The sequence below is a fragment of the Microtus pennsylvanicus genome, chromosome 11 (genome assembly GCF_037038515.1).
Source record: "Microtus pennsylvanicus isolate mMicPen1 chromosome 11, mMicPen1.hap1, whole genome shotgun sequence".
Classification (NCBI taxonomy): domain Eukaryota; kingdom Metazoa; phylum Chordata; class Mammalia; order Rodentia; family Cricetidae; genus Microtus; species Microtus pennsylvanicus.
Genome location: NC_134589.1, coordinates 72,274,711 through 72,345,881, shown reverse-complemented (window position 1 = coordinate 72,345,881; position 71,171 = coordinate 72,274,711). Strand labels below are relative to the sequence as shown.

The window sequence follows — 71,171 nt, the reverse complement described above, 5'->3', positions numbered from 1 at the left end:
TTGTCCACACAGGAGCTTAATGCAAAGACTGAGTTAAGGAACTCTCATGGGAGCCCACAAATGCCCGCTCCAGAACCAGAGTCCCCAAGCTTACAATTAAAGCCAACCAAAGAGGAAGCTTGGAGACCATAGCAGGAGCAGGGCCAGTGGGGACAGAAAGAAAAAAGCTACCAGCCAGAGCTGAGGAATATAGAAATTTAGGGCTAGTCTCTTGGTGTTCTATCACCATATCTTTGTGACCCCCAGAGGTCATGATAAGACCTCTAGCTGTGGCTATCACCTCAGGTCCTTTCTGCAATTACTGTCCAAACTTGCCCTTTCTCTGCCTGCACAAAGTCAGCCTATGTCTACTGATTTTCCATGATTTGTAGAGATTTTGATGAGATATCTGTACTTGAGTCAAATGTGAACTGGCTAGGTGCAGTGGTCCGTATTGCAATCCCAGCACTCAGAAGGCTGAGGCAAAAGGATAGAAAGTTCAAAACCAGCTGGAAGTATTGTCTTAGTCACTGTTTATTTCCTTGAAGAGATGCTATGACCAAGGCAACTCTTTTTATTTATTTATTTTTTTATTAAAAATTTCTGCCTCCTCCTCACCTCCCATTTCCCTCCCCCTCGTCCCCTCACCCCTCCCTCTCTAGTCCAAAGAGCAGTCAGGGTTCCCAGCCCTGTGGGAAGTCCAAGGTCCTCCCCCGCCTCCATCCATGTCTAGGAAGGTGAGCATCCAAACAGACTAGGCTCCCACAAAGCCGGTGCATGCAGTAGGATCAAAACCCAGTGTCATTGTCCTTGGCTTCTCAGTCAGCCCTCATTGTCCACTATGTTCAGAGAGTCCGGTTTTATCCCATGTTTTTCAGTCCCAGTCCAGCTGGCCTTGGTGAGCTCAGAACTGAACAGAGAATTCTCAACAGAAGAAGTTCAAATGGCCAAAAGACACTTAAGGTCATGCTCAACCTCCTTAGTGATCAGGGAAATGCAAATCAAAACAACTTTGAGATACCATCTTACACCTATCAGAATGGCTAAAATAAAAAACACCAATGATAGCCTTTGCTGGAGAGGATGTAGAGTAAGGGGTACCCTCATCCATTGCTGGTGGGAATGCAATCTTGTGCAACCACTTTGGAAATCAGTGTGACAGTTTCTCAGGAAATTTGGGATCAACCTACCCCAGGATCCCAAAATACCACTCTTGGGAATATACCCAAGAGATGCCCTATCATATTACAAAAGCATTTGTTCAACTATGTTCATAGCAGCATTATTTGTAATAGCCAGAACCTGGAAACAACCTAGATGCCCTTCCATGGAAGAATGGATGAAGAAAGTGTGGAATATATACATATCAGCGGTAAAAAACAATGACATCTTGAATTTTGCATGCAAATGGATGGAAATAGAAAACACTATCCTGAGTGAGGTAACCCAGACCCAAGGCAACTCTTATAAAGGAAAATATCTAACTGGGTGCGTTCTTACAGTTGCAGAGGCTTAATCCATTATCATCATGGCAGAGAGCTTGAGAGCAGGAAAATGCCATGCTGGAAAAGTAGCTGAGAGCTATATCCTGATCCAAAAGCAGAGATACCAAAAAACCTGGTCATGGTGTGGGCTTTTGAAACCTCAAAGTCCACCTTCAGTGACACACTTCCTCCGGCAAGGCCACACCTCCTAACCCTTCTAATCCCTCTCAAGTAGTGCCACTCCCTGGTGATTAAGCATTCAAATATATGAGGCTATAAGGCCATTCTTATTCTAACAACCACAGAGGCATAGCAACACTCTGGTGGAAGAAAAGAAAAGAAAAGGAAAGAAGGTGGACACTGAATACAAGCCTGACCCTGAGAGATTTATAGACTAGAGGGAAGAGAAGAACCATAGCCATACTCATAAAGTCATGCATAGAATATGCCCTTTACGCTAGGATGTTTTCAGAATATGTATTCATATTATGTATACATACATACACACATACACATACATAATAGCACAAATAATAAAAACCCAGAGACAGATATTGGGGTTCAAGCTGAAGATCAGAAAAGCAAAGCAGCCAAGCCACTAGAGAGTTCTTATCTCTACCAACCAAGGCTCAGACAAACAAAGGGTCAGTCCTGTCCTCAACGTGACTGGCAGACTGCAATGCTCTTTACCAAACCTCAGACTGCAATGAGCTCCTGTCTCCTCCTGCCTTAAATTCCCCTCTCTGCCCAGCTATATCGGCTATATCACTCCTGTCTCAATCTCCCTAGTGCTGGGATTAAAGGTGTGTGACTCCCAAGTACTGGGAACGCCTTTGTAGGAGTTCTATTTCTCCATTTAGACAGGTTTAACCTTGAATAGCCCAGGGTGGCCTTGAATCCTGGGATTAAAGGTGTGTGCCACCACCCTCTGGCCTCTGTGACTTAGCTCTGCATTCCGATCTTCAGGCAAGTTTTATTTGTTAAAACACAAACAAAATATCACTATACTTTCCCTTTTGTCTAAAATAAAAAAGAAGGCTATAATAACTAAATAAGAAGGACTCTATACAATTAGTACAATAACTATATATAATATATACAGGCAATAAATACATCAACAATGTCTAGTCCTTTTGCATTTGACAAATCCAGAAAAAATACTCCATTATTTAAACTATGTTAGTGAGTTCAAAGTCTTGTACCTAATTTACTTTCATTAATAGCTTGCATTACTATCCAAAACTATCTTTTGATATTGCTCAACCTTATACATTTTACACCCCTTTAGTAAATTTCCTTTCTGATCTTGTAAACAAGAAAAACTTTAACTATCTAGTCTTCAACTACCTCAGAGACCTGAGAAGGAAATAATATTAACCTAGTAAGCAAGTGACTTCCATAAAATGGGAGTAATGACAGAAACAACTTGCTGCCTGGACAGTCATCCAAAGTTCCTCTGCAATGTTGAGGCATCCATCTTCAGCCTACAGGACTAGCATATCTGACAAACTTTTCTGTGAAGCAGGATATTCTGAAGGGCTGTTCTACCTTGTCTTGGCAAAGTTCAGCAGTCCTTTCTTTTGTGTCCTGCTTGTCCAGTTAAGACAGTTTACTGTCAGAAGTCAAGGCAAGATCACTTTCTTACCTGGTGACTAACCTTTGCCACAAAGAAAGTAAATTCCATGTGGAGTTTTATCATAAGCCACATGTTGGGGCAACATCTGTTGTAGTCCAGCCTTGAAGAAATTTGTATGTGCCAGGATAGGAGAGTGACGATTAGAATTATTAAGCAAAAGGAGCAGAGATATGAGAGAAATAAAAGACAGAAACACAGAAGAGCATCGGGAGGGAAATTCAGTGAATACTGAACCGCCTTTGATTATTTTCTACCTGCTTATATACTCCACTCAAAAAGGGGAGAGGAGAGGCAACAGACTTTATTAATATGATATAAGGAACAGACCAAATATCCTGTAGGCTGCTACTTCCTGGAACCTCCTGGTAATCTCTTTTGAAGGAGCAGGGATAGCAAGGTGGAGCAGATCCACCTCTATACTCAAAATACTAATTAACCACACCCAAGGTCAGGATCTCTTGTTTGTAGCCACACCTGTTATCAACAACTTTGAAAGAGCAAAAATAAGCTCAAACTCTCTGACTTTTAGTCAAGATGAACCAGGCTCACATCTGTGGGCCTCCATAGAATTTCTTCCAAGCCCATCATCTTCCCTGAAATAGATCAGTGCTACCAGAAGCAGACAAGTCTCATTGTCATAAAAATGAAAAGAACCTGTTATTAAAACATCTTAAATGCCATACTCTGTAGATCTCTGAAGTGTCTGAAGATGGCCTGTCTATTTAAAACATATGTCTGCTTGATTTTGAAAACATACCTAATATGACTACAAGTTTGATTGTAATAGGTGACTAAGTACTAACCTGTTTTTCCTTGTTATCCTAAATACATATATACATACATACATATATTTCAACATATATACATATACTGAACGTTTTGAATAGGTATTCAGAATCAGACAATGAAAAATTATAAGAGCAATAAACAGGGTTATGTATAGTCAGGCTGAATGAAGAAGATGGAAATAAAAAGCTGCATGCTTTAATATACTTTATTTTACATACACTATATTTATATTTTAAATATTTTATGCAATGAGAAATAAATGAAATCTCCAGCTGTTATGAATAATGTATCAGTATAACTCACCAAGAGAACAATTAATAGTTATGTAGGATGCAAACACTGCTCTACAATGTGCTCTGTGGCAGAAGCCCTGGTGGCTACCGCAGGTCTAAGCAGGAGCCTGGGCAGGGCCCAGTAGGGATATGGGTTGCAGGAGCTATAGTGTGTAGGACCAGAGACTGTGATGTGATCAGGACAGCAGCATCACAGCCTAGATCTTGAATGGCAGTTCACCGGGGTGGTGGCACTGGCTTCTCCTGGAGTGAGACTGCTTTTTCTGCACTGGTACACTCATGCTCTAAGATGGACCTGCACCCGTCTGTCCCCTGGGCACGGGATCTCCGCCTGCGCTGTGGGCATTGCTGTCATCATCATCTCCCCCTTCCATTTCAGAGAAGTTTTCACTGTTTCCTAGCGAGAAGATGGATGGGTTTGTGGGAGGTGGATAAGCAAGCACATTGGGGTCAGCAGCAGCGATGAGAGAATGAAACAAAATGGAACAGGACAAAGCAAACAAACAGGAGAAAAAGACCTAAAGAAAAATCACAAGAAACACATACAGAAGCAGAGACACACAAACTCACATGCATGGGAATCCCATACAAACACAAAATTGAATAAATGTGTGTATGCACCCAAATGTATACACATATACACACATACTAACACACACACACACACACACACACACACAAATGTTTATGGAGAGAGAGAGCCTTCCAAAACACAACTGAGTTAATTTTGTCTTGGCCATCTACTGCTGGGCATGAAAGTAGCCCTTAGGGTGGTTTGTATACCCAGAGTGATAGTTTGTATGTAATTGGCCCCCATAAGCTCACAGGGAGTGGCACTATTAGGAGTTGTGGCTTTGTTGGAGTTCATATGGCCTTTTTGAAGGAAGTGTGTCACCATGAAGATGGGCTTTGAGGTCTCACAGATGCTCAAGCTATACCCAGTATCTCAGACCACTTACTGAACAAGATGTAGAACTCTCAGTTACCTCTCCATCACCACATCTACCTGCATGCTGCCATGTCCCAACATGGACTGAACCTCTGAACTGTAAGCAAGCCACCCCAATTAAATGCTTTCCTTTATAAGAGTTGCTGTGGTCACGGTGTCTCTTCACAGCAACAGAAACCCTAACTAGGACAACCAGTGAAGACTCAGTTGAAGAAAACTAATTTTCCCTTTGCAAGCGGTTGATTGAAGACAGCTTCTGGGTTAGGGATGGGAGCTTGTGTCCAAATCCCTGTGCATGCCGCTACAGTCTCCGAGTTCATATGTCCACCAGCCCTGTGTGCAGACGGCCTTGTTTCCTTGGTGTCTTCCACCCACACTGGCTCTTACAATCTTTCCACTTCTTCTCTCACAAGTTCCCAAAGAGTGTGAAGCCCATGGAAATGTCTGGCAGTGTTTGGGTGATACTCACCCCCTATGCCACCATCTTGTGGAGGCAAGTGCTCTTCCTTCCCCTCTTGTTCAAGGTTAAAAATTCCTCAAGGGCGGGACTGTGTCCAGTGCTCATTTCTGGTTCAAGTCATCTCTCTACATTTTACCCATGATTGGAAGATGGGGGTTAACTTCATGGGGACAATTAGAGGGCTAGTGTGGTTTATGGTTCCTGGTGGCACTTGAGGGGAGGCCCATAGGTAGAGAGAGACTCCTTGAGAGCCCCGGGGGTAGGGAGGGTTGTATGAATGTTTGGGAATTGAGGGATAAGGCACCAAAATATGCTGAAATGGGGAAGGAGGTAGAACACTGCTGAACTTTTTTCACATTCCTGTTAAGGCCCTGTGGCCTTTCCTGACAGGCTTCCTCATCCAGTCCCCGATGGCCCCATTTGAGCCACTTTGAGTTTCTTTAATTGCAATCCTGGGAGTTCCAATTTCAGGGCTGGAGTTTGTGGGCCCCCTAGGGAGAGACAGGCTTCAGGGTCCTTGCTCAACATTTGTCTTAAGTACCTGTGTGGGCAGTGGGGGATAATTCAGTGACTCGTGTGAGAGGTGGGTGCTTTGTGTGGAAATGGGGCAGGCGTGAGTGGGTGAGCTACAGTATCTACAGGCTGACTCTGGTACTTCTGCCCACCATCTCCTAGACTAAGTCTCCCTTCTCTTTTTCTGTTTTTGCTGGGAAGAGGCAGTTGTCTATCGGAGCCCTACTATCTGAACTGGAGTGGTCCATAACCTGGGGGTTGATGGGGAGGGAACTGGGGAAGGAGATCAGAGCTAAGGGCATAGCGCTTACTTATCCTCTCTCCACCAGTAAATGCAACAGAAGAATAGTGAAATACATTTGAAGTAAGAAACTCCTCCAAAGGGCATTTCTGCCAATGACTTTTTTCCACAGGGGACCCACCAGAAGGTGAGAAAGGGTCATTCTCTTTAACACACTTCCTCTCATCCTGGCAGTTCTTATTACTGGCTAGTGATTGATGTGTTGGTCAGTATTTCTTGTGCTTTAGGTTGTCTGGTACTTTTGTTTTTCTTCTCTTTTTAAAAAAGATTTATTTTATGTGTATGGGTACCTTTCCTGCATGTATATATGAGTACCACATGTGTGACTGGTTCCCCAGTCAGAAGAGTCAGGACTGGAGTTAGGGATGGTTGTGGTCTGCCATGTGGGTGTGGGATCTGAACCTGGGTCCTCTAAAGAGCAGCCAGTGCCTTAGCCACTGAACCATCTCTCTAGCCCCTTATTTTCTCCTTTTTAAAGGGGAACAGTCATTTTGAGTGAAATGTCTCTCCCCTTGTTCTCAAATAACCTTGTAAAGGTGAAGTGGGTTCTTTTTGTGTTGCTATCTCTAAATAGGAGAAAGGAAATCATTGCCCAAGAAACCATTTTTTAAAAGGCTGATCTTAGGAAGAAAAGAATATGCAAAATTCTAAGGGGGGGGAGTCCCGTGTTGTTTCGCATAACAAATAGTCATCCAAGTATTTACTGGCCTCATAATACATATGCCAACACTGTCACAGGAGTCCGGGGTTCTCCTTAAGAGCTGAAGTCATATTTGGAAACACAGGTTGTAGCCAGGAAAGCAGGAGACAAGTCATGCAGAAAGAATGCAGCAGGCCCTGAGGTTTCGCCTGCTGTGAAAACCCACAGCAGGAAAGTGATGAAGAACAGAGGAAGGATTTCAGTTCTCCATGTTCAGGGTAGTCTTCTCAGAGAAGGGGAAGAGGAGAGTGAACAAACAGAGCTTCTCTGTGAGGAGAAAAGAGCAAGCGTCTTCAAAGACTCTGTGACTAGGGCGAGCCCATGGTGTGGGAGGAACTGCAGGGAGGGTGAATCAAGGGCATTCCAGGGAGTTCAGAAGGAAAAGTCTGAATGGCGATGGGGGGACCTTCAGCAAAAGTCTTACTTTTCTTTTGGAAGCACTTTGGTTTTTGTTCTTCAGGGATTATGCTTCCTTCGGCGTTGTGTGTCTATACACTGGGGAGGGAGTCAAGTGCAGACTGGGAGGCCAGTCATGTAGAAGGCCATTGGTATCATCTGAGGACAGTGTTCATGGTGTGACTGGATAGGAGCAAGCATGTGAGAAGTATTTAGGAGGGCTGATCAGATAAGGAGTAGATGGTCTCTGACGTTTGCGACATGTGCTTGCAGAAGGAAAGGAATCAATGACGTCTGGAGTGAGATGACTTGGGCAACTAGACTGATCAGATAAGAGCTGGGGTAGGGAGTGTATGTGACAGAAAGTCCCCAATTCCTATCAGTAGGATGGACTTTTCTCAGTGCACAAGGGGAACTTCTCCTGTGAGCACTAGAGACCTGAGTTATTTTGCCTGGTTGATCTTAAGACTGATATAGCTAAGAAGGTACTTTAAGGCCAGGGAGACAGTAATTTACTTTAAGGCTATGGGGATAGTAATTCTCTCTTATAGAAAACCCCATTTCTGGATATCATTGTTTGGAAGAATACCTGATCCCATATTCTGACACATCAGACATGTTCTGCTCTGTGGAGAAGTGAACAATCACTGGTCTGATGTAACCCATCCTAATTTAAGGAATTATCCCAGGTCTTTCTATACAAAGAGCCCAATGTCCTAGGCAACCGCTTCACTTCCCTTTGCTGTGTGGTAGGTAGACATGAAGACACCCGCACACAAATATCTCAGAGGTGCAACTGCCATCCATTTGTGAAGAATCTTCTGATATTTTATAAATAGCTGGAGCTATTTCCTGTGTTACCATTCATTTTCTCACCAAGAAAGAAAGCATGTCACAAAGTGCTGTGCTCAGGTCAGAAACAAACTCCCTAAAATCAAAGGAGGGTCCTTTCTGCTTTCAGAACTTGGACTTTTAGTCATGTATTTCATCTGAAATATCTTATTCAGCCATCCATATTCATTGAGGTCAAGCTATGAATTAAATGGCTTCCCTAAGGGCTTCCCACATGCCACTGGGAATAATAGATGATGTTTATATTCCAGTAAGACAATTCAGGCATTAAAATGGGGGGGGGCATATATGCAGCCAAATGAGGTGAGTAATGAAAATTGGATCAGGGAAAGGCCTGGATAGTGTAAAATGCTTAGATTTTAATTTGAATTTTTATCTCTAGGGAAGTTGGCATTTGAGTCAAGATAGAGGTGGGTTAGAGCTAGGGATCTGGGCAAAAGGCCTGCCTCAGAGACAAGTTCTAAAAAGTGAAAGACCAAAGATGCAGATGTGTTCAGTCTGAGGAAATCAAGGAAGCACTATGAATTTTGGGGAACAGTATAAGCTCCAAAGCTTTAGTGGATACAGATGTACGAGTGTACGCTCATGTGTGTGTACATGCACACTCGCATGGAAGGACTTGTTTGTCTTTAAGAATTCGATTTGTACGTACTGGCTTTGTGGGAGCCTAGGCAGTTTGGATGCTCACCTTACTAGACCTGGATGGAGGTGGGTGGTCCTTGGACTTCCCACAGGGCAGGGAACCCTGATTGCTCTTTGGGCTGATGAGGGAGGGGGAATTGATTGGGGAAGGGGGAGGGAAATGGGAGGCAGTGGTGGGGAAGAGACAAAAATCTTTAATAAATAAATAAATTAAAAATAAAAAAAAGAATTCGATTTGTCTTAGACTAGACTGGGAAGACACTGACATACTTTCAGCAGGAGGTTTTTAATCACCTCATACATTAGTAGAATCATGGGAACTACTGTGGAAACAGGACTCAACAGCTTTAGTAACAGAGCCGGGGAACTGTGAAGAAAGGCACAAGGAGTTATCAGGATGAAACATGGTAATTGCTGTGTGCACAATGAGGGATAGTTAGATTCTGAGAAGCCTTGGCTCTAGAACCAAGAGGCTTTCAGCTGGCTTGAATCTTAATTGAATGATTGACAGAAATATTGGAATAGAAAGGATTCCAACACCTTTGGCCTGAGTAAAAAAAAGATTCAGGAAGAAGCCAGGCATGTATTATATGAATTACATGAATCACACACCTGTAATTCAGCTCTAGGAAAGCTGAAATAGAAAGACTGCCTTCAGGTCAAGGCTAACCTAGGCTACATAGTGAGTTCCCTGGCTACCATGGGGTTTAGGACAAGACCCTATTTCAAAAACAAACAAATGCCAGAACATCCCAAGATTTTATTATTTAGTGTATGTATATATATATATATATATATACACTAAATATATATATACTAAATATATATATATACTAAATATATAGTGTATATATATATAAAATGTGTGTGTGTGTGTGTGTGTGTGTGTGTGTGTGTGTGTGTGTGAGAGAGAGAGAGAGAGAGAGAGAGAGAGAGAGAGAGAGAGAGAGAATGTATGGTGCATGTGTGTGGGTTCCCCTCCCTCAGAGGCCAGAGTAGGGCATTGGATCCCCTGGAACCAGAGTTACAGGCAGTTGTGAGTTGTCTAAGGCAGGTTCTTGGAACTGAACTCACGTCCTTTACAAGATCCACAAATGGTCTTAGCCACTGAGCCATTTCTCCAGACTCCCATCCCTAGGTCTTTATCATCTTCCCTTATAATTCACTAGTTCTCTTTTGCACAGGAAATAGTCTGAGTGGTGTTAAAGTATGACTCCATCTATTTAATGTCAGTGCTCAATAGCAAAGCCGAGATATTGCTGGCTGGAGGAGGATTGTCAAAACTTGTGTGACTCATAAAAATAGATTCTATTGTTCTTGGTATAATGTATACAAATATAGACTTGTAATGTAGTTCTGTGAACTAGCAAAGTTGGGGCAGATGAAAGGCCATGGTTCTGTATATCGCAAAGCAAATACCATTAAATTTTAGTGAATTACAAAAGCTGTAGCTGACTGAAGAAGATTTGAGAATCAAAGTCATACTCGCCCCATCTCAGAACTTCGCTGTGTCTGTTTTCAGGTGGCTGAATCACTGAGCCATGGGAATATGGCCGAATGCATCATCTATAGATGGGTTCATCCTCTTGGGCATCTTCTCCCACAGCCAGACTGACCTGGTCCTCTTCTCTGCAGTCATGCTGGTCTTCACAGTGGCGCTCTGTGGGAACATTCTCCTCATCCTCCTCATCTACACTGACTCGCGACTTCATACTCCCATGTATTTCTTCCTCAGTCAGCTCTCCCTCATGGACCTCATGTTGGTCTGTAACATTGTGCCAAAGATGGCAGCCAACTTCCTGTCTGGCAGGAAGTCCATCTCCTTTGTGGGTTGTGGCATACAAATTGGATTTTTTGTCTCTCTTGTGGGATCTGAGGGGCTCCTGTTGGGACTCATGGCTTATGACCGCTATGTGGCCATTAGCCACCCACTTCACTACCCTGTTCTCATGAGTCAAAGGGTCTGTCTCCAGATTGCTGGGAGTTCCTGGGCTTTTGGGATCCTTGACGGAATAATTCAGATGGTGGCAGCCATGAGCATGCCCTACTGTGGCTCAAGATACGTAGATCACTTCTTCTGTGAGGTGCCAGCTTTGCTGAAGCTGGCCTGTACGGACACATCCCTCTTTGACACCCTGCTCTTTGCTTGCTGTGTCTTCATGCTGCTGCTCCCCTTCTCCATCATTGTGGCGTCCTATGCTCGCATCTTGGGGGCCGTGCTCCGCATGCACTCTGCTCAGTCCCGAAAAAAGGCTCTGGCCACCTGTTCCTCCCACCTGACAGCTGTCTCTCTCTTCTACGGGGCAGCCATGTTCATCTACCTGAGGCCAAGGCGATACCGGGCTCCTAGCCATGACAAAGTCGTCTCAATCTTCTACACAGTTCTTACTCCTATGCTCAACCCCCTCATCTATAGCTTGAGAAACAGGGAGGTGATGGGGGCACTGCACAAAGGGCTGGACCGCTGCAAGGTTGGCAGCAAGCATTGAAAAGCCATGGTCCATCCAGGGTTTGGCTGTGTTGCCCGCTATTTGTATATTATTGGTAAGGCATTTTTGTTGTGTGAATCTCTGTTTCCTTCTAGACGAAGGAGAGTCATGATACTGCCTCTCTCACAGGGATTTTGTGGGGACCCCTCTCTATGAGTTTAAAACCTCACAAGGGAGCCCTGCTTCACTATTGTTCTTATCTGTTGTACATAACATCCTTTAATAAAATTTACTCTGTTTCTTAATTATTCTCGGCAATAGTTGTCTTTTATTGAGTGTTTACTAAGGGCTGGAAATTGTCTTATTCCATTTTGTTTTATTTAATAGGTAATTCTGGATAAAAAATGTGGAAAATGGGAATTTTCCAGATGTAAGGAATTGAGATTTCTATAACACTTGAATAGCCTTAGCTTCCTCTGTGTTCTAGTAGAGGCTTTAGAAACTGCCCTTTAAATTTTTGTTTGGGGTCCAGTGAGACCGGTCAGCGGGTAAAGGCTTCTTTCACTAGGCCTGACAACCTGAGTTTGATCCCAAGACCCTCATGGTAGAAGGGGAGAGCCAAGCCCTGCAGGTTGTCCTCTGACCTTCATATGCATTCCAGGGTACAAATGTATTTAACATGCATACACAGAAAAAAATAAATGCAATTTTACAAGAACACAAATGGGTGTGTCTTTTAAAATGTTGAGATATATGCTTATTTGAGTCCTTTGACTATGTTTAAAATGAGTTTTTTTATGAGTTGTTGTTGTTCTTTGTATGCTACAGAGACTGTGACCTTACCACACATGCAAGGTACAGATATGTCTCCCACTCCCCAGGCTGCCCTTTTTACTTTTGGATAGTAATACTGGTATACAACAGGTTTTAGGATTTTTATAAAGTCCAATTTATTTACTTTTTTCTTTTGCTGCTTGTGGCTTTGGCATCATAACCGAGACTGTCTAATTGTCAAATTAAAGGTTTTGAATATTGGCATTCGTTTTATTGCTTCTGCTCTTATAGTTAGTTTATTGATCCATATTCAGTTCATTGTAGCTTATCATGCAATGTAGAGGTCGAGCTTCATCCCCTTATCCATGTAGATGGATATCCTATTGTTCTAACGTTTTCTGAAACTGCAGACTTCTTCCTTCACTGAATGACATTAGCATCCTTGCCAACAGTCAATGTGTCATAAATATGTGTGTTTACTTAGAAAGTTCACTTCCTGTTTTCTTTCTGTTCATCTCTATGCCAGTACTCTACAGAATTTTGATTACTGCTTTACCACTGTTTTATAATCAACTTTGAAATTAGAACTGTGACTCTGCCAGCTTCCTCCCTCCCTCCCTCCCTCCCTTCTCTGTCTCTCTCTGTCTCTCTTTCTTTCTGTCTGTCTGTCTGTCTGTCTGTCTGTCTTTTTGGTTTTTCAAGACAGGGATTCTCTGTAGCTTTGAGGCCTGTCCTAGAACTAGCTCTTGTAGACCAGGCTGGCTTCGAACTCACAGAGCTCTGTCTGCCTCTGCTTCCTAAGCATTGGGATTAAAGGTACACGCCACCACAACCTGACCTCTAACTTTGATCTTATTCAATATTGTTTTTTATTAAGCTTCTGAAGCTTTCCATAGATTTAAGAATTGACTTCTCCATTTAAAAAAATTTTTGAAAGCAATTGCATTGGACTTGACGAAACTACACTTTGAGCAGTAGTACACAAAGTGCTGATTTGTCTTTTTAACAACATCAGATCTCTCAATCTGTAAACACTGGGAATATCTTTGTGTGGTGAAATGGTGTCTGTCTAATTGGACTACAATCTGCTCAACAGGACAGCATTCGTGTCTTGACCACAAACCTAACCAATTAACTGTGGGAAAGCTCACAGACTCAAGAGGAGAACCTTCTACTGCTGTGTGTGTGTTTTTTTAACCAATATAAAGTTTTTGAGAAAAGGTCTTACTATGTTGCCCTGACTGCCTGGTACTTACTATATAAACAAAGCTGATCTCAAAGTCCCAGAGATCTGTCTGCCTTTGCCTCCTGAGTATTGGGATTAAAGGCATGTGCCACCATGCCCAGCCCTCAACATAACTTCTAACCACATTCAAATACTTATCCTGAGGTCCGCAAATGAGTGTAGCTCTCATTTCTCATCAAAGACGCTTCCTTCTTGCAGCAGATGGAGGATATTGTGGAGATCCATAACTGGTCAAAATGCAGAGAAGTGACTGTGGGTGCCCAGATCCACATAGTCTACAAGACAACCCATACACTTGTCATTCAGGAAAAGTCAAGGAAGAGGGAGAGGATGGACTGGAAGAACTAGAGAACCAGGATTCCTGCTGCGAGATAGTGGTGTCTTCTATTCACTACAGAGAACTTCGTTACCTAAACAAGACCTGCGTGGTGTCAATGCCCAGCAGTCAATCAATGGCTGATGAGACTGGGGGATAATTCTTTTTCAGGAGTGAGCTCCCTGATAGGTTGGTTACTCAATTCTAAGTGTCAGTCCTAAACACACACATTGTGGGAAACAGGCAGGACAGAAACCCCAACAACAGGCAGGGGCATGTGGATTAGAAATGTTAGGTAGGAGGAATAGAGATATGAAAGAAACATAGAGACATAGGATGGTACCGGGAGGACAACTTGGTGTACACTAAATACTGAATCTGCCTGCGTTTATTTTTCATATTCTTTTATACCCCAGTACAAAAGGGTGGAAGAAGGCAAAAAAAAACTGCTTTAGCATGACACAAAGGACAACCAGAACAGTTACTTATTTCAATACTTGAAACAACAAGCCACTATTTTCTGAGTAAAGCATTTGATGTTTGGGGCAGGATATGCAGTGAACACACCCTAGACCAAAAACCCTGAAGGCAGCCACTCCCTAAGTCAAACCTCCTAACTAAAAATGAAGGAGCAGGAATAGGCTTGAATTCTTTGACCTTTGGTCAGGGTGGAGTGGACCCACCTCTGTGGGCTATCTTAATTCCAAAACACCAAGTAACCATACCCTAGGGTACAGTGTGTAGCCAAAGTTGTCAACAACTTTGAAAGAGCAAAAATAAGTACAAACTCTCTGACCTCCAGTCAAGGTGGAACAAGCTCACTTTTGTGGGTCTCTACCACCCAGCCTTTTCTGATGTTGTCTTCCTAGTGCCTGTCCTATGTTACCTTTTTGTTTGCATTGTTTTCTGAGACAGGGCCTCACTTTTCCCAGGCTAGCCTCAGAATTACAATACTTCTGCTTCAGCTTCCTAATGCTGGGCTTGCCAGTGTGATATGCTACCTTTAAGTCTTGACAATTTCTTAGTATGAGAGAAACCCATTTTTTCCTGTGAACCTACAGGATGGTGGGCAGAAGGTGGACAGTGCCAGGAACAAGTGACCTCTGGGTGTGTTTGTATATACTTCTGGGGACCGCGCTGAAACACAGTAGAATTGAGCTATGAGGTAAGGGCCAGTATAACTACACTAAGTGGGTTAGGCAATAGGAAGCTGCTGGAAGATGCAGAAGTGTGGGGCTCTAGAATATTCCAGGTAGATTCTACCTTCACACATTACTTAATGACTGACACCAAAGTAGACTACATCACAACACAAAAGCCAAAGCTCCTACTTGGTTTTGGAATGGCAGGAAAACCCAGTATTCCCAGGTTGGTCCACAGAAACCATCATGCCCTAGTTTCCACTATTGCTTCCCCCTGGGAGGGAGTTTGTTGTGGCCCCAGAGATGACTGAAAACTTGGCAGGAAGCTCTCTTCCCTCGGAGGTTTAATTTCGAGAGACTGGGACAGAGGTGTGGCGGAGGACAGGTCTCTCAGGACTTATCAAAGCAGAAGCAACTTTCCTTAGTCACAGCAGAGACGACAGTAGGTGGGAGCAGACAAGGGATAAAACCTCTCAGGCAGGAGCTGGCCCTGACCCTACCAAGGGGTCACACCTACAGGTAAGAACTCTGTGTATTCCCCCGCCTTCTCTTCATGGTCCAAGGTTCTTTTGGCAGGCTAGAGGTGGATCTTCTGGAAGACCTTCCCATGGTACTAGACTTTTAGGGAGGAGCTCTCTCTTTTCTGGGGTTTCTGTGGTCCTTTTCTCAGCTCCAATCTCCTCCCCATTTTAGAGTATCTCTTCAATATTTTTCCACAGCCTCTTGGAATACATTGTGTTTCCCCAACTCCTGTGTGTACAACATAGAAGATTAGAGACTCGTTATAGTCAGATGGGTTTTTTTCCTCCACCAATTTCCCTTCTCTGTTTCCTAAGCCCTTTGCACGTCTTTTCCAAATCCATTTCTCTCAAGGGTCTGGAGGTACTTCAGCTGGTCTGTGCTGAGACCACTCTGAAGACCTAACTCACTGGCTGCAGCAGCTGTTGCTGGGTGGTGGCAGTAGATGGGTCCTGCTCTCTAAGTCCGTTCAGACTCTGATTGGTCCCTTGCTGGTCCCCCAGACATTTCTCCTGACATTGTTTCTGTGATTTCAGGTAAGACTTGTCCTCTTTGCATCTTGGTCCTTCCTTCCAGGTCCTTAAAAGCCACCAGTGTCTGTGAAAGCCACCACAACTGACACTCTCTTGCCTTCAGGTGTAGAAGTATTGTGTGTCTCCCTTTGGCTTCTGATGATGGGTTCTTTTGCCTAATCTCTTATACCATGGGTAGCACTGGAGAACACCTGGCTGTCTTGTTCGGTTCATCACTTAAAGCTAGGGAGACAGAGTGGCCCTGAAAAGAGGTGGCATCCTCAGAACGTCATCATAGGTTTTAGGAAGAGTATGGCTTGGTATTGTCAAGCCAAGGAACAACTGAACAAAACTCAGAATAAAACTGGCATATGTTTTCATGAGACAGACCCTCAGAGTGTTGGGAGAATTGTCTCTTCTAATATGGAGACATCAGATTTTATCTGATTCTAGTGGGACCAACAACAACCACCTACATGTCCCCCTTCTTGGATGCAAGGCATTGCTTGCTCTTCCTCTACCACCCACGTACTTCCCCCCATCTTCATGTTCTCTTTTTGAAGAATAATTAGAACTCTGAGTTCATTTGGAGAAGCATGTGTTGGTGCGTGCACTCCCTTCTCTTCTGCATGTAGTTTTCTTTCTCTGTGAGAAATCTCTCTGGTGGGGCCGGTTTCCACTCTTTCTGACACAAAGCTCTTTGAGGAAATTCCCAGGTGTGCTTCTGCTTGAGTGTCTCATCTACAACAAAGGCTTTGTCAAGATCTGATCCTACAAAAAAGGAAATTTTAATTAATACGACTTCATACTGTGTTTTGTTCACTGACAAGGCAAGTCCCCAGGATACTTTTTTTTTCCAAAATTATTTTAGCTATTTGTTCAATATGTGTTTATAAGTGCCTGCTGCAGACTCTGTGCTGTTTTTGCTGGCTTTTGTCTTGCAGGTTTCCATGACAAATCCTATTGGGCATCAATTTAATATATATTTATTTTAACCAGGCTATTTTCTCACAAATTTAAAAATGCTAAAGATAGAAAATTGTGTCCCACGAAGACATTCTTCTCTAACTTGGTGTCAGACTCCCATGATTCTCGGCTCAGGGTCAGTGCTGCTGTTTTCTTGCATATTAGCCTGGATATTTGATTTGTGAGTCCACGTGTCCATTGCCTTCTGTGCACTGATGCATTCTTATTTATACCACTCCATTGTTTATTTAGCATTTCCTCTATTGAGTAATTAGATTATTTATGATTTTTTTACTTTAATCGAATCTACATCCTGTCTACAAGTCATTTTGCACACATTCAAACATTTCTATAAGATTGCCTGCCAGGAGAGTTGCTCAAAAAAAAAAAAAAAAGCTTCTCTTATTTTCTAAATATGTCTACTGGGGGCTTTTTTCCCTGTACCATCCTCTTGTGACTTCTTTTCCCAGACTCTAACCTTGTCCTTGTCTGTCACACTTTCTTTATCTCACTCATGCTTGGTAAAATGGTTTTTCTGCTTCCCTGGAAAGTCTCCTTTCTCATCTCTATTGTCTTACTAGTTTTCATTCGCTGGTTGATAGAAAATTTTTACGTCTGCTAGCCTTGGATATTGGCTCAGATTAGAGTGTTAAGAATTTGTATTAAGAACAACTGGCTCTGAGCGTGTGTGAGGTATGCCCGTTGTAGCCTGGCTTACAGGACTGGTTTGTGTTTCTCTGTGTGGCATCGGTAGGTTTGAGTGGTTCCTAAGTTAGTCACATTCCTGATAGCAGGAAGAGTCCTCTGCTTTCCTGCTTGGTGGAAATGAATCTGGGTCCAGGAGAAGAGCTCAGACGATGCACCTTCTCCACCGGCTCTTTGGACTTGCAGTGGCCTCAGCTCCCCTGGTCTGCGACTCCATTTCCCCTTCCCCAGAGAAGCAGTGTAGTGTGTTTGCCAGGGGTGAGGAAGGCCCCCTTTATGTGGGGTGGGGGAGACATGTATGGCAGGGCGTTTCTTCAGCAGACTTCCAGGAGATCTCTTTGCTGGCCTCATACTCGTCCCTACAACATTGTATCCTATAACCCATTCCGAGCATGCGCGATGGGGGGATGGGGAGGGGGATTGCTCTCTGATTACTATTCTGTATTTTTGTGGCCACTGCAGAGCTTAGCTTTCTTAGTTGGAATTTGGTCATCTTCCACGCAGCTGTTGCAGTATCTAAAACTATTGACTTTTATTGTATATGTGGTCACTCTCCTTAGAGAGAAGGTCTAGAGAGGTCCATGACGGGCGTGCACAAGCACCATCTCCCCCCAGGACTGGAGATCTTCAGACCCTACATATTTTAAAGGGAACCGTTAGTAACCCCCAGTGGTTGAGAAGAGGCTTTAAGGAGTACCTGGTGCAATCTCTCTCCTTCCCCTGCCACAGAGGCAGAATGGTCCTCACAAAGTGTCCATCGATGTGACTTTACTCAATTTCTTTCCCTCTCTTGGAGAGAGTTTGTGTTTTTACGCGTGTGAGCTAATGATTTTAGCTTTGTCTCTCTTTCTGGAGAAGGCACCTGCCGCCTCTATTGGCAGGTGCCCCTGTCCCTCATCTTTCTTTACTTCTTCTGAGTCTCTACCGCTTCTACCCCATCAGGATGTGTTGTGTGCTCAGCCCCCAGTACCCAGAATTTCATCTGTTCTTGGCATTCTCACTGCCCTGGGGGAGCTTCTAAAAGAACCCCAGCCCAAACACTTCCATTTGCAAAATGCCAATGCCCTTGAGAGATTCTACTTGTGATCGTGTGGATTTGGGGGAAAATTGTTCCCTTCCACCATCGAGCCTAACATATATATGGCTAAAAATGCCTGGCTAAAAATATTTTTCAGTTAAATTTTTAAGTTAAGAATCTTTATTCCATACTTGTTGTAGATTGTAAATAAATACTAGGACTTTTTATTTAATTTTGCTAGCTGATTGGTGGTAATTATGGGAAGACTTGTGATTTTTAGGTCCTGAACTTAATTTTTTTCATTTCTTGAGTCACAGAATAGCCTGATTTAGCCTAACTTTAAAATTAAACTAATTTTCCATGTTTCTTATAGAAAATGTAGAAAGTACAAAGAAATTTAAAGAAGTGATATTTAATGTTACTACATAGGACAAATTACACTGTTAATACCCTGGCATATTTTCTTCAAGCCTTCAGAAATTCTTAAAACTATTAATAATTTTTTAATACTAAAAAGTCATAAATAACCAAGTGTCATGGCACACATCTGTAATCCCAACACTGGGGAGGCAGAGGCAGGTAGATCTCTACAAGTTTGAGGCCAGCCTGGTCTTCAAAGCGAATTTCAAGATCGTCAGAGCTGTTACGCAGAGACCCCTTGTTTCAATAAAATAAAATAAATGTCATTGATATCCCATTGACTAAATATTATTTTGCCATATATTATAGTTTATTTAGTTACTTCTGAAATTTTTATTTATTTATTTATTAAAAATTTCTGTCTCTTCCCTGCCACTGCCTCCCATTTCCCTCCCCCTCCCCCAATCAAGTCCCCCTCCCTCGTGTGTGTGTGTGTGTGTGTGTGTGTGTGTGTGTGTGTGTGTGTGTGGTGGTGGTGGTGGTGGGGGAGAGAGCCTGCAGGACTCTTTCCCTCTGGGGATTGAACTTGGGTTGTCAGTCTTGGCTGTAAGCACCCTTGCTCTCTGAGCCACTTCCCCGCCCCTTAGTTACTTCTCTCTTTTGGACTCTCCATTGCCTCCACCATTCTTCACTTACTAAGATAAGAAGTACTATGAGGGCCAGTGAGGTGGTTCAGCTGGTAAAATCCTGAAGACTGATGACCTGAGTTTACTCCCTGGGACATGTGGTGGACAGAGAGAACTTCCGACTTCCACACACACAGGTGCGGGGGGGACATGGGTGTACATCCCCACCCCAGCTTATATGTTATTAAAATATTTTCTAAAAGCATACTGTAAGATTTCATGTGTGTGCACCTACACACACACACACACACACACACACACACACACGTAATTGAATTTTTTAACATGCTATACGCTTTCATATCTGAAAATAATAATAAACCTTCCTTGGCCTTAGTTTGCTATTAATGAAATGAAGTTAATGGTTAATGACCATCTTTTTTCCCCAAGGACTTTGTGTTCTTATTTGGTTTTGTTTTGAAGTAGGGTCTCACTATGTAGCCAAGGCTGATTTTCACCTCAACATCCCCCTGCCTCAGTGTCCCTTGTGCAGGGGTGGGATTACGGGTGTGCACGCCACACCTGCTACTTTCAGGTAATTATGAGGCTCTGTGAAGATGCCACAGAGCCCTCGCCGTGGTTCCTGGCTCATGACAGATGCTCTAAGTAATGGCACCCGGCCACCACTTTTAAACCACTGAGTGCTGCTAATGTTCCCACAGCACATCTTCACTGTCCATCGGCTTCTGTGCCTACTGTTGTCTCCATTTAAACAACAACAGGAAGTCAAAGTTTAGTAGGGTGCCCACTTGACCGATTTCACTGCCTACGTGCTTTTCTTAAAAGAGCAAACCCTCAAGTGGTTAGGACCTGGGACCTTTACTGATTTTATGTTATCTTACTGTGTGGTGATAGTGGTTGAACTCAGAGCTTTGTGCATACTAGGTACGTGATCTAACTCTGAACGACATCCTCAGTCAGGTATGAGACAGGAGAATAGAGCAGTTTCTTCTAGGGACAGAAACTATTTCCTGCATTAATAAGCAACAACAATAACAACAAGCTTGAAACTAATTTCTCAGTTACGTGAAGAAAGTGTTAGGATTTAACAACCAACATTATTTTTTTTAATCTTTAAAGAGCTTACACATTTATTCTAGACCAAGTCATATTTAAAGATGACAACACACTGGGCAAAGTCACAATGTCCTCAATATTATGTTATATATATGTGTTGTTTTATATATAATATATATGTGTGATATGTTATATAAATGTGTTTATATACATGTATATGTGCATATATGTGTTGTGTATATATTTTATATATATACATCACACACACACACACATATATATATATATATATATATATATTATATTGAGTTTTGTAAACCTGCTTGCAGATCCAGCTCTTCCTAACAATGGCCTGGACAGGAAACCAGACTCTCATTTCCCACTTTGTCCTCCTGGGCCTCTTCTCCCGCACTCCGCTGAACCTCTTCCTCTTCTCCATCATCATGGTCATGTTCCTGGTGGCCCTCTCTGGCAACGGGCTTATGATCCTCCTCATCCTTGTGGACTCTCGTCTGCACAGCCCCATGTACTTCTTCCTAAGCTGGCTGTCGCTCATGGACCTCATGCTCATCTCCACCATCGTGCCACGGATGGCTGCTGACTTCCTCATGGGGCGTGGCTCCATCTCCTTCACAGGCTGCGGCCTCCAGATCCTCTTCTTCCTCACCCTCCTGGGGGATGAGTGCTTCCTGCTGGCCTTCATGGCCTATGACCGCTATGTGGCCATCAGCAACCCCCTGAGGTACTCCGTAGTCATGAGCCGCCGTGTCTGCTGGCTCATGGTAGCAGGATCTTGGCTCTTTGGCCTAGTGGATGGCCTGATCCAGGCTGTTTTTACACTCCGCTTCCCCTACTGTGGCTCCCAGGAGATTGACCACTTCTTCTGTGAGGTTCCTGCTGTGCTCAAGTTGGCCTGTGCCGACACCTCCCTCTACGAGACCATGATCTACGTCTGCTGTGTCCTCATGCTGCTCCTGCCCTTTTCTGTCATCTCCGCCTCCTACCTCCGGATCCTGGTGGCAGTGCTACGCATGCGCTCTGCCGAAGGGAGGCAGAAGGCCTTTGCTACCTGTTCCTCCCACATGATGGTGGTCTCCCTCTTCTACGGGGCTGCCATGATCACGTACATGCGGCCACAGGCCTACCACTCTTCCAAGCAGGACAAAGTGGTCTCTGCCTTCTACACCATGATCACCCCCATGCTCAACCCTCTTATTTACAGTCTAAGGAACAAAGAAGTGACTGGAGCCCTGAGGAAACTCCTGGGAAAGTGTCCCTGTGGTAGGGGAGCTCTTGGTTGAAAAAACGGCATCTGAAGATGTGAACTATGGAACGTAAGAGCCTGGATTGGTCCACTGTGGTTTGACTGGGGGAGACACAAATGTAGCCTATTGAAAACACATGCACACATTTGTGTTTTCTTCATTCTTGAATATTTTTACTGAGTATAAAATTATATGTTGACAAATTCCTTTTTAGTCTTCAAATGTCTTTTTGTTAGTTTTTCTAGTTGCTTCTATTAAGAAGTCAACTACGTATTTTAATGGAGATCCTCCATTGTTTGGTTATTTTTCTCTAGATCTCTTGTTTTCTGTACTTGAAAATAGTATGTCAATAGCGTGGGTTTGTTTTTAATCAATGAACTTGTATCGCCCTAATATTGATGGATCTTTGGGAAAGACTAGTACTATAACTTTAAAAATAATGTATATAAATAACTATCACATTTGGGGGCTTTTGTTGACTTTGTGCTTGTTTTGCCTTTTTTGACAGGGTCTCCATATGTGGCTCAGGATGACCTCAAACAATCAAGCCTCCTGCCTCAGCCTCCTCTTGCTTAGATATAGCACTATGAGGCTCAACTCTTCCCTCCTTTCTTAGACTCTTTCAATTGACATTCTACAGACACATATTCATCACAATGATCCCATGATATGTGAGCTTTTTCCTCTAACTTAACCATTTAAGACTATCAGGATACCCAAACATGAGTATCTGATGCAGCCATAATTCTTTCATTTGTCTTCATTTTGCTTTGGTTCTGCAATTTTTTTCTTAGTTCATTTCTTAGTTCAAGGGTCAGCAATCTATCAGGCCAAATCTGGCCCACTGTCTATTTTGATCAAGTTCCACTAAGTCTCCTTCATGCTAAAACAAGAGTTGGATTGTTGTGACAGAAATCGTGTGGCCTACAATATCCTGAAATACGAACTGCCTCATTCTTTACAGTAAAAGCATATCTGCCTACATCGTAGTTTGTGGACATTTATCCTCTATCTCCAAGATGACTTTTATTTCACACCATAATCCATCATTTCAGCCATTGTGTTTCTCAAGTTTAAAGTTGCCTTATTCTTAGGGCTTCCATTTCTCTTTCAAACAGCTTTGAAAATCTCCATGTGTTCAGCTAGTCTCATAGTCTTTACATTCACTAAACGATTTAAAGACCTGATCTATTTCTAAACCCAAATGATCTCTGTTAGTCTGTCTGGATGGATGTCTTTTCTCTGAACAGGGTCATGTTTTCTTCATTTTTTGCATGCCCTACCTACATTTTCTGGCTTTGTTATGCACTTTGAATAAAAACATATTAAAGACTAACCTAGACAATTTTTGTTCTATTTGGTTTTGAAAGAGAATGCTTCAAACTCCCTATTAATACAACAACTTTCAGGTTCTCTTTGGTTTAAAATGGAATAGCTGCCCTTCGCCATAAACCTTGATTTCTTCTATTGCCATGCCCACTTAGCATATTTTTTTGATCATAGGATTTGAACTGCAAGGGATTGGAGTCCATCTCCACTTTCATGTGTCCAATTCTGTATGTACCTCCAGGAGGGCCCTGACTAAAATGCAATTGAGAGAACTTTCTCCATTTTTAAGCACCATATCTAGTACCAATTAGCAAAATATCTCTGGGGAGAATATTTAAATTTATCCAGAGACAAAAACAGGAAGATTGCCAAGTTGGAAGCCAGCCTGGGCTATGGAGTAAGATCCTTTACCAAAGGGAAATGTTTTAACAAAAGATATCAAACTTGGGATTTGTCCAGATTCCAACCTGTTATATAAGCCTATTAATAATCTAATTGATCCTGAATTTGGTTAGTTGAAAGATAAGAGGATACTTTATGGGGGAAATCAGCTTCCTTCATCTCTTAAAAAGGGAAACCAGTGAATGAAATGGGAGAGTATAATTATGTATAGCCAGCGACTCTGTGGCCAGAGTGTCGATTCAGTATAGACAGGATTTCCCCCGTGTTTACCTGGTGTTTTACATCATCTCACACATTCATCACGATTACCCCATGATGTAGGTGTTAGTGCTACCAACGTAACTGATGAGACGGATTGGGCTGCAGCTTTGCGGTAGAGTTCTTGGCTAGCATGCACAAGACACAGAGTTCAGTCCCCAGAACAGTGAGCCAGCAGACAAAAACATCCCGCTTCTCCATCACCTCGTCTTTCATCTTGGTGGCACTGGGGGCCGCTGTGTGTCCTGCAGTCTATCTTTCTGTCCACACAGTTTTACTTGCAAATATTCATTGTTTAATGTGTTGTTGGTCAAGTTCAAGACCTCTGGCTGATGCCACACCATCAATACTGGACCCTCACCAAAACTCCTCTCGATAACCTGCAGTTGCCATGAGTCATGGAGATCCTATGGTTATGGTTCCATAGGACTAGGCCCTTTGTGATCTCCAGCAGGTCATAGATGGGGTAGATGTTGGAGAGTACCCACTAGAGTCCTGGATGTGTATCTGAGTGGTAATTTGGTTTTTCTGAGCCAGCTGCTGGGACCACCCCCATCAGGTGAGGGGCAGAGTTAACTCTCCGATGCCAGTGTTTAGGGTTGGGGCTAACTTTCATAAGTAGGGGGAGGGCAGTGCTACTATTAGGGAGCCAGATCAACTTTCTCATGTCTGGGTCATGGGAGTCCATTACCCCAGGGCCCCCAAGGGTCAGGGGCAGCTCTCTGGTGAGGGGGAAGGGCAGCTTAGCAAAGCTCTCATACTTTAACACATGGTTCTCATGGGCCCTTGTGGTAACACAGGCAACAGATATCAACACAGAATCTAGCTGTGGCAGAACCATGGACCAGACCCTTGAGCCCAGATATTACCATGGCTATGAATAGCAGCCCAGACCTCTCAAATCAGCATGGGTTTAGCAGTAGGGTGGTCCCTGGACTCCAACATGGATCCCAAGCAGTCATACAGCCTTCAATGGTAACAGGAGCCATGGGCATTGATGCAGACTCTGGCTGAGGTAGGGACACAGACCCATACATGGCATGGCCTATGGTCAGGACTTGGGCCCAGACAACACCACGGCCATGGGTGGCAGCTCAGTCACTCAAGTTGGCATGACCCCAGTGTAAATGGAGATTGTTCCTTCATTTCCCAGCAACCCAGACCCAAATAATCACACACACACACACACTAATTACAACATACAACATTTGGCCAATAGTTTAGGCATTTTTGAGAGTTCCTCTTGATGGATTTTTCCTGTGACTAATATGAAAATGTCCTTCTTTGTCTCTTTTGATTGGTTTTAGTTTGAAATCTAATTTGTCAGATATTAGGATAGCTACACCAGCTTGTTTCTTAGGTCCATTTGATTGGAAAATTTTTTCCTCTGAGGCATTGTCTGTCTTTGAGGTTGAGGTGTGTTTCTTGTAAGCAGCAAAAGAATGGATTCTGGTTTTGTATCCAATCTGTTAACCTATGTCTTTTTATAGATGAGTTGTGTCCATTTATATTAAGGGATATTAATGACCAGTGACTACTATCTCCTGTTAATTTAGTTTTTATTGTTGGTGATGTTAATTTGTGTATTTTTTCCTTCTTTGGGATTCGCTGCTATGAGATCAACAATTGTCTGTGTTTTTGTTGATGTAGCCAACTTCCCTGGATTGGAGTTTTCCTTCTAGTACTTTGTGTAGGGCTGGGTTTGTGGCTAGGTATTGGTTAAATCTGGTTTTGTCATAGAATATCTTGTTTCATCTTTCTATGGTGATTGAAAGTTTTGCTGGGTATGGTAGTCCTGACTGGCATCCGTGGTCTCTTAATGTCTGCATAATACTTGACCAGGACTTTCTGGCTTTCATTTTATCCATTGAGAAGTCAGGTATAATTCTGATAGGTCTGTCTTTATATGTTACTTGACCTTTCCCTTTATAGCTCTTAAAATTCTTTCTTTATTCTGTGTGTTTAGTGTTTTGATTATGTGGTGTTCTGTAAGCTTCTCGTATCTTCATTTGAATATATTTCTTTAGGTTGGGAAAGTTTTCTTCTATGATTTTGTTAAATGTATTTTCTGTGCTTTTGAGTTGAACTTATCCTTCTTCCAAACCTAATAATTACTCTTAGGTTTGGTCTTTTCATGGCGTCCCATATTTCCTGGATATTTTGTGTTAAGCTTTTGTTAGATTTAATGTTTTCTTTGATTGATGGGTCTATTTCCTCTGTTATATCTTCAACACTTGAGATTCTCTCTTCCATCTCTTGTATTCTGCTATTTATGTTTGTATTTGTGGTTCCTAATCATTTTCTCATGATTTCTGTTTCTATAATTTCCTTGGCTTGTGTTTTCTTTATTGTCTCTATATCAGTTTTCAAGTCTTGAATAGTTTCTTTCATATGTTTGATTGCCTTTTCTTGGTTTTCTTTAAGGGATTTCTTGATGTTTTCCAATTTTTTGATTGTTATTTCCTCCATTTCTATGAGGGAATTTTTCATTTCCTCGTTAAGGAACTCAAACATTCTCCTAAAGTTATGTTTTAGGTCATTTTCTCCTGCTTCATCTATATTTGGTTGTTCAAGTCTTGCTATTATTGGATCATTAGGTTGGTGTGGTGTTGCTCTTTGTGGTGTTGCTTGTGTTCTTATCTTGTCTATCCATCGTTTCCTCTAACTGATGTAGTTGGGGCTGTCTGTGACTCTGGTGATCAATCTTTCAGATGCCAGTAGTTCCAAGGCTCAGATGGTTGCTCCTCATGATGCATTCAGTGTCACATTTCCAGTCACCCCATTGGTTACTCCATGTTCCTGGAGGTTGCTCAGCACTTTCGGGGTTTGCTCCGCTCCTATGAAGCTCAGTGTCTTAGGCCTGCACTGGCTTAGGTTGCTGTATCTGTAAATATCCCTGGTCTAGACCCACTCCTGCGGAGGTCCCTGGCTTGGGGTTGGTCCCGCAAAGGTCTCTTGCTCTGATCTACTTTCTCAAAGGTCCCAGACTCAGGTGAGCCTGGACCCACAGAGGTCCCTGGTTCCTGCTTACTCCCTCGGATGTCCCAGAATGATGCCCAGACCCACAGAGGTTCTGGCTCAGGCCTACTCCCTCAGAGGTCCCAGAATCATTCCTGGACCCACAGAGGTCTCTGGTTCCTGCCTACTCCCTTGGACGCCCCAGATTCATCGGGGACCTGCAGAGATCCTGGCTCAGGCCTAGTTCCTCGGAGTTCCCAGACTCACATCTGGACCCAAGGGATCCTGGCTAAGGTCCCTCAAAGGTCCCAGACTCACACCCGGGCCTACAGAGGTCTCTGGTTCCTGCTTATATCCTCGTAGGTCCCAGACTCATGCCTGGTCCTGCAGAGATCTCTGGCTCCATCCCACTCCCTCAGCGGTTGCTCCCCTGCACCTGCTCCTGTGGAGTTGGCTATCTGCTCCAGCCTAGGTTGCTGGCTCAGTCCTGTTTCTGTAAATGTCCCTGGTCTGGATCCACTCCCACTCGTGTGGAGTTCACTGTCTCGGTCAGGCCTGCTCCTGTGGAGCTCACCGCCTCTGGCCTGCTCCAACCTAGGTCGCTGGCCCAGTCCTGCTTCCGCAAATGTCCCTGGTCTGAATCGATTTCTGCTCCTGTGGAGTCTGAGGCCCGCTCTGGCCCCAGGTTGCTGGCTCAGTCCTCCCACTGCAGTCTTTCACAGCCTGTCATACTATCTCTGAGTCTTTGGTGCAGTGGAAAAACTCTGGGTTGGAATTCAAGCTACCCCCATTTGTGCTACAGAATATCACAGCAGTCATGACTATTTTGTCAGTCACTATTTTGACAGTGCCATATTATGCTTTAGGCACAAAATTTCAAAACATATTTTGGTTCATTTTGCAAAGCTTTTTTTTTTTTATTTTCGAGACAGGGTTTCTCTGTAGCTTTTTGGTTCCTGTCCTGGAACTAGCTCTTCTAGACCAGGCTGGCCTCAAACTCACAGAGATTCACCTGCCTCTGCCTCCCGAGTGCTGGGATTAAAGGCGTGCGCCACCATCGCCCAGCTTTTGCAAAGCTTTGTAAGGAAAAACAAACATACCAACAACTTACCCAATAGCCACTGTTTACAGACATTTAGTCTTTATCCTTAGTTACTCCAGGATCGTGCATTTGTACATAACATTTTGTGGTCTGTGTTCTCCATGGGAGAAATAGTATGAGGGAGAATTTGGTTTTGTTTTTCAGATTACAGTGCTGTGGATGAAACACAGGAGCTTATGCATGCTGGACAAATGTTCACCACTGGATGACGTCCTTAACCTAGAAAGCCGGCTTGGATGGCAGATAGCAAAGGAGTAAACTCTGACTTAGTTATACCTTTTAGTCCATACTGGCCTGAAATTCACGGTGGTCCTCCTGCCTCAGACTCTTGAATCCTGGGATTGTAAGAAGGAAAGAACTGACTCAAAAATTTGTCCACTAAGGAGGGAGAACATGAGCAAAGAAGTCGGGACCACGAGGGGTGCACCCACCCACTGAGACAGTGGAGCTGATCTACTGGGAGCTCACCAAGGCCAGCTGGACTATTACCAAAAAAAGCATGGGATAAAACTGAACTCTCTGATCATGACGAACAATGAGGGCTGATGATACGCCAAGGACAATGGCACGCAGTTTTGATCCTACGCAATCTGCTGGCTTGGTGGGAGCCTAGCCAGTTTGGATGTTCACCTTCCTAGATATGGACGGAGGGGGGAGGACCTTGGACTTGCCACAGGGCAGGGAACCCTGACTGCTCTTTGGACTGGAGAGGGAGGGGGAGAGGAGTGGGGGGAAGGGGAGAGGGGTGGGAGGAGGGGGAGAAGAGTGGGAGGAGGGGGAGAAGAGTGGGAGGAGGGGGAGGGAAAGGGGAGGCTGGGAGGAGGTGGAAATTTGTTTTTTTTCTTTATTCTTTTATCAATAAAAAAAATAATCAAAAAAAAAATTTGTCCACTGACCACAATACCCCACCACAGAGAGAGGGAGAGGGAGAGAGAGAGAGAGAGAGAGAGAGAGAGAGAGAGAGAGAGAGTGTTTTAGACTAATAGAAGAAGGAAGATGAGTGGAACATCGCAGTGATGAGCCACAGCACGAAGTTTGCATCAGGGTTAGAGAGAATTTACACAAGCACAGTAATAGAAACAATGGGAGTTTAAATTAAAGCTATTTGGGAAGTGGGTGGAGAGATGGCTGAGTGGATCTGAACGCCAGTCCTCATGATTGCACAGCAAGAGCCCTTAAATGCAGAGCTGTCTCTCTGGCCCCAAGATTTCCAGTAACAACAACAACAATAAAAATAATTTAGTAATAATCTAGGAAGCTAAATAGTATTAAAAAGCCACTAAATGGCCAAATCTTGACTGTAGTAATACTTTTTCATCAGAACTGCCAGCCTTCACATAAGGACATGGAGACTTATTATTAATTATGAGTTCAGCCTTGAGCTTAGGCTTATCTCAACTAGCTCTTATAGCTTAAATTAACCCATTTATATTAATGTACATCTGCCATGTGACATGACCTCTCTTCCATCTTGCACCTCCTGTTTCCTCCTGTTTCCTCCTGTGTCTGGCTGGTGACTCTGCCTTTCTTCCTCCCAGAGTTCTCTCTCTGCCTAGAAGCCCCACCCACATCTCCTGCCTAGCTACTGGCAATCCAGTTTTTTATGACACCAATCACAGCAATACATCTTCACACAGTGTACAAATATCCCACAACACTTGACAAGTAACCTGACAGGTCTCCCAATTCCACCCCCTGCTTCTGAGTTAGGATTGAGTACGAAAGCCTAGATATATATCCTAACTAACTGAATCACTACCATCTCACAGCAGCCAGCCTGCCCCTAGCCTCTGCACGCCAACAGCCCACAATCAGAACACCAGATCTCACTTTGTTCCCTTTCCCTCCCTCCCTCCCTCCCTTTCTGGAAAGGGTCACACTCTGTAGCCCCTGCTGGTCTGAAACTTGCTCTGTAGGACAGGATGTTGTTAAACTCAGAGAACCACTTGCTTCTGCTTTCCAAGTGCTGGGATTAAAGGCATGCATCACCAAACCCAGCTATTTCTCCCTATGTCTGAAAGCTTTCTCATGCCTCCATCTGCCAATCAAAACTCAGGTGACAATAACTGGCTCCCTTGCTATAGACAACTCTGGGTAAACAGCTATTGGTTTTCTTTTATTGGTCTTCATTTCTTTTCACAATGCTGGATAATTATCTGTCTAGTGAGTGCTTAGCCAGCAAATGGTGTATAAAAGTATGGGTTGTGATTTGAAGTCAAGGGCCACAAAATACCTGGCCTGGTCGTCCATTAACAAAACTCCCAGAGTACAGGCAGACATTCTTTCTGACACTCAGTGCTTAGGCTGGGACAAGGTAAAGATGGCTCTTGGGGAAGAATAGATATGACAATATTCCATGGGAGATCTTCCTATGTAATTTAATGGGAGTCTAGGGTATTTTTCAGGGTTAGGGCTATGGGGAGTGAACTTTGTCCTGGAGTCAATTCATTATTTGGGTTTCCTTTTTGGAGTGCAGTACATGTCTATTCCCTGGTCTCATTAATAGCTGGGCCTGGTGTCCCAAGACAGCAGCCTTGTATAAACCTGGGACATGAGCTCATTAGCTGTTTTGAAAGAAACAGAAGACAACCTTGAGAGTTAGTTCTATAAATCTGTGTCCAAAGCTTTGGGATTGGGGGGGGCAAAGAGCACATCAAAGTCCTCCCAAACCAACACTTGCTCACACATTACCCCACAGCCTGGATTTGCAGAGCGAAGTAGAAGGTGAACTGTGGGGAGCTGCTGTGGTGGGTACTGAGGAGAGGAGGGGGTGTCTGAGAGATGAAGGACTAACGGTGGTCAGGAACTGGGAAGAACTGTTCTGGCTTTAACCCTTTCTCCGGGTTCTCTAGAGAAAGTTGGGCTGCACGTAGAGAGACCTGGGTGCGTTGGCTGGCAAAGGTAGTGGAGGCAGGAAGATGGCAGTCTTAATTTTCTAGGATGAAGTTGTCTTTATTCACCTGCTCTTAGGCTCTGGACTGAGTTCTAAGGTCAACAAGTTGATCCATCGAGTCCAGATTGCGTTTCGGGCTTCCTTTAAGGGCACATGTCTACTGCTTGCTGTGTCTTAGATCACCCTTCATCATTTTCCACGATCTTCTGCCTCTACCCAGCTTTCCCGCTACTATCCAAATGAGAATAGTTATGGACCCAGATTGCTCTAAGCCAATGTGTATAGACCTTTTTCTTTCCCTGTAACTCACCTGAGGAGCTGAAAAACAGCTAACAGCCAAGCCCCATTTAGATCCAGCAAATAAGAATCCCAGGAGGAGAAACCAACAAATATACTTTTTAATTTGTGTTTGGTTTTGTTTCGTTTGTTATTAGAGACAAGGTCACATGCCCTTGGCACTGGCTGTCCTGGAGCTCTCTGCATTCCTCCTGGCTCAGCCTCCTGAATGTCAAGATTACAGATGTGAGCCACCATGCCTGGCAGGTTTAAAACATACACCAAAGTGTCCCATAGACACAGCTGGACGAAGAACCCCAAACATCTTCCTCCCTCACAAGTGCAAAACTGTCTCTGCTTAAAAAACGGAAGATGCTTATTTGTTCCTTCGAATTAAGCCTGATTAGCAAGCACATGGCAGCTGCAGTTACCACACAAAACCAAACCAAAGTTCCTGCTTCTGCTCAGCAAAACCCTCATTTCAACTCTGTGCAGCGTTCTTTGCCTGGCTTTGATACCTTTAAGTTTATATTAAGGATTCTCTCTCCCCCTCTCCCTCCCTCTCCACCCCTCCCTCTTTGTGCCTATGAGTATATCTGAGAGTGTCTTGCTCTTTAGTCCAGGTAGACCTCAAGCTGGTGATCTTATAGGCATGTGCTATCATATCTGGTTAGGTTTAGTTAACATATTTAGTTGTATATATTCTTCGAGGTATAGTACGATGCTGTATGCACACATGACAGGATGCTTAAATCAAGCCAACACACATATACTCTGCCTCACATCCTTATTTCTTTCTGGTGAGAACCTGTATGTATTGCCACTGTAAGCACTGAACTCACGGCTGCTGTGAACTGTGAAGTATCACATTGAACTATGCTCACTGTGCTGTGTAGTAGATGACAAAACATGGTTTCTCCTCTGTGCTGCAGTTTTGTGCCCTCTTTTCTGATAGACGATGACAGAACTTATCAACAGAACATATATGTACACCTCTTCAGTCACCATTTAGGAAGTGAGTATTGGCCCAGTACTTACTTTTAAATGGGGGTGAATGTGACAGAATAGTCACTGGTTCTAAGCAGTCTAGTCCACTTAGATCAAGCACCAAATAAGGCGAATTATATTTGACCACGACACACACAGACATGTCCCCAGTACCTGCTCTCATGTTTCTCAAAAGTCCAAGTATTGGGATAAAACAGTGGTTGGCTTACACCCAGAGAGTCATGTCTGAGGTTCTGAGGCTCCCATGATGCCTTTGAGATTGACATTCATCTTTGTTCAGCACCTGCCTCTTTTGAGGAAAAAAAACAAAACCTCTCCCACCCAGAAAAAAAAGAAAAGGAAAACCTCTCAACAAAGATAGAAGAAAAAGACATACATGTTTATTATTGAATAAACCATAAGCCAGATGTGATGCCCCCCCCATGGGGGTATGAATGCTATGAACAGAAAAAAGGGAAACTCAAGGTTTTGTGTGCACAAACCCTTGTAATCAGGTATGCCACATCCTTACACAGCTCCATGAATGAAGCTAGCTGGGGCAACAGGGGAATAAAGAAAAGACAGACAGACAGACAGACATGCAAAAAAGCTTGGATTTTGCGGACTAGGCCCTCTGGTGGAGAAGCTTCAGCACTCTGGAGTCTCCTTGTGTTTATTTTTTTATATGGTTGATAGTGAAGTGAGGCTATTGTATAAGCTGATCAAGGAGATGGGGCTATGAGATACAGATAAACAAGGAGGCTGGGCTATTATACAGCCTAACAAAGAGGCAGGTCCTGATAGGTGCAGTCTCGGCAGGGGAACAGTCTTCAGACTGTGAATGTCCGAGGGGCAAAAAGCTATGATGAACATTTTCTGTGCACACTGGCAATATTCACACTTGGACTAGGAGGGGAGGCTTTGCCATTTCCCTGAACCTAGCCCATGGAAGACTTTGCTGTTTTCCATGAGTTTAAGACACTGGGGTCCTTGATGTGACAGTGCCCGTGCCAACAATGCACATTTACACAGGATGCCACCCACTCCCTACACAGATTCATGCACGTTTTTTTCCAGGCAAATGGACATGTCCTCAAAGAAGAGGAATTGACTGCACCATTGTCACACACAGTCTATCCTCAATTTGCTTGCTGATTGAAGTGACAATCTGCCAGATAACTGGCTTTGTGTAAAGGAAAATTAAACCTCACATCTTCCTGAAAGGAAACAATTTTGTGTTCCTGAGTGAGGCGCCAGGCTCCAATCAGGTCCCCAGTCTACCCTGACACTGAGGTAAGAGCACCGTTTTCCCTTCTTTTCTTCTTGTTCCTTTCTCCCCCTCCCCTCCCACTCTTTCCCAAGGAACACACTCAATTCAGTGTCTCAAACTTACTGAGCAAGGGCTCAACCACTGAGATACAATCCCAACCCTGTTTTCCCTTTTTTTCTTTCTTTCTTTTTGAAACAGGGTCTCACTATATAGCTCTGGCTGGCCTGGAACTCACTATGTAGAACATTCTGACTTTGAACACACAGAGATCTGCCTGCCTCTGCCTCCTGGGTACCAGGATTAAAGGCCTGCGCTACCACACTACAACAAAGTCGCTAAAAGACATGCATCTCACAGAGCAAAAACTTACTTAGTTTCCTAAGGTAGGTGCTCCACGGTAAGGAGGGGAGAGGAGTCTCTGCCCTCTTAAATGAATGAACATGTCTGTGTATAATGTATATGTAGTGGTGCATGTGACAGGGCATGGGCTTGGAGGTCAGGGACAACTCTATGGGGCCAGTTCTCTCCTTTGACCTTTGCGTGGCTTCTGGGGCTCACGCAGGTCTTACATAGCAAGCACCTTTACCTGTTGAACCACCCCACCAGCCCTCTTCCGTTATTCTTTTTTTTTTGTTTGTTTTTTTTTGTTTTTCGAGACAGGGTTTCTCTGTGGTTTTGGAGCCTGTCCTGGAACTAGCTCTTGTAGACCAGGGTGGTCTCGAACTCACAGAGATCTGCCTGCCTCTGCCTCCCGAGTGCTGGGATTAAAGGCGTGCGCCACCACCGCCCAGCTTCTTCCATTATTCTTAACAAGGAGAATTTTGCTTTTTAATTGTATTGTCTTTATCCCTTCCATCCAAACTTCTTTATTCTTTTGTTCTTGGGTCATCCAATATTTCACTTCCCTGTCTTTTAAATCTATAGCCCCTTTCCTCAAATTGTTCCTCCCCACCTGCCATTTAGCTACCACTTATCTCCCCTTGTGCTCCCCAATCCCCCTGCCTGTATTTTCATTCCATCTTCTCTCAGGAGGAATAAGGGTCCATTCAGGCTGGGTACACCTGAAAACAGCTGCGCAAGAAAAGAGATTTTTATTGCAGAAGGAAAGAGTAGAGCAGTGCCAAAGGTCCAATCTTTGCCCTTGGGGAGAAAAATATTTGTTTTGTTTTATGCTACTGAGGTGTCCAACAAAGTTTTTTTGTCTGTTTGTCTCTCAGGGCCATGGTGGAGCAGCTCTGGAACCATTCCTCCCTGTCCAGCTTCATCCTTGCAGGCCTATTTGGGCACTCGCCTTATGGCTCCTTTTTCTTCTCCCTGGTACTTCTGGCCTTTGGGGCTGCTGTGGTTGGTAACATCCTTCTCCTGACACTCATCCAGGGTGATAGGCGCCTGCACACCCCTATGTACTTCTTCCTCAGCCAGCTCTCCATCATGGACTTGACAATGACATGCACAGTGGTACCCAAGATGGCAGCCAACTTCCTCTCAGGCAGGAAGTTCATCTCCCTGGCAGGCTGTGCCTCTCAGATCTTCCTTGTGGTCATGGTGGGAGGAGCTGAGTGCTTCCTCTTGGCTGTCATGGCCTATGACAGGTACATGGCAGTCTGCTATCCACTGAGATACCCTGTGCTCATGAACTGGAAGGCTTGCACTTCCCTGGCCATGGCATCCTGGATGGGTGGAATGGCAGACAGTGTGATTGACGTGGGGATGGTCTTCAGCTTCCCTTACTGTGGATCTCTAGAGGTGGACCACTTCTTCTGTGAGGTCCCAGCCCTGCTGCGCCTCTCCTGTGCCGACACCTCACTTTTCGAGGACCTCATCTACGCATGCTGTGTGGTGATGTTACTGCTGCCTCTTGGGGTCATTGTGGCTTCCTATGCGCAGGTCCTCACAGCTGTGATTAGAATGCCCGCCACGGAGGGGAAACAGAAGGCTCTCACCACTTGCTCTTCCCACCTGGCTGTGGTGGGCCTCTACTACGGGGGAGCCATATTTAGCTACATGCAGCGGGCCTCAGCTAGGACACCAATGGGAGATAGAGCCACTTCTATCTTCTACACTATCCTCACCCCAATGTTCAACCCACTCATTTACAGCCTGAGGAACAGGGATGTAATCAGTGCCCTAAGGAAGATGCTCAGGAGGTGGGGCAGGTAGGCAAGCCACCCACACACACCTTACTGCTCGTTTCTTGTCTTATCTGTTCCTTCCTCTGTCCAGGATTCCCTGTCATTCCCATTTTTCCTCTATGCCTTTTGGGGACCTCTCTGGCTAGGTAGGATTAGGCTGGGAGCCGGCAGCGATCTGCGAACACGCAGGACACCTGCGAGGATGATGATCGAGTACCAGATGGCTCTTGTTAGCCTCACATGACTCTTCCTCCTATGGGAACCAGCATTTTTGAGGATTCAAAGCCGGTAGTGACTTTAAGAACTAGCAGATACCCTGATTATGTCCTTCGGAGGTTGGCAGACACAGCTTCCCTCTAGGCTACACAGTCATCTGGGGATGTGACTCAGTTGGTAGAGTGCTCGCCTAGCAAGCATGCACAAAGCACTTGAAGTCTTGCCCAGCACATGAACCAGACATGTTAGCTAGTGTCTAGAATCCTACCTCTTGGGAGGCAGAGGCAGGAAGACCAGAAATTCAAGGTTATTCTTAGCTATACATTGAGTTCCAAGACCAAGTCAGGAGCTGGCCCTGTTAAAAACAAACAGCAAACAAACACAAAAACCACAGTGAATCAAGATTGGAAACCTGTTCACAACTCATCTGTGTATCATAATTTGGTGCACAGAGCTTGGTTATGTAAGAATTGAGAAACTTTGGGCAAAGTCACTCCTCTGTGGACTTTCCATTCTTCATCTGCGCAACCCTGGTTGTTGATAAAAACCCAAAGTTCCTTGGCATTCACTAAAAACTAATTACTTTCTGGTGAAACTCCATTTTTATGTGTTCATTACTAGGAAACACAGTTTTGCATCTTTCCCCAATCGTACCTATATATTTTTTCTATTAAAAGATGGAGTTTGAGCATGTTGCCTAGGCTGACCAGGGCTCAAGTGTTCTTTGAAGTCATCTGATACTGGACTTTTAACACAACAATAGAAACAATACTAAGTCATACACTACAAACAAGACAGGCAAACAGTGACTTCAACTACAGCTAAAGAGAGAGCTCTGAGCCTCAGTCAGGATAAGGCTGCTGGTTGCTGAACAAATGGGAGCACTGGGCTTTTGTTAACTTTGGGAGGCATAAGTTGAAATATGTTACAACTCCACTGGTCAGGGCCATGATCTCAAAAGTTGGCCGTCTCTTGTGCAAGCTTTGTGACCTTGTACTTGGTGGGGTGATGAGCAAGGACTTTCCTCAGGAACTGCTGAAGGTCAGTTGGCACCATTGTCTTGTGCAAACATCCAGCTGTATAGGGCTGGAAGAATTACAATGTTTATGTTGAAAAGAAGCCTAAGGTCAAGGTGGAAGAAACCCAAGCCAGCTCCAGTGGACAATGGGCTAAGTTAATCATGCATTGCAATCCTGGACACATTTCTCAAATCGTCAGCATAGCTCCATGAAGAGTTGAGCAGAGTCTGCTGAGAGGTTCTGAAGCAGCAAAGGACACAGACATGCTAAACGGACAGAGATGCCAAGCCTTGCATCCCAACTGAGCCATCGTATCAATATCAAAATGTTCAAGTGAAGAAACAGTGTTTTTAGCAAACACAGCCTCAAGTTTCTGCAGAGCGACTTTGATAATGGTTGTCATAACTCACATGTGAGAAGAGTTATCTATACTGAAGCTAGTGGGCAGCTGATGACATACCACCCGGTTGTTCTGTAAACACTCTGGCTTTCCAGATTAATCCAGTGTTTCACAGAAAAGCCATGGAGCAAGTGCAGAACAGAGGCAGAGGAGAACATAGATCATGTTTTCAATGTGTGACATGTTCAGAACCCAGAGTTTATTTTATTGCCTAGCGGTGGTCCCTGTGGTAAGACTAAGATACTTACCTGATGGTGTAGTACCATGGTCTGTATTCTGTTAATTATATTTTAAATAAATGCTGATTGGCCAGTAGCCAGGCAGGACGTATAGGCCGGACAACCAGACAGGAAGTAGAGGCGGGTCAAGGAGAACAGCAGAATTCTGAGAAGCCCATTCCTCTGGAGTCCTGACCCAACCACAGAAGAAACAAAATGTGACTGCCTCACTGATAAAGGTACTGAGCCATGTGGCTAACACAGATAAGAATAATGGGCTAATATAAGTTATAAGAGTTAATAAGAAGCCTGAGCTAATGTGCCGATCAGTTTATAACTAATGTAGACCTCTGTGTGATTTCTTTGGGACTTAACGATTGTGGGAACCGGGTAGGACAGTAAACTCAGACAACAACCTGCCTTTGGTCTTTTATTATCTATCTATCTATCTATCTATCTATCTATCTATCTATCTATCTATCTATCTATCTATCTATCAATCATCTATCTATCTATCTATCTATCTATCAATCATCTATCATCTATCTATCTATCATCTATCTATCTATCTATCTATCTATCTATCTATCTATCTATCTATCTACTTATCTATCTTTGTTGTGTTGGGGACTGGGTCTAGGCTTTCCACACAGTAGGTAAGGTCTCTACCATCAAGCTATTCTTCTAGCTGGGGCTTTGTATGTTAAGAATGGAATCTCGGTGTAGAAATGCTAAGAAAGCCATATGGTATTGATTAGTAGGTTGGCTTTCAGCTTTCTGGAGACACAGTTAACAAGCAAACATGTCTATGTTACTGTGCATGAAGAGCTGTTTGGCTTATATGCACATTTGGAAACAATTGCCATGGGATGTGGCACTCTCTCACAGTCAGAGTTCAAGCTATGGCGGATACAAAGACTACAAATACCTCACCCTACACAATCAAGATATTTGGGGGGGCAGTGCTACGGATTGAACCCCATGTTAAACACACCTTCTTCCATTAAGCTAATTCCTAGCTCCCAGAATGTTTATCACTGAAACCAAAGGAGAAACAGAAATGATGAGATTGCTGCAGACAGGAAGTAGCATTTCTTTTGGGGTTTGTTGTTGTTGTTGTTGTTGTTGAAGGTTCTTTGTATTATTTTGCTTTATTTGAGATGGTGCCTGGTACTGCCCTGGCTGGCCTCAGACTCTCTACACAGTCAAGAATGACTTTAAGCTCTTTCTGTCTCGCCTCTGTGCTGTGATTATAGGTGTATACCTATGGACCACCATGCGCAGGCACAGGAGTTGACTTCTGAAAAGACAGAGTATCCGTGAAGACAAATATTCAGGAGGGACTTAGGAAGTGCACTTCGAGTGTTTTGCCTTTGAGACAGTTGTCTCGTCCCACTTTTCAGACTGGTCTAGCCTTGACCTTATTTATGACCATTCTACTCTGCTGTCTCAGCACTCCCACCCCTAATTACTGAGATTACAGATATGCATCACCAAACCCAGGTCAAAAGATAATCTTTTAATATGCGTTTTCAATAAAGACCTTCTTTAAACACATTGGAACCAAAAGAAAATATCTACTTCATTCTTCCAGCACACTAGAGACACCAGTTTCCTGGACTTCATTGTATGACAGGTAGCATGTGGGGAAGGAAACATGGTCCAGCCCTTAGGGAGTATAGAGTCTGGGCCAGGATCCAGAGTGTTCCAGCTAGAAAAGGCTGCTGAAAATGAATTTTAGAGTGGAGAGACAGACAGAAAATGAGAGCTTCCTGGCCAGAGAGAGCAGGGTCTCGTAATCCAGTGTGAGAAGTTAGAGCTCCGAACAAGAAGAGAAAATATTTGCCCTGGGGTTGTTTGTTGCTTGTGTTTGGGAGCTAGGGACCCACTAGGCTGGCCCCAGTCTCATTGTCTGCCCTCATGCTGGGGTTACAGATGTGTACCAACATGCCCAGCTGGTCTGTTTTAGTAAGTCCATCCAGGCTGCTGTGTAGGGCCCACAGGGAAGTTCCTGCAGTAATCTGGGTTAGAGTTTATAGAGTTTGGTTCTGGGTAGAAAAGAAAGTGACCAGAAGTTAACAGGTTCTGGATACATTTTAAAGTTTAAATTAAAAGGCTTTTTCTACCTTATTGTCAGAGGAAACAATCGAGACAGAGTAGCATTAGCTTAGAATGCTTATGATGGAATAGGGCACTCTGTATTTTTGTTGTTGTTGTTGTTTTGTTTTTTTAGGACAGGATTTTTCTGGGTAGCTCTGGTTGTCCTGGAACTCACTCTGTAGATAAGGCTGGCCACGAAATCAGAGATCCTCAGCCTCTGCCTCCCGAGTGCTGGGATTAAAAGTGCACCACCACTGCCTGACTGTTTGCTTTTTAATGTGATGCTGAGCATCAAACCCAAAGCACATGCTAGGCAAGGTTCTACCACTGTGCTAAGACAAGTGTTCTACCACTGAGCTAAGACAAGTGCTCTACCACTGAGCTACATCTTCTGCCCAAGGAGGAAGCCTTTGCTCATCAAGTGGTAGTCATTCAACAGCTGAATCCCGAAAGTGGGCTGTAGCCATCCATACCCCACTGTGAGTCAACCCATGAGAGACCCTGTCTGGAAATGTTTGTGAAGAGCAGTATTTCCCTGAATGACTACAGCACTAATATTTCACTCAGAAAATCAGCATTCACCTAAGTTTTTAAAAATAGGTTGGGCTCTTAATCATCTTCCTTTGACCTGATGTGTCATCTCATCCTTGAATATGTAAATGTCATCACTTGGTTCATCTTGCAGATTATCATTGCAAAGATACTTTTCCCTTTCTTTTTTTTTCCCCTTAAGGAAGCTCAAGGACAATTTTATTAGAGGCTTTTGAAAACTGGGACAGATGAGATTAAAATTCTGGCAGCCACAAGGAGGAGATGAAGAAAAGTCATGCCTTTTAAGTTAGGCATGGAGTACAAATAGAGAGCGCTTTTTGAGAAAAGAAAAAGCACTCCCAAGAAGGGAAGGATGCTAAGGAGCCCTGAAGCCCTTCCCCTTACTTTTAAGAAGTATGCAAGATTGCTACTGAAAACTGTGGAAACTTCTTGCTTTCCAGCAGACTTTGCCCAGTGATTTTAGCACCCATTACTCCTTTTGTCTATACTAATTATTTCCATGATGTAAAGCTAATTGCTTTTTCATTCCACACCCTTTATCATTATCTTTTAGATAGATTTTATTAGATTATTTTTTAAAGGTTCCCCTTTGAAAAAACAAAAAAAGAAAAAATTAAAGTGGTCTTATGCATTTGGATTTTAGTTGGTAGCTAATGCTGCATTATTTATTTTTTTAATTTTGGAGATTATAATAAAATTACAGTATTTTTCTCTTCCCCCCCCAAGTCCTCCCCACATACTGTAACTCTTTACTCACTTTCAAATTCATGGCCTTTTAAAAATAATTGTTATTACATGTGTGCATGTGTATGTGTATACATATATATTCCTAAATATAGCTTGTTCAGTCTGTATATTGTTGGCAATATGTATGGTTTTTTTTTTTTTTGAGTAACACTGCATTCTTGCCATCCTAGCCCTTCTCTTGCTGTGCTGGGGAACTAATGTGCTGCCCCAGGGAAATTGTCCCTGGAGTTGAAGATGTGCCATTATCCCTCAAGTTAGGCAAGCACCCTGACCTCTACCCCAGCCCCATCAGTGCCATTATGGATTTCCATGTTAATAATGCCACACAGAAGGCCAGGGAAGTCACTACAGACTGTAATATGTGTTTTGCTTTTTTTAAAAAAAATTATTTACTTATTCTAACTGACAAGCAAAAAATGTGTATGTTTGTGGTGGACATGGTTTTCATAAATGTGTGCGTGCTGGATTGGCTAAAGCAAACCAACTGACATCTAGGCTACCTCACCTACCCTTTTTATGGTGAGAACTCTTAACATTTTCTCTGGTTTTAAAGTATGCACTCCACAGTTACTAATCACAGTTCCCATTTGCCCAGCAGATCTGAACTAGGCTGCTTCCTATCAGTTTCTGCTGACTTTTATTTTATAACCAAAATGGTCCAAGTTTTGGGCCTTCTTTACCCCAGTCCTGGAATCAGCCATTTCTCCCGTTTCGTTTTAGGAGGAAATGATGTTTAACATTCAGATCTGAGCCATAGGTGAACTCATTACTTATGAAATGTCATTACTTCTAGACTTTTACAGAATATACAAAATTACACAAAATATGCAAAACTATACACAAATTAGCAAATACTTCTGACTTCTTTTCCATTCCCACAGTGCACACTCTATAGTCTTGCTATATACATAAAGGGTCTCTTTTTTGCCCGCTGTCCTTAAAATAATTATATATGCACAAATACATATTCCAAGGGCCTCTGCATGCTTTGGCAGCAAGGGAGCAAAGCGCTGTCCGGGAGTTCAGGACACTGCCTAGACCTGGCCTTAAGGTCACAACAGCGCCTCATCATCAGCCCAGGCGGGGTCAAAGGGCTCATAGGGCTGTAGCCAATTGTCATTGTCGTCCTCTTCGAGGACATGTGGCCCTTTAACCGGCAAAGAGCAGATGGTCAGGGGATCCGGGTGTTCGCTGCCATCGTGGGCTCGGGGCCTGAAGTAGGCGCAGAGCGCCCCAGAGAAAGTGTCGGTGAAAGTGAAGATGTGCGAGCCATCAGACGCATTGAAGAAGGACAGCTTCCCTGCCTCATAGTCCAGCAGGATGCCCACCCTCCGGGGAGGCACGCGTAGCGTCAGCGCCACTCGCTGCGGGTCCAGCACGAAGTACTCGCAGCTGTTCCACAGCCCCATCACCCAGTAGCCTGCGGCGGGGCTCAGGCGCACAGACCCCGAGCGCTCCACCGACTCCAGACAGGCGCCCAGGAACCAGCGGCTGCGCCGGCCCACGTTCACCTCCCAATAGTGGCGGCCGCTGCAGAAGCGCTCCCGGCTCAGCACGCACGTCTGCTCTGAGAACCGCTGCGGGCCATGGACCACAATACTGGGCGCCCCCGGTCGGGAGGACACGCTCTTGAGGTCGTCTGAGATCTCCAGGCTAAGGTGCGCTGTGGTGGGATCCAAGGTCACGTCCACTGAGCAGAAGATTAGGGTTAGTACCCACTGGGAAAGGTTCAGGTACCTCTCCTTCTTCCCTCACCTCCATCCTTGCCCTGCTCTCCCCCTCCACTCCTTCACTCCTCAGACGTCTAGTTTTTCCAGGTGGGCCAACTGGTGGAATAGCAAACGCACACACTCTCTCACACACCCACTCTTTCAACCATCCCTTTTCCCAGAATGGCACACTCCTGAAGCCCATTCCTTTCCTAACAGAAAAGTCCCGAATCCCATTCTTGGGTTGCAAATAAGGCAGGTTCATGGGGGAGGTTCACTAGCATGGAGTCGGGTCTTTTGTAGCTTCTGTTTCCTTCGGTTTCACCACCAGGTCGCCTCCTCTTTACAGCAATTCTAGGACTCTTGAAACTACAGGGAACCTCTGAGACCATCTAATCCAATGACCTACACTCCAGCACCCATGCTCCAAACACATAGCCCCCAAATACACACCCACCAGTTTCTTGAGTCAAAGTCTCCCTACATAACCCAGGCTGGTCTTGACGGGTGACCCCCTGCCTCAGCCTCCCCATGCCTCTGAGGGGCCCTTCTGAGGAATGATTGGGGGATTCCTTTCAGACGCTGCCTTTCCTTCTGCACACAGATGCCAGAAGCAGCCTTCCTTCCTGCCCTTAGGAAATGAACCCAGTAAACCCCCAAAACTGTGCCTCTTTGTGAACAGCTTGTGTTCGAAATGTGTGCACAGGAGAGCATGCAGCAGGCTGTATGTATATTCTGTTCTCACTTCCAGGAGATGGACTTGGCTCCTGGAAAAACCCTTCCTCCAATGTCAGACCCCTCCTCATCGCTTCTGTGCAAGACCCTGCCCACTTGTCACCAGTCGCACTTGGCAGCTTCAGTTACTTACCTGCATATTGCTGGGCCGCTCTCCACTCTGAAAGCAAAGAGAGAGAAGGGACTCAGCTCAGCCAACAATTCTGGGACCTTGAGGGTGGCTTCCCTTGCTCAAGAGCTGTCCACAGATTAAATAACCTTGTTTCTACCTCTGGACTGGATTGGACAGGGGTCTAATGATTGTGCTGGGTTCTACCAAAGTGGTATGTAACCTCTTTACATTGGGAAGATGGAACACAGAAGCAAGGAGCGAGCAGCCTTGGTACCCTTAAAGGATGGAAATGAAACCTGGCCAAGCTCAGTCCTGGAGGTTCTGCTAAATGGGACTCTGTCCTAAGTTGCCTTCTAGATACCCAGTCTTCTCTCCACAATCTCCCTTTTTATTGTGGACCATTCTGAGATTTTTCTCCAGTTTTCTCTTGTTCTGTTTTGGAACAAAGAGTTGATCCAAAGTGATAAAAACATTTTTCGAGGTGCTGGGGGATTAACCCTGGACTCGAATCAAAACAGTCCGTGGAATTACACAGAACAGCTTAGTTCTAGCAAAACATTGATTCAATGTTAGTTTGCCTATAAATTTTTAACCATTCATCCAAATCAACTTGAGAATTTTTAAAGGAACTGTGTAAATTTATATTTTTAAAAGTTCATTAACTTTAAGAGGGAAGTAGATATGGAGAAGAAACCTTGAACTTATAGATGCTATCAAAGCCATAATGGTGAAAACATGGAATTGGGAGGCGAGCCCAGGGACAAGCGCTTCCAGACGGAATAAGTGCTCAAGATGAAAGCTTGCCTGCATGGGAGAATTATGGCTGGTATACTAAACGGCACTGAGAAGACCCATTCAGTGCACACAGACAAGTCAGTGCATTATCATCACCTCACACCCAGTGTGCGGACTTCTGTAGGACTGATTAATGACCTATACACGAAACACATTATTGCGCTTTGGATCTGAAACATTCTCCAATGGCCCCGAGTTAAAGGTTTAGTCCAAGCTCTGCGCTATGTGGAACCTTAGTTTCTGGTCTCTCCTGCTTCTCTTTTTTGCTTTCTGCCTACCATGAAACAAGCAGCTTTCTCTACCACATGTTCCTTACTTCCTGCTGCCTTGCCACTGACCCAAGTGACCATGGATTAACTCTGAAACTGTGACCCCAAGAAAACGTTTGCTCACTGAAAGTTTACCGTTTCAGGTATTATGCGGCACTAACAGAAGGCTGAGAAATAATATAATATAAATTAATAAAAGAAATGATAAGATAGTATACATTGTGGTATCCTTAGCAAAGAACTTCAACTTCAGAAGTAGAAGCCTTAGGTAAAAGTTTGATTAATTAAACTTTACGGAAAGCAATGATCTCTCTTCACTAAGGGGAACTTGGACAAGACTAACAGCAAACGACACAATAGCAAAAAGGAATCCATATTGTTTAATGCCAATCATAATATATGTATATGTTAACAAGGATATATACATAGCCATTATAAAACATATCAATAAGGATATGTGTGCGTGTGTGTGTGTGTGTATGTTCAAAGTCAGCATCTAGAGAGGAGCCAATAATAAAGGAATGAGAAAGTATTTATCCCCATGGGCCAGCAAACCTAGAGAGCAGGTGGACAGAGCCTCACCATGGCCGATTGCAGGAGTATGGCTCACTGGGAAACCTTTGTCTATCTGACAGCCTAATCTCCCTTCCCGGCTGTACCTCCTAGAGAAAAGGGTGATAAGACAGTGCGCTTCAGGCTTATTCAGTGTGGTTTGTAGTGGTGGGCAGCGAGAACCGGCAGGAAGAAACGGAGCCAACACACTGTAAAGTGAATATTTAAACAGTGATGCATATATAAAGCAAGGGACAGGCAGTGTGAGACTATGAATGATGTTTATACAAGACTAAAATGCATGTGACAGAGTGGAAATTCAGATTTGCAAGAATATATACAAAATCAGATATATATTAGGCTGGTGTTCTTATGGAGGGAATATAGGCCCTTATGGTATTGTTAGGTTCCAAGAAATTCCTTTCCCCAAAGCCTGGCGTTTAGACAAAAGCCAGCATTCCCTCAAGGACTTAAGAAGAAGGAGTGGCCACGTTCTCATTTTCATTCAGGTATGAGGAGATGTATTTACATATATAATAGCATGTCTACTTTAAACCCACAGGCAGTTTGAGGGTGAGCACCAGAAATTCAGGTGATTATTCTGTGTAATCAGGACTGAAAGCAATGTTTTCCCAAATGTAGCCTCTGGACAATAAATATAACATATAATATAAATTATATGGATAATTTATATATGATATAAAATAATAAATTTGTATAAATAAATATATAAATGCATATTTTATATAAGTGTATAAATTATACCTAAATGAATATATAATTATGATAAATGTAAATAAATATAAAAGTGAAACCTGGGTCTGACTTCTACCAAGTAAAATATACATAATAGAGCATGTGAATCATAGGAGAGTAGGTGGAAGCACCAGAGAGACTATGATGCTGCCATGAACAGAGAGGAACAGGAAAGATAACTTGACTTAAGTTTTTTTCATTTGTTTGTTTCGCTTTACAATGGTGTGAAAACCATTTGTATTCATTAGAAACCATACTTGGAACTTTGATCTTTTCTCAGTCTGGTGGAGATGCTGGGAAGCCACAGGGAGTCACCACCCCAGACAATCACGTGATCAGAAAGTACCTATCCAACACCCCAGCACTGCTGCTCACATTTCTAACTTAGAACATTTTCAATGTACAATTCACCGTATGTCTTCAATTCACTTGTAAATGGAAAAATGTCCTAAGTTGGAAATGCATTTAGAGGGATGTGATTCAAACATGCTAAGTCAGGGAGCCTAGTGAGATGCAGTGGGAGAGAAGGGGGCTTTACTCACCAGCCTGGCCTTCGGACCTTCTCCAGTCTGAAGGAGCAAAGGAAAAGGAGAATTGGAAAGTCAGGAGACTACGTCACATTCATGTCACAGTCTAATCCTCCCTTCCCTCACCACCCACAGTCAGCATCGTTCCAGCCAGGGTGTCATACATGGGCAGCCAGGTACAAAGACAGGACAGGAAGTAATAGTTCTGGTGTGGAGGGAACTTACCAAGCTCTGTCTGAAGTCTCTCTGCAAGAAAAACAGAGAGAAACATCAACCTTCTAAGGCAAAGATTAAGGAACCTTGCTGTGGGAAGTCCTTCTTTGTTAAGTCTTGCCTTTCTTTGTTAATGAATAAAGAAGCTAATGAAGGCCTATGACAGGGCAGAATAGAGCAAGGTGGGAATTTCAAGCAGAGATAGAGGAGAAAAGAAGGAGTCAGAAAGAGGCCATGTCGCTGCCGAAGGAGACAGATGCTCCGGAGTCTTACTGGTAAACCACGAGCTTCAAGGTAAAATATAAAATAATAGGAATGGGTTAATTTAACATGTAAGAGTTAGCTAAGAAGAAGCCTAAGCTATTGGCCAGCTAGTGCTGTAATTAATACAGTTTCTGTGTGATTTTTCGGGTCAGGGCAGCCATGAACAAATGAGCAGTCTCTGCCTACAGATCCTTAATCTGAAACTACTTCTGACTGCAACTCTCTCCTTGATGCCACATTGCCCTGCAGAAGGAGGCTCATCCCCAGCATTCCAGAGCCTTTAGCCTGTCTTCATTTCAGAGGAAGAAATCAACAGGCAGTAGGACAGGGAGGGAAAACAGCCTTGGTTCTAAATGTTTTTTCTCAAGGCTCTGATCTAGTTGGAGAGGGGGGTTTATTCTTTCTGAAATCACAAGATTTACCTGGTGTAAGGGGGAGGAGTGGAGGTTGGAAGGCAGAGCACATGATTAAGCCCAGGATCGGGTACAGCCTATGTGATTTGGGGATCATTTGCTGAATACTTCGTTTAAAGACAGAAAGGGCAATTATTTCTCCCGCCTAGATGGAAAGGATCCAACTCTGTCTCCGTAACACGGTCCTCTGGTCTCTCCATCCTTTGGATTCTTTGGAAAACAATCGATATACTAATTCAGACTGTGATGTTGACTCACTGAAGTGGTTTTGCTTGGTAGGATTGAATAGGCAGCAATACAGGGCTCTCTACTCTTTCAGTTTTATCTGGAGTTTTGACAGGGCAGTCAAATTTTGGTTCTCTGGATCTTCAATCTAATTACGGGGGCCTTCTCCACCTCCCCTTTATTTGGGATCACTAACCTCCTTTGCTTTTTTGAGACAGGGTCTCTCTCTGTAGCATGGCCTGAAAGTTACCAACCCCCTTGGGTCTGCCTCACTAGTGGAATACTGGGATCTCCAGCATTTACCAAAGAGTTCAGGTTCCTCAACTTCCTTTGTACAGCCTTCAGCTATACCACACCGCTCCATGGTTTTATGTTGGTGTGTTCCAATGAGAGGAAAAGTAATTTACCAGAGCATTCCCATTTCCGTGCAAGTTCAAGGATCTTTCTTCACAGTGGCATTTGGATTAAAAAAAGATGGATCTCAGGAACATGAACTGGAGGGAGTAAAGTCTCCACCAGGGTCTTCTTCAACAGAGGTTCTTCTGTTGAATGAACCCTGAAGCGGGGTGCCCACAAGCACCGCATCTCAGTCTGATCGAAGAAGAAGAGGTACACAAAGCCAGATCAAGAACCAGATGGATGTCCTCCTTCTCTTCCTCTAAGGAGTCTAGTGCCTTGAATGCCTCTTTCTGCTCCAGAGCTGGCCAGCTAAACCCACTTGTTCTGCAGCCTGCCCTGTGGTGCAGAACCCGGAACTTACCCAACCGTGCAATCAGTCTTCCTGAAGACAAAAGAGAAAAAAGATGCTCTCAGAATGGGGCATGACCAGACAGAGCAGATTATGAATATGGGTACCTCGCTCCCCTAAGGTGTGCAGATTCAGCCCTATGCATCCGGAAGTTCATTTGGGTGCCTGGACACTGTCAATCCGAGCAAACCCTGTCCCCCTCTCTCTACCCTTCTCCTAGATGCCCCCTCTAAGACTGACGCCCTTGCCTTGGAAACCCAGCAGGTTCCTGGACCCTGCTCTGGGACATGGGGAGAGAGCATCTCTGCTGGCTTACCTCTGTCCTTTTCTTCCTGCTTCTTCAGCTTTTCTGAAAGAAAGAATGAATGGGGAAAGCTGAGTCCTGCCCGAAGCTGGCTGTCATTCCAGTCTGGGTTGCCTTCTGCTTTTGTGTCCCTTCATGCCTCCCCACACCTCACCCCTTCCCTATTGAGAGACTAGCATAGGGAGAGGGATGGTGGCTAGGTAATTAAGATGGCAAATTTCCAAGATGACCAGCTTCTTCCTCAGCCTCCTGACTTAGACAAAAGCCTAGCAGCTTTTGCTTCCCACTGGCAGGCCGGCTGGTGGACTGGCTCAACAAGGTCTGCTCACAACAGCACATTTGCACTCCAATCGAGCATCCTATCTGTCCTCAAACTGACCAACTCTAAAGTAGGAGAGGAAGACTCTTCAGTGGCTTTAAAACCCCAGCCCTCCGGAAGAGATCGGATTTTTTCGACTTTTTGGGTTCCGCCTCCCCATCCCCTGGCTCCCTCCCCACCCCTTAGCTTCACAGAGGGTCTTTTTCTCTGTCTGTTGTCTGTGTGTGTTTCCTCAACCCCAATAAACGCCGTTTTCAGCTGCCTGCGGTGCTTGAAATTTCTCTGCTGCTACCTGTTGTGCTGCAGATTCCACCCCCACCCCCAACCCACCTCCCACCCCCGCTTTTTAGTTCTCTAACTGGCAGAGAAAACAGACCGGGTCCAGACCATTAGACTGCATCGCTTTGGAGCAAATCCAGCTCCAAGGCCTGAGTCATACCTTGGGAGCACCGCTTCTTGTAAAAGTACTGCAGCGCCAGGATGGTGAGCACAGCCAGACTGAGTGGGAGGGCCGCCAGGGTTCCCAGGAATGCTTTCTTCCAGGGGGACGTTCTGGGTAGGAATACATCTGGAAGACATGTCTCATGGGGTTTGTTGTCTCGACTTAGGCGCCACTAGCCACTGAAACAAGACTATCTTGGACCTCACATCCCGGAAAGCCTTGAGGGACCTTAGGATGGCCAGTTACACCTTCCGTGCAAGCCCCTGTAGCCAGGCATGAACTAGACATGAGGGCAGTTGAGCAACCTTCACTCCAGGTAGGATCTGGTGCAATGGCAGGACTTGGACTGGTGTGAGCATGGGCAGAGAGAAGGGAGCACTGTGAACTGAAGATGAATGACAGGTCTTGGTATACCCTTTTCCTCTTATAACCGGGAGATAACTTCTTCTGGCTCTGATGCTACCTTTCAATGAATCCAACGTGTTTTGCTTTTGAAAACCAGTGAGCTGTTCTATCTGGTTGGAGAATCCACAGGTTGTCGCCTGCTTCCTGATATTTATCTCAGTTCTCACAGCACTGGAAGAATACCCAACAAAGCTAATAGTTTAGCCACAGATGCTTCCCGAACAATCCCCAAGGATAGGATGCCACTTGTGGCTGCATGCAGGCCAGGGCAGCTCCAAGATTGACCAGAAGATGAGGGGATGAGGGCAAAACTGGAGCGTGACCCTGAAGAAACAGCTGTGTCGGTTTAATAAGGTTTGTGTCTGTGTGATCTAATTATTCAGAGGTAACACATTATCTCAGAAGGGTGTTTCTCTAAAAGTATATTTTTAACCTCTAAGTACAGTAAATTAAGCCTGCGATCACAGTGGTTAAAAGCCCTGGTTGCTTTTCTGGGGTCTCATGAGAGAGACAGGCTTTGTATCAAGGAGCTAAATCCTAGCCCTCATCTTAGCCACACCTATGTGCACATCAGTGTCCATTTCTAACACGTTTTCATTGTCCCATGCCGTTCACCAAACACTGACACCTCATTCACTCTTAGCCTTTAGGCTCTTCACAACCTCTACTTCACTCTCTAGATGGACTTGAGTATCCTGGGTACCTTATGTGTTATGCCCAAGCTAAATATCCCTGAAAAAGAAACTCCACGGAATCTATTCCTATGTAAAGCACAGAGGATTTTTAATATTTAAAATCGAGTTTGGACCACACCTCCAGCAGTGGGTGAGGGAAGGGCAGTCCCAAGCCCAGGGAGGGGGAGAACTTTTAAAGGGGAAATGCCACGATCGGGGAAGTTCGTGTCCTGTCGTCTTGGGATTGTGTAAGAAGGGCAGAGGGTAAGGTAGTTTCTGAAATTATTGGTCAGTTTTTGGGCACAAAAACCCTAACAGAGAGCCATTAATAACTGACAAGGTATCTTCAAAGATAGAATACTTCCTAGGATCATCTGAACCTCATTAATTTTTTTTTCTGATTTTTCGAGACAGGGTTTCCCTGTCCTGGAACTAGCTCTTGAAGACCAGGCTGGCCTCAAACTCACGGAGATCACCTGTCTCTACCTCCCAAGTGCTGCGATTAAAGGTGTGAGCCACCACGGCCTGCCTGGACCTCGTTAAATTTTATGGCCCTGCTCCTTAGCTCCTTAAGGGGCTATTTTCAGGATATCCTTTACAATTCTGCTATCGCAACACGTTTCTGGAGCTGAGATCAGCCACCACTCATTATGTGGCTTATTCTTCCGAGAAGCAAGTAAGTCTATTTGAAAGCTAAGCAACTTCGACAACTTTATAACCTAGGACTGTTGTTCTTCAGGACTTTCTATCTGACATGCAAACATCCAGGACAAGACATCTAAATCCTTTCGTGCTCTGGGAATTTAAATTTGGGGTCCAGCTCCAGGCTGTAGCTTCATGCTTGCCTTAGAGATGAGCGTACTTTATTTTCCCTTTGGATAAAGACAGCCAACACAGACTTCCCCCACCACCCAGCTACCAGGGGACTGTAGAATGATCTGTGCATGACAAATAATGCTGCCAAGTCCACCTGCTTAAGAGCTTGTTACAGTTTGTCTTGAGATCATGCATGCAGTAGGTTGTATCTGCCTGATACAAAGGAAGACAGTGTTTTCTAACTATTGATTTAGATTTACAGGAAAAAAATAACCCATAGGTTAGATTGGTTTTCAATGCTTAAAACAATAATGGGTCAGAAAGATGGGTCAGCAGTTAAGAGAACTTGCTGCTCTTCTAGAAGACCTATATTTGGTTCTCAGCACCCACATGGATGCTAACAACCCTTGGTAACTCCAATTTCAGGGGATCTTATGATCTTTTCTGGCCTCTGAGGGCACCAAGCATGCAATTGGCACACAGACATACATGCAGGCCAACAGCCATACACAGAAAATAAAATAAAATTTAACACTGTGGACTTTGAAACCAAGCAATGGATGAAATTTCAACTCTTTGCCTGAACATTGACCCGAGTCACCTTTTTATAACCCAGAGCTACATGACGTCATCCCCAGGTGCCTTCTTCTGCTTCTCCAGCACTCCCACCTTCTAGGACATGCTCTTAGTCACTTGTTTTATCATCTGAATCCCTCCTGGGATGGGAGCCAGGGTGTCGGGATTTGGGGTTCTACAAGTAGTGGCTTGAGGGATGATGTTAGTAACAGATGAGTTCCCATGATTATCTATAATGAGCCTTACAAGTTTGTTGCATGACCTATGGTATAGAAATACTGCTTCTCGGGCCTCCTCACTTACTGCTTGGTTGTCAGCTGCACTCTCAGAGTTACTCTTAGCCAAGTAGATTCAGGTTTCAAAGCCAACCCACCCCATACCCAGCCAGGCCTCAGAATCCCGGGCCAACCAACATGGAACTTTTGATGACCAGAAGGATACGTGTGAGCCGGTGCCTACTGACCTGCAATCTGGAGCACAAACTCTTTCTTTTGGGCTAGCAAGGGGTTCTGGATTGAGCAAGACACGTTACTATGAGCTCCTCCTCGGACAGTCACAGATGTGTTCACACTGAACAGGCCCTGGGCATTCCGAATGATGGCTTCAGACTCTGGAGGAAGGCACTGCCCCCGGTGGTCTCTCCACTGAACCTTGGGCTTGGGGTACCAGCCACTGGAACTGCATCGCAGCCGAATGCCTCCTTCGTTGAAGCCCTCAAGGGAGATGAGTGGGTCTGAGCCCAACCCTGGGAAAGCAGGAGTAGGGAAGATCAGGCTTCTAGAAGCTCTGCATACAGTTCATGCTGCTGTTCACCATCTGAGATCAAAATATGACGTCAGGAATTATGACTACTCTTCTTATCGCGTTTGTGAGCTCACAGCCCTCCAGCTATGAACTGCCAAAGAACAGTTTAGATTAGGCAGGGATATTAGGAAATATTCAGAGGAAGGCTATATGTATTTAGTTATAATGTGCAATAAATGACCCCACTACAATGAAGAGTCGTCACGCCCAGAATTCCAATAGACTATCCTCTGTTAATTCTCACTAGATCTCAAATGCCTATGACATATGCAATTCTTTCCCAGTCAAATAGAGCTGGCTCTGTTATCTATATAGCTATCATTTGTCATTTAAGTATCAATTTATGTGCTAAGAGTCAAATCCAGCTCTTGTTCACCTATGTAAACATCCTCTCACTGACCTATATCCCAAGCCATATATTTTAAAACTTATAAAATATCAATATGTGTGTACGTATGTGTGTACAATATATATTGAGTCCATTTTTGTTGGTAGTATGTATATAGCTTTAAGGCTGACCACTCTGCATGTATGTAACAATAATCCTCAAAGAAAAAAAGATTTATCAACTTGAGAGTGGGGGGTATGGGAGGGGTTTGAGAGAGAGAGACTCTGGAAAGGGTTGGAGAGAGAAAAGAAGGGAGAGAATAGTGATGCAATTCTATTTAAATCAAAAATATATTGGAATGATATATAAAATAAGTATCAGGAAAGCCCCAGACTTTTCTCCACTAATTTTTTTTCCTTAAATCCCTACTACTTAGATAACCAATTCTATTAGCTTCTAGCTTGTGCTGCTTACATTTCTTTCTGTGTTAGTCCCCTTTATTTCTTGTTCTTAAAAATAAACATCATCAAATTTCTTTACATGTGTTTTTCCATCTTCCTAATGGATTCTAGCTCTTCGAGCTCCTTGTCTTTCTAGCTTCAGAATGTGGACAGTGGTGATGGAGCACGCTGGCGTTCAGGAAGCTTCAGCACTCAAGAAACTCTAAGTAATACTGCACAAATTAATCTTGCACAATTGCCTTTTATACCTTGATGTCACCTTGTTCTTAAGGGCTAAAATTACTCTTTCAGCTGTTTTGAAGTCATTTAATATTTTTTTATATAAACTTTTCTCCCTTTTATTTGCTGCCTATAGATTTTATACGATTTCTTTCCTCTTTTTTAACTTCTAAAAAACCTTTTTTTCTTTCTTTCTTTCCTGGTACTGGGGATTGAACCATGGCCTCGTGCATTCTAGGCAGGCACTGGAAGGACGTCTGAAATATCTCTTCAATCCCCACCCGATGTTTTAACATAGTGTGTGTGTTTGTTCTCAATCTGAGATTTCCCCCACGCGGTTCTGTCTCCTGGCGTGTAAGGCAGCTCTATCCAATCCGATCCTTTCCTCGGTCTCCTGCTCCCGGCTAACTCTGGAGCATACCTGCTACTTCCAGCTCCCACATGGCTTCTCCAGAGAAGTTGTGGGAAAGAAAGCGGCACCCATATTGGCCCTCATCGGAGGGAGTCACGCTGAGGACATGCAAGGTCACGCTGCCATCCATGATGTCATTCGCTTCGAATACGGTCCTGTTGCGGAACTCTGGCATCTGCGTGTCGGAGAGCCCCTGCTGTTCCTGGTACAGGTACACCACGTTTGAGACCTGGGTCCGGAACCAGCGGATCTCCATGTGCTCTGCATCCTGGTATGGCGACAAGTGGCATGGGAACTCAGCCGTTTCCCCGACAAGGGCCAACATGGAGTCTCCAGGGCCCAGCACCTTGACCTCGTCTAGGACAACAATTCAAAACAATAGCCAAGATCAACCCACGTGAAACTCAAGTTTTTAAAATTCACTTCCCTTTGCAAATCAGAAATCTACAGCAAACTATCCAAATGACAAGAGTTGCTCTCCGAGGACAACCCGTGTGGTTTCCTGGAGAAGAAATCGTCATGAAAAAAGCCAGAGTGTAAGTTAAAATACATATATACACGCATTCCAACCAAGTGCACTGTGCAGGACTGGACTGGTTGGTTACTGGTTTGAATCAATCAAGAGTAGATGCTATTTGGGGAGCTGTGTAAATATGGTCAGGGGAGCACACTAAATGCAATGTTTGACAAAAAAATTATGTCTGTGATATAGAATAGAGAATTTGCATATTTGTGCAAGTGCATAAGAAAAATATCTTGGAAGGGAGATGCGGTGATTTCTGCACAATGAGAATGGAAAGTCTTATTTTGTCCATGTCTTAGTTCGAATTTCTTTTGCTGTGATAACTGCCGTGTCTGAAAGCAAGCTGAGGAGGAAAGGACTTATTTCATATTACAGGCAAGTCAAAGCAGAGACTCAAGGCAAGAGCCTAAACGCAGGAACTGAAGCAGAGGTCATGGAGGAACGCTGTCTACTGTCTTTGTTCTCCATAGACTGCTCAGCCTATTTCTTCCATACCCCGGAACCCCTGCGCAAGGTGGTACTGCACACAACGGGCTGGGCCCTCCCATATCAATTAGTAATTTTAAAATGCACAGGCTTGCATGCAGGCTGTTCTTATGGAGGCATCTTCTCAAGTACGCTTCCCTATACTCAGGTACCTCTGACTTGTGTCAAATTGACAATAAACTAGCTAGGACAGGCGGGTTCACAGTGTTTATCAATCGAATGCACATGTACAGCTTCTACAAAAACAAAATATACAGGAACATAACCAATGGGCCTGCTGTGCTCCGTCGATTTTAATATTTAAATACCCACTGCACCTGAGAGACTTGTCACCACCTTTCCCTTGGACATTTCTATTCTTCCGTGGGGTTGCCAGGTGCTCTCTCTGCTGTCCTTAAATTAGTCCATTTCTTCCTTTCCAAACTCAGCTACAACTTCTTCCCCAAGCTTAAACATCCCAGATCTCCCTCCCCATCCTTCCCTTTGCCCCATAGATCATATGTCAATTTGGACAAAACCTTTTGCCTCCTGGATGATTGCTGACCAATCCCAACCACCCTCCTACACGTTCGCTCTCCAGGGTCTCTTCAGCCTGCTTTCTCACACACCTGAGGTCTCTCTGTCATCCCCCCTTCTTTCTCTCTTCACCCCACCCCAGTTCATCCTCCATCTATTTCCTTCCCAAGGAATGTGTTCTTTGCAAAGCTTTCCAGGGAAAGAGAATTGCTCTTAGCTGTGCTTATCTTTGCTCCTGGGAAGTGTATATGGGAAACAGGGGCTGGTGAACCGATGGAAGAGCATCAAGTGCTATGGCCCTTTAACAGCTGGTATGGAAGTAGAGAATGGTGAGATATAACTGCAATCCCCCCGCACTGGGGAGGCCGAAGGGTGGGGATCGTGAATTCCAGGCCACCCTGGGCTGCATAGCAGGAACCTGTCTCAAAAGCAAAGCAAAACAACAAAAACAAATAAAAAATAAACCAAACAAACAACAAACAAAAAATTCAAAACCTTGCATGGGAATACTTTACATTTTAGCAGTTAGTATGGCCTGCTGCTGCACTATGAGGGCCCATTCCCAGAGGGCACCCAGCAAAGAAACTCATATCCTACCTAGGTCCACTGAATATGGCTGCAGACCACATACATTACCTGAATCTACCTCGCCCAAGCAGAGGATGAGGAGAAAATGGGTGAAGAAGATGCTCCTGCGCCAAGGCACTTCCTTCAGAAACCCCACGAACACTGAGAAATCTGCCATCTGTCAGCAGTGCGGGCCACCTAGAGAGCAATAAACATGCTAGGTGACGTGGGCAGTGAGCCTCCGCCCAGCAGGCTTGAGGTCAACTGCTGTCTTGGTTATTTGTTGTTTTCTGATTTTGGAGTTTTCACATCAGGCCCATGGCTTCTTTTAAACCCTGAGGGGACGTGAGAACTGCTTCTAATTTTACCAGGTGATGTTGTTACCATTGGGCTTGTTGGAATTCATGGAACTGTGAGCAGACAGGACTGAAGGGTCCCAGAGGAAGCCAAGTATTGTTTAGAGTCAGGAATAGAGCCATACATTGTGTGGGTGCTCAGTATCACCCTCCTCTGTGTTAGGGACACTCCCCCAGGGAATGGGAAATCTCAGAAGAATCTCAAATGCAATTTTATCTCCCTTCCTCCCCACCACCCACCACTGTGTACAATTTTCTTTGTCCTGGAACATCAGGTTCGTAAAACAGAAGAACAGAGAATTGGTTTTTTTTTTTTTAACCCAAAATAGAGTATATATCTGGTGGCTGCCTGCCAACTTTTTGGACATTCTGGGACAATTTCATCTATTCTGATCCCTTAGGTAGTGCTTTCAGGGAGTTAGCTAGTCACTGTTCTTGTGTTTATAGCATCCATAGGCCCAGCTGATAAAGGCAGACCTCTGGCAAGCCCTTCTCCCTCCTGTGGTCCAGAAGACTAAGACTCATCCCACACAGAGCTATCTCCTCTAGTTCAAAGTCCCCCTTGGGCTCTGAGTTAGCATCTAAACCTAGCAGCCAGCCAGTCTCATGTGGTTACCCATCTTGGAGTGCATCAAGTCTCTCCACATAGCTTCTTTACTTAGTTGTAGGATTTAAGGCAGGTTTTGAAGCTGAAGGAACCCCAATGTTTGTGCTTGAGCAATGGAAGGACCCAACATCAAAGGGAAAGCTTAAGGCTTCTGTGAGTTGACAAGATGTTGTTTAAATTGCATGTGGTGGTGCACACCTGTATCCCAGCATGCAGAAGGCTGAGGCAAAGAATCATGAATGTAAAGAGAGCCCGGGCTACATAGTCAGACCCTGTCTCAAATATAGAGATAAAGAAATACTCTATAGATAGAAGTTGCCACCTTCTCCCTCTGTGCCCACGTTCAAAGCATCAGTTTGCCACTGTCTTCTAGAAACTGTGTATCCCATCACAACAGTTCCCCCAGGGAAGGAATAGTCAGTGGATTTTTACTCTCTATCCCAACTCACTTTTCTACTCGCGTCTTTTGCCACCCTATTTTCCTGTTTGCAATGGCTTAGTGACGCTTGCATAGCATTTCCTCCTGCTGAGAGCCAGCCACACCGCGTCGGCAAAATCCTTGGCAAAAGATGTAGAATTCTACAGTAGAGAAGCAGTCAGAGAAGAAGGAATTGATGAGGGTTTCTCAGAGTGGCCCCTGGGCTAGAAGGACCCGACAGGTAGGAACACAATAGTGCGGTGGGGAGGGCAATGGCCTGAGAAGTAAATGTGCCAGGTCCTGGGGCTTTGGAGCTCAGACTCAGATGTCCCGGAGGAAAGACAGAGGAGCAAGTTGGGGCCACTCCCTCTGTGTTTCCCTTTAGAGGGAGGAGGGCAGAAAGCCCTCTGGAGCCAACTTGTCTGTTTGGATGGTCAGAACTTAGTGAGGTCATTAAGTTGTGCAACAACTAACAAGACCAGAGGTCCTGAGCAGAGAGCAAAGCTCTGGAGGAAAGTAAGGCCTCCTGTCTGTGGCTGAAGATGGACGTGTGTATGTGTCTGTCTGTGGCTAATGATGGGCGTGTGTATGTGTCTGTCTGTGGCATCTCTGGCAAGTGGCAGCAACGCATCCGAAGCCACACTGGCTTTGTGTTCATCCCTCATCTTGTTTCCTTCCCTTCTCTTTTGTGCCTCGGCCCTGTGGACTGGTCAGAGCTTAGAGTCCCCAAAAGAGCAAAGCCACATGGGACGCACCACCACCCAGATAGCAGCTGGCAAAGCAATGGAACCAAGGTTGTATTTACGGGTCCAGTTGGGTGAGCTCCAATGTGAGGAATTAGTCAGCTGCGTCAAGTGGTGTCATGGGTCCACTCAAGAGAGGCTGTCAGGGCATCAGACGGGAGCCTAGTGAACCCTTGCTCTGGTTAGTCTAGAAAGAGCGTCTGTTCTTTCCCAAGGGGTAAGCAAGGGGCCGGGGGTGCGTCTCAGAACCACTAGAGGATTCCCTGTTCTCTGCTGTCGTTTCTCTGTTGTGATACACACACACACGCGCGTTCCACCACCAAAGCCACAGGAAAAGAGGCTGAAAACACAGGGAGCACATGTACACACAGCCCGCCCCCATGCACACGCAACTCATCCACAAGCCCACAACAATAAAACTAACATAAATGGAGCACTTATTCATCCAACACTCACCCACACCATCGGTATTACTACTTTGACCGATAAGCTCAAATTACATGGGGGCCCCTTTGCACTACTGGGTGGTAGAGTGAAGTTCCTGTGTGTACAGCGCCTGTTTTCTCTGATCCAGCTTCCCACCAGCTGTGTTGTGTCAGGTCTGGCTTCAGCTTTCATGCACATCAATAACCTGAAACCATAACGCTGTTAGGGACCGCCCAGCCGCGAGCAGCGCTATGCCCAGCTGCGCTGAAGAAGAGACTAGACCACAGGGTATCCAGCTCCAAAACCAATCAACTAGTGAATTCAAATTGTACTGCTAATTAAAGAAACTTAAATCAAAGTGTCCCTAAGAACTTTGTCACTAGCATCGTCTCAGATGGGAGTCACGGATACTTAGTCCCTGTTAAGTATTCAGGGGAGTCTGCTGGATAACCTTTCTTTCGTTGGAAGCCAGTGGTCTGGCGACTTCCCAAAGGGAATAGAAGAGATTCTCCTAAAGTGACTTCGTGGCAAAACACTACACCCCTCCCCACAGTTGCCTTGATGTCCCTTCCCACCTGCCCTTCAGCTACAGGTGCCAACCCTTCCAGGAGTGCAGCTGTTCCCTAAAAGGAAACACTTTTTAGTTCCAGCCATTTGCACCAAGGTTGAAGCAGGCTGCAGATTCTGACTCTGGTGGAGACTTTGGCTGGAGAAAGGAGGAAGCTAGACATGTTGAATATGGGATGAAGATGGAGACCGTGGTGAAGGGGCCTCAGACCTAGCTAAGTTGTGTTGGTGGGGACCATAGTCTCACTGCTCTGCTGGGAGCCCCTGGAATGTCCCTTTCTGAAGACATGAAGGATGAAGGGCTCCTTGTGCACACTGACGTATCGAAGCCCATCTCTCACCTCTTCTGTTTGACTGCTCTTTTGCAAACAGCAGTTGGTGTGTTTCATCTTGCTGCTACCCACATAAGCTTCAGTGGGCAATGAGCCTTACGCACTTCCCTCCTCTTTCCCACTCCAGTGTCCACTACTACTCGGTAGCCTACACTGGTATGATTGTAGTTAGATTTTCACCCTCTTAGTCTCTAGGGCCTGAGCTGCTTTCATAGGGGAGTTCAGAGAGAATGAACCCTTTCCATCTGCAGCGGGGAAAGAATGCATCTGAGTCTTGCCTCCTCAGAGGGCCCAGCCTGAATGGGCATCTCTGCTAAGACACCCAAAACACCTCACAAAACCACCAGGATCAGGCAATAAAAGCTTCTCTCTATGATATGCCTCCCCCAGGGCCTCACTCTGTCCTCTGCTTTCTAGAAGGTTCTAGAAGGTTCATACAGGTGTTACAAAGGAGCCACATACCTTTCAGGAAACAGCGAAAGGGCCAAGTGGCAGATGGGCGCTGGTAATCTTGTCTCCCTGTAAAAGGGATGATGGTGAAGTGTTGGTCCCTGAAGCTTAAGATTCTTTTGACGCGGACTGGCAGCTGAGCTCAGGAAGCGGGGTGCAGTTTATGAATGACAGAAATACTCACCCACCTTCCACCTTAGGCCATACGCCCTTGACTCTGCCCTTTGTTATAAAAACCAGAATAGACAGAACAAAACGAGGAAGTCTCCGTCATATCCTGTCCCTGTGAGGAAAATCACAAGTTAAATTCCCATAGAAAATATCTCTCCAGAGTCTTAGAAAGAGGCCAAAGGTACCTGAGAACTTTACCAGAACAGGCTGTATCTGCAGAGGCTAAGAGGGTGGAGCCCAAACTGGCCACCCAGGATCACTGGGTGGGTCAAGCTGAACATCCAGGGAGCACCACAGTTATCCCAGGCTCTCTTCCTGGTCACATTGAAAGACCCAGAGACTGGGCTCCAATCCCCATTAAGAGTTGAAAAATGCTTTCGTGCCTAGCTCCTACTTAACCCATCATATTCCTCCGCAGGGAAATCACCGGCAAGGAAGTAACCTGGGAACGTTGCCACAAGCAGACTGACAACGGCTGTGCACACACAGCTTGGAAGCGGTGGGGTATACACATCTCAATGGTGAAGCTGAGCTCCACATGGAGCTGAATGGTAATAGAAGAGAGGCTGGCTAGAGGTGGGAGAACCCACTCCTCTCTCGAGTTTGTCAGAGAAGGTCTGTTCGTCCTCTTCAAGTCTCTCCAGCCATTTGTTTCAGCTCTGTCTGCACTTCCAACCCTCATCCTTGCTTTTCCAACCTTCGCCCTTTGCGTTCTTGCCTCCTACTCTCTCCACTGAGCAGAGAAGCAGCTTTTACACTCACTACCCATGCACGGGATATCCCATCTGCCTCTTTTCTGTCCGTCAGCACTTTTTCCAAAGATCCTGCTCAAAATTCCTGCCGGGTGGGTGAATCTGACCTCTTCCTGTGTGCATGCCTCTTTCTTCTCAGTCCTGATAAGGGGATCTGTGAATGGGACCACCACAACCATCGGAGTAACGGTCCACAGGAGGCGAGAAGGTAGTTTGGTTGAATACAACTAGTAGCCCATGTTGGCTCAAACTTTGGGAGTGTTCCTAAGTAGGTTATTTTAGGCATATTTAAGCACAGCATAATTTAGTGAAAACTTTTCTGACAATCATTAACTCAATCCCATGTACATAATGAGTCACAAAATAGGCTAAATAAAGATTCTATGTGACTACATAGAAACCCCTTAGAAAGTACACATACACCTGCAATAAAGATGGGTTCTATAGATTGCCTGAGAAAAGCAAGCTTACAATAAGGGTCTGAGGGAGGACAGCCGTGGGGGTGGGGTGGGTCTCAGTCACACATATAGTGCAAAGGCCATCAGGCTATTAACCATGTCTACTCACAGCCTCCTTGGGCAGCTAAATGGTTATGCATTTCTTCTTTCGAGGGAACAACCCTGTATGTTTAATACTCCAGGTTCCCCTAGTGTTCATCTGTGAGCCCAAGGACCTCTTTTCCTCCTCTATCTCCCCTCCCCCCATTTTTAAGAAAAAAAGGATGGCGTGACAGAGGCTAAGATTGGGTGCGTCGCCTGTGTGGCTAGTATAAATAATATAGTCAAGCATAACAGAATTCTAAGACTAGCTAACACTAACGGAGGACCCAGAAAAGGGGCAAGCCATCTTAACCATGATGGCTACTCAAAGGTCACTTGAAAGATATTGTTTATCTCTTTATGCAAATCACAAATTTGTCCTTTGGTAGAATGAGGGAAATCTGATACATGAAAGCAACACATGGCAAGAAATTGTTGACAATCAAAATTATGCTTGACCAACAAATAATCTATAGGAGCTTTAATTTGTAAAACCATGGCTCTCAGTTTGCCCATCTTCTAGCTAATTTCTGCTAATATTTTTGCTATAATATTAATGATTTTACTAAACATACACACGAATTTTTAAAATATTTATTATTATTTAGTTATGAATATAATGGTCTGCCTGCATGTACTCCTTCAGGCCAGAAGAGGGCACCAGATCTCATTACAGATGGTTGTGAGCCACCATGTGGTTCCTGGGAATTAAACTCAGGAACTATGGAAGAGCAGCCACTGCTCTTAACGGCTGAGCCATCTCTCCAGTACGTTGCTTGTTTTATTTTCTTGTTTTTACATCCTAACCAAAGTTTCCCCTCCCTCCTCTCTTCCCAGGTCTTCCTCCCCTTCCCACATCCACCCCTCCACAGTTTCTCTTCAGATACAGTCAGGTATCCCGTGGATATCAGTCAGCCATGGTATATCAAGTGCAGTGAGAACAGGCACGTCCTCTTCCACCAAGATGGGATGAGGCAATCCGACAGGAGGAATGGGTTCCAAAATCAGGCAGCAGAGTTAGAGACCCCTGCTCTCACTGCTAGGAGTCCCGTAGGAAGACCATGTTACACAACTGTAATATATATGCAGAGGGCCTAGGTCAGTCCCATGCAGCCTCCCTAACTGTCACATACAGGCTATTTTTGAGACCTCTCTGTATTCTAGAAATCATTCCTGGGACTGGTCATGAAAAAGCTGTCGTGGATGCAACCATTACAGGATGCAGTAGATGCAAAGAATCATCACAACTCTGGGGAAGAGCTCTTGATTTCATTGACCGACTGCAAAGATTTATCAAACATAATGGATGTAACACGGCCTGTAACCCACATAAGCCTTTATGATCCTCAGGAAGGGCAGTATATGTAGCATTTTCCCAAAGGCGGTTGTTACCAGAGAAAACCATATGATTGGAGGTGGAATAAGAATAAAGAGGAATACAAGCACATTTAAAGCATAAATGATGCTATTTAAAAAAAAACCACCATTCACAGAAATATCAGGGGAAGACCCATGGATATGGGTGCAGGTGGACTCTAATGCATATGACTAATTCATAAGCCATACAAAAAAAATTTAAGAGCCCAGGAGTAGATGGGTCTCCTCTGATGCAAAAAGATGGCTCTTGTTGTCTGCTATGTGCCAAGTGAAGCCAGAGGTTATTCTCGAAACCATTAGTAACAGATAGAGTTATTCTGGGTACAATGGTATCGGTACATCAGATACTCCTTTGCTCATCTTCATACAACCGTAATTTCCATTATCAGAGCTCTCTGAAGAGTACCTAATTATGCCTAAATCTACGTTATTGCATTTGGATTGATTAATTAGATTAGTTCAACCAAAATAGCCTCCATTCATGTGACTCAATATTTCTATAATATCTTTTTCCAGACAATTGATCCCGAAGGGGAAAAAAAGCAATCCTTAGCATGGCAAAACAACAATGTACTGTCTCCTATTACAGGAGTGCCTTTTATTGCCCCCATAAAAGACATTTGGGTTCTGCACTGACAAGCGGAGAATTAATGTATAATATGATCAGTAAGCATAAGAGCATCATTTTTGTCAATAGCATTGCGTCCTTGTTGTCTCCCCAAGGTCTTGACTTGATAGGTTAAAATCTTGATGTATCCCCAGGTCATCGACTTACTCTTCTCTTGGGTCATCTCCCTCAATGAGTTTGTCATCTACCTTCAGATGCTTCCTTTGTCCAGTGGCCGCTGGGATGTTGTCCTGTTCGGAGGCAGCAGAACAGAAGCCATCTGGAACTTCATTCATTTTGGGGGAAGTAAAAACAGTAACCTCAACCTGATCTTAAAAGAACACCAGCCCTTTCTATTGACTAGTTTCTAGATATTTTCATTTAACATATACTTTAGGATGTGTCTCCTTTAGGACAAAAATTCTTTGGGGCAGCAGCAGAAGTATTGTCTTTTAAAGTGAAAAAGACTAAAGCCAGCATGGTTAAATGTGGGGGAGGTTAGATGTATGTGGGGATTAAATGTATGTTAGATGTAGGGTTAAATGTACGTGAAGATTTCACTGGGTTTGTATACCCTCTTTCTATTTTTAAAATTTACTGTTTAAGTATTTGATGGTGTTTTTCCACACAGTTTATCCTTGTGGGTTGTAAGGGATTCCAGTAACATGATTAACAATCCATAAATTGCAAAATTTCTTAAAGCGTTTTCTAGTATAAGCAGCACCAACATCAGTTTTTAGTTATAGTGGGAGTCCTAGAAAGAAAAAGGTGTCTAATAAATGACAATAGCATCATGGGTTATTTCACCCCGGTGAGTGGAAGCAACAACCGTATTAGAGAAGTATCAAGTGCTACATGAACGTATTTTAAACGTTTGTCTAACGTGATTGGTTTTAACGTGCCAGTATTAATTTGGCCAGCAGAGGGCAGTCATGTGAAAGAACAAGACGGTCTGTCCAGCTTGCTCGAGGAAAAATGGTTGTACCTGTAAGGATTTTGCATTTTGATAAAGTTCATGAGACTTTTGAATATCCTGAAAATAAAGCATTAGAGGTGAGGAGGGGGCAGCACATCGGCTTGAACAAAAGAGGATGTTAATGGACCCGGTAGATTAGAATGAGCACAAAAAGAGTTATGAAAAAATATGGAGACTGTTGTCTCCTAGACATCTGAAGGGAGAGATATAACAGTGAAATAACATTTGTAGTGGGGTTGGGTTAAATTTGAAGTTTCTAAAAGAGAAACAGTTTTAGAACAATTTTCAGAGTCGGTTAAAATATTCAGTTGGCAAACAGAGAGACTGGTCATTTCCCGGCCGCCTGGACGTGAATAATCAATCACATAGAAACTATATGAATTACAATACTGTTTGACCAATAGCTTATGCATATTCCTAGCTAATTCTTACATCTTAAATTAACCCATTTCTATTCATCTGTGAATCACCACAATGCTGTGACCTACTGGTGAGGTTCTGGCTGGCAGCTGGCGACTTTCTCCTTCGGCAGCTACATGGCATCTCTCTGACTCCACCTACTTTCTTTCTATCTCTCTGTTCAGATTTTTCACCTGACTATACTCTATTAAACCATTGGCTGAAACAGCTTCTTTAATAACCAATGGCAGTAAAACATATCCATAGCATACAGAGCAGAATCCCACATCATTCAGTGACTGAGAGATACCTAGTAACAACTGATTGATTACGGTGAGTTCAAACTGTTGAGCTGTACAACCAGGACTTGGAATAACCTACTTTTGTGGAAGGTGTAGAATTTGTATATAAAAACACAAGTTCCGGGCTGGAGAGGTGGCTAAGAGGTTAAGAGCATTGCCTGCTCTTCCAAAGGTTCTGAGTTCAATTCCCAGCAACCACATGGTGGCTCACAACCATCGGTAATGTGGTCTGATGCCCTCTTCTGGCCGGCAGGTATGTACACAGACAGAATATCATATACACAATAAATAAATATTTTTTTTAAAAAAACACAAGTTCCTTGTCCTTATAAAGATCCATCTGTAGAAGCATTAGAAATAATTTCTATAGGATTTTTAGATGTAATTTTAGGTATCTAAATATAATGGGGTATCATTAAAAGTTTTTTTTCTTTTCACAATTTTTTGAATCAATTCTTTGGGAATTTCACATCATGCACCCCAATCTCACTCATTTCCCAGTCTTTCCATGTCTGCCCTCTTCCCTTGTAGTGTGTCCTCACAAAAGAAACTAATAATAAATAAAGAATAATGATAGCAATGAAAACATTTCACTCCTCCATCTCTTCCCACCTCTCAATTACCTATTCCTTTGTCAAGTGGCCTTGGGAGCTGCAGTGGGTCATGCAGCATACCAAACAGCTTTTCTTGCAAATGTTGCAGTGAGTGGTTGATCTGGTTCAATGCCTTTGGCTTCTGGTACACCATCAATACTGGACGTATTGATGAAGAAACGTCTCTTGGATGTCCTGCTGTTGCCCTGAGTTATAGAGATCCTGAGACTATGATTCTATAGAACCAGTCCCTTCACACTCTCCAGCAGCTCATAGAAGCTGTAGATGTCCGGGTTGCCCAACTCGAAGACCTGGATGTGGTCTGGATTGGTAGCTGAGTTGGTCAGTCTGGACCTCCACTGGGACGACTCCTCTCAAGTGAGGGTCAGGACCCACTCTCCTGTTGCAGCAGCCTGAGTTGAGGAGCAGTTCTTAGAGGGGTGCCAAAGGTTAAGACCAAATCTTTCATGCATGGGCCGTTGGAACTAGTTCTCCAGGAGTGGGGTGAGGATGCAGCTCTTCCATTGAGGTGCCAGCAAGGGGCAGGACCTGATGCCCTGACCATTGGGGCCAGCTCTCCCAAGGTCCCCGGTAGTAAAATGACCAACAGACATCAACACAGACCAAGGCTACAGTAGAACCACGGACCCAGACAGGGCCCTCGATTGCAGCTCAGGGCCAGACATCACCATGGCCCTGGGTGCAGCTCAGAACATTTGTATCAGTATGATCCTGGAGACAGCATGGCTCTTGGATACCAATGTGGCCTCAGGTGGTGGCCCAGACCCTGGGCATCAGCATGGCCTTTGGTGGTAACACAGCCCACGAACCTCAACACAGATCCCAGCTGTGATAGGGCCATGGACCCAGACACGAACCTTGACTGCAGCTTAAGCCCTGACTTCCTCTGGGTCTGCAGATTGCAGCATGATTTTTTTTTAAAGTTAATAGCCACTTATAAGAGAGTACATACCATGTTTGTCTTTTTGGATCTGGGTTACCTCACTCAGGATGAGCCTTGCTAGTTCCATCCATTTGCCTGCAGATTTCATGATTTTTTTTATTGATTTTTATTGAGCTCTAAATTTTTCTCTGCTTCTCTCCCTACCTCTTCCTTCCCCCCCTCAACTCTTCCCCCAAGGTCTCCATGCTCCCAATTTACTCGGGAGATCTTTTCTTTTTCTATTTCCCATGTAGATTAGATCTATGTAAGTCTCTCTTAGTGTCCTCATTGTTGTCTAAGTTCTCTGAGATTGTGGTTTGTAGGCTGGTTTTCTTTGCTTTATGTTTAAAAACCATCTATGAGTGAGTACACGTGATAATTGTCTATCTGTGTCTGGGTTACCTAACTCAAAATAATGTTTTCTAGCTCCATCCATTTTTATGCAAAATTCAAAATGTCATTATTTTTTCTGCTGTGTAGTACTCCATTGTGTAAATGTACTACATTTTCCTTATCCATTCTTCGATCGAGGAGCATTTAGGTTTTTTCCAGGTTCTGGCTATGACAAACAAAGTTGCTATGAACATAGTTGAGCTCATGTGCTTGTGGCACAATTAAGCATCCTTTGGATATATATCCAAAAGTGGTATTACTGGGTCTTGAGAATGGTTGTTTCCTAATTTTCTGAGAAACCACCACACTGACATCCAAAGGGGTTGTACCAGCTTGCATTCCCACCAGCAATGCAGAAGTGTTCCCTTTTCCCCAAAACCTCTCCAGCATAAGTTGTCATCAGTGTTTTTAATTTTGGCCATTCTTACAGGTGTAAGATGGAATATCAGAGTTGTTTTGATTTGCATTTCTCTAATGACTAAGGATATTGAACATTTCCTTAAGTGTCTTTCAGCCATTTTAGATTCCTCTGTTGAGAGTTCTCTGTTTAGGTCTGTACCCCATTTTTATTGGATTATTTGCTCTTTTGATGACCAATTTTTTGAGTTCTTTGTATATTTTGGAGATCAGACCTCTGTCTGATGGGGTTACTGAAGATCTTTTTCCATTCTGTAGGCTGTCATTTTATCTTGTTGACCATGTCCTTTGCTTTACAGAAGCTTTCAGTTTCAGGAGTTCCCATTTATTAATTGTTTCTCTCAGTGTCTGTGGTGCTGGGGTTATATTTAGAAAGTGGTCTCCTGTGCCAATGTGTTCAAGTGTATTTCCCACTTTCTCTTCTGTAAGGTTCAGTGTGGCTGGCTTTATGTTGAGGTCTTTGATCCATTTGGATCAAAACTTGAGTTTTGTGCACAGATTTCATGATTTTTTAAACAACTGAGTAATAAACAGTCGAGGGACGTCTGGGCTGTTCCATTTTCTGGCTCTTAGGAATAAAGCTGCTATGAACATAGTTGAGTCCTTGTGGTAGAATGAAGCATCATTTGGGTATATACCCAAGAGAGGTATAGCTGGATCCTGAGATAGATTAAGTCCCAATTTTCTGAGGAATGTTCATATTGATTTCCACGGTGGCCCTACAAGTTTGCACTCCCGCTAGCAGTGGAGGAGTGTTCCCCCTTGCGCCACATACTCAATAGTACGAGCTGCCACTTCAGGTGTCAGATAGAATCTCAGAGTTGTTTTGATTTGAATTTCCCTGATAGCTTAGGTTGAACATTTCTTTGAGTGCTTCTTGACCATTTGAGATTCCTCTGTTGAGAATTCTCTGTTTAGATCTGTACCCCATTTTTTATTTGAATTATTTGCTTTGCTGATGTCTAGTTTCTTTTATTCTTTATGTATTTTGGATATCAGCCCTCTGTCAGGTTGGAAAAAATCTTTTTCCCATTATGTTGACTGCCATTTTTTCCTGTTCTGAGTGTTCTTTACCTTACAGAAGCTTTTCAGTTTCATGAGGTCCTATTTATTCATTGTCAACCTTAGTACCTGTGCTACTGGTGTTTTGTCCCCTATGTCAATGCATTCAAAGCAATTCTCTATTTTCTATTCTACCAGGTTCAGCTGTTCTGCTTTTGTGCTGAGGTCTTTGATCCACCTGGACTTGAATTTTGTACAACATGATAAATATGGATTTATTTACAGTCTTCTACTTGCAAACATCCAGTTGGAACAGCACCATATGTTGAAGATACTTTCTTCTTTTTTTCCATTGTATATTTCTGGTTTCTTTCTCAAAAATCAGGTTCCTTAGGTGTGTGGATTTAAGTCTGGGTCTTCAATTTGATTCCATTCATCAGTCCATCTGTTTTTATGCCAATAGCATGCAGTTTTTATTACTATTGTTCTGTAATACAGCTTGAAATCAGGGATGGTGATACTGAAAACAAAGTGTGTTCTTTTATGTTTGGGTGAAAAGAAAAAAGATAAAGTCCTTTAAAAAATAAAGAAAAAAGTTGGGTGTGGTGGCACACACCTTAATCCTGACACTTAGGAGGCAGAGGCAGGTGCATCTCTACGAATTTGACAGCCTGGTCTACAAAGAGAGTTCCAGGACAGCCAAAGATACACAGAGAAACTGTGTCTCAAGAAACCAAAAATTAAAAAGAAAAAAAAAGAAGAGAATCTGGATATTGTGTGTTATTGTGTTGTCTTTGAATTGTTTGATGGCTGAGGAAGGAACAACAGCTGCTAAAAAAAATTTTGAATATCAATGTTGCTGGATTAATCCAACATATGTACTTTGAAAATGTTTTGACTTTAAAATATATGTCAAAATATATGCTACTTTGGAGAAAAGGTTTTGCTTTTGTTTCCACAGGAAATGACAGGATTCATTCCAGGTTAAGAAAAAGCAGGTTTGAGCAAGGAAGACTCCTCCCCCGAGAAATCTCCAGTTGTTGCATCGAAAGAGTCACTTGTTGGTTCTCAGCTGCTTAGCCCTGAAATAATCATACAGAAACTGTATTAATTAAATCACTGCTTGGCCCATTAGTTCTAGCTTCTTCTTGGCTAACTCTTACATATTAATTTAACCCACTTCTATTAATCTGTGTATGGCCACGCAGCTGTGGCTTAACAGCTAAAGTTCCAGCATCTCCAACGGAGTTACATGGCATCTCTCTGTCTCCACCCTTCTTCCTCCCAACATACAGCCTAGCTTTCCCCACCTAGTTCTGTTCTGCCCTTGCCATAGATAGGCTCACAGCAGTTCTTTATTCATTAACCAATAAAAGCAACACATAGACAGAAGGACTTCCCACACCATCTGATAGGAGCCAATGGCCCAGATGTCTAAGTTCTATATCCGGAACTGATTCAAGACTGCTGGATGAGATGATCAAGCCTCACAGAATATTCCAGTCATGACTTGATTATAATTCTAAATTTCCTGTAGGTCCCCGTAAGATTATCAGTGCCCCCAATCAGCAGGAAGTATCCTGGAAAACTATGCCCACATTCCCCCCCCAAAAAAATGGATTATGGATGTTTGTTTAGAGTGTTGATTACAAGTTGTTATGGATAATGCTCAGGAAAAAAGCTAAACAAAGGAGATTAGATTCAGGGTTTTTGTTTTGAAAAAAAGGGTGGGAAGTGCAGTGGGACAATGATCTACCCTATAAAGATTTGTCACTTGTACTGCTTTAATAAAATGCTGATTGGCCAGAAGCCATGCAGGAAGTATAGGCAGGGCGACCAGGCAGGAAGTATAGGTGGGGCAACCAGAACAGGAGAATTATGGAAAGAAGAAAGTCACAATCTGTAGTTGTCACAGAAGAAGCCAAACACAGAGGAAGCAAGATGAGAATGCCTCACTGATAAAAGGTACCAAGTCAACGTGGCTAATACAGACAAGAATTATGGGCTAATTTAAGATGTAAGAGTTAATAAGAAGCCTAAGCTAACAGGCCAACCAGTTTATAGTTAATGTAGACCTCTGTGTGTTTCTTTGGTACTGAACAGCTGCGGGATCAGGCAGGACAGAACCTCTGTCGATAGTGCTTTTTCTTTCTTAAATCTTTTTCAAGGCTCACAGAGTAGTGGATGCCACCACCGACAACCATCCTCAAGGCTACAGAGTAGCAGGATGCCACCACCGACATTTCTCATGATGGAAGTCAGAGGACTGAGCCAAGTTAGGGAGAGAAAACACACAGAAGGAATGACAGAGTCTTTTCCAAATGGAAGTCAACTATGAACTACATTCTGCTGCGGAAGGTGCAAACTGCAGAAGCCATGGCTAAGCTAGCACTGAGGTGGGGATGACTATCTAGCCATGACTTCCTGCAAGTGGCATTTACAACGTGCTATGTAAAATAAATTGTTTTTAAAGATGAGTGGACAAGAGTGAGAAGCATACCAGGTGGAAGCACACATATGTAACGTCATGGGAGAGTGGCTTCTATATGACCATTTGTTTTCTCTGTGTCCTTCACTGCCCGCTGTCCCCCGTGTCCTTCACTGCCCGCTGTCCCCCGTGTCCTTCACTGCCCGCTGTCCCCCGTGTCCTTCACTGCCCACTGTCCCCCGGGTCCTTCACTGCCCGCTGTCCCCCGTGTCCTTCACTGCCCGCTGTCCCCCTTGTCCTTCACTGCCCGCTGTCCCCCGTGTCCTTCACTGCCCGCTGTCCCCCGTGTTCTTCACTGCCCGCTGTCCCCCAGGTCCTTCACTGCCTGCTGTCCC

At 44.1% G+C, this 71,171-nt stretch overlaps 4 protein-coding genes across 6 annotated transcripts; 3 read left to right on the top strand and 1 right to left on the bottom strand.

The window, feature by feature from the left end:
• Positions 1–10,535: 10,535 nt before the first annotated feature.
• LOC142859476 (olfactory receptor 2V1) lies at positions 10,536–11,483 on the top strand. Its single transcript, XM_075989645.1, has one exon. It carries the CDS (start codon positions 10,536–10,538, stop codon positions 11,481–11,483), a length of 948 nt encoding a protein of 315 aa, XP_075845760.1.
• Positions 11,484–21,031: 9,548 nt separating this feature from the next.
• LOC142859474 (olfactory receptor 2V1-like) lies at positions 21,032–21,985 on the top strand. Its single transcript, XM_075989644.1, has one exon. It carries the CDS (start codon positions 21,032–21,034, stop codon positions 21,983–21,985), a length of 954 nt encoding a protein of 317 aa, XP_075845759.1.
• Positions 21,986–34,645: 12,660 nt separating this feature from the next.
• On the top strand, positions 34,646–35,584 carry LOC142831624 (olfactory receptor 2M4-like). The gene has a single exon (XM_075941832.1). The coding sequence runs from the start codon at positions 34,646–34,648 to the stop codon at positions 35,582–35,584; it is 939 nt and encodes a 312-aa protein (XP_075797947.1).
• A 5,291-nt stretch (positions 35,585–40,875) lies between these two features.
• Btnl9 (butyrophilin like 9) lies at positions 40,876–60,291 on the bottom strand. 3 transcript variants are annotated; one of them, XM_075992805.1, is made up of 13 exons: positions 60,247–60,291; positions 60,062–60,160; positions 59,890–59,946; positions 56,048–56,176; positions 53,896–54,243; positions 52,126–52,407; positions 49,189–49,317; positions 48,443–48,475; positions 48,139–48,159; positions 46,489–46,509; positions 46,279–46,305; positions 43,386–43,412; positions 40,876–42,498 (listed from the first exon to the last, which is right to left on the bottom strand). In XM_075992805.1, exons 4-13 carry the CDS (start codon positions 56,154–56,156, stop codon positions 41,861–41,863), a joined length of 1,635 nt encoding a protein of 544 aa, XP_075848920.1. In that variant the 5' UTR covers positions 56,157–56,176; positions 59,890–59,946; positions 60,062–60,160; positions 60,247–60,291; the 3' UTR covers positions 40,876–41,860. The 3 variants fall into 3 exon arrangements, with proteins under 3 accessions (XP_075848920.1, XP_075848919.1, XP_075848921.1); XM_075992804.1 differs by having other exon boundaries at positions 60,066–60,160; XM_075992806.1 differs by lacking the exons at positions 48,139–48,159; positions 60,062–60,160; positions 60,247–60,291 and having other exon boundaries at positions 59,890–60,051.
• Between the last annotated feature and the right edge of the window lie 10,880 nt (positions 60,292–71,171).

Coding starts and splice junctions, on each gene's coding strand:
- LOC142859474 (XM_075989644.1), top strand. CDS start 21,032: ATGGCCTGGACAGGAAACCAGACTCTCATTTCCCACTTTGTCCTCCTG.
- Btnl9 (XM_075992805.1), bottom strand. CDS start 56,156: ATGGCAGATTTCTCAGTGTTCGTGGGGTTTCTGAAGGAAGTGCCTTGG. Junction 48,160..48,442: donor GCAGGAAGAAAAGGACAGAG/GTAAGCCAGCAG, acceptor TTTTGTCTTCAG/GAAGACTGATTGCACGGTTG. Junction 46,510..48,138: donor AAGACTGATTGCACGGTTGG/GTAAGTTCCGGG, acceptor TTTTTCTTGCAG/AGAGACTTCAGACAGAGCTT.
- LOC142831624 (XM_075941832.1), top strand. CDS start 34,646: ATGGTGGAGCAGCTCTGGAACCATTCCTCCCTGTCCAGCTTCATCCTT.
- LOC142859476 (XM_075989645.1), top strand. CDS start 10,536: ATGGGAATATGGCCGAATGCATCATCTATAGATGGGTTCATCCTCTTG.